The following is a 70,555-nucleotide window of genomic DNA, read 5'->3' as shown; positions in this document are numbered from 1 at the left end:
GAGCCCGGCGCCATTGTCGCAGAATCGAAGAACAGCCTGAGAAACTATACTAGCAAAAGCTAGAGCATGGCATCCGTGTGGTGATGGCCTCACGATTCTCCGACCTTCGTTATCAGAAAAGAGGTAGGTTCAAATGGTCAAAGATGCAGTCACATTTCACCAACCAGGATATCACTTTCTCGAATTTTATATCCCGGACCCGCAGCAAGACTTGCAGCACAATGCTGGTCACTACTTAGCCGCCAGTAACTGCCTGTTGTTTTGGTGCATGTATAATTAAGAACAACCGTATGCTTAATCATCGTCTGACGTCGAGTAGGACTAAGTAACAAGAGAAACAATTGTCTTCGTGGTTTACAGTGTTCTGGAGGAGTGAATTGCAAAAAACCATCATATTTGGGGCTTCATCCGCGGAAAACCATCAGGTCACTAATTTTTTACAAAAATCACCGCGGATTCGGTAAACATTTTGCAAATCGCACTGATCAGGTGATTTGGCTCATTTGATCACTTTCTGACAAGTGGGGCCCGGCTGTCAAGAGTTGACTTGGCAAACAAATACCATACAGACCCTGAATCTAAAAGTAAAAAAGCAATCAACCCCTTACTCTTAATCCCCTGCTCACCCAACTGCGCCGCCCCCGCCGGCTCCCGTCGCCGCCGCAGGAAGCCCACCCGCCGTGCCTTGCTCCAACCTGACGACGTCGCCGTCGATGTCCTGCGCCGTCGTGCCCAGATGATGGCCTCGCCCGCCTGCAGCAACCATGTGCGCACCTCGCCCCTACCTGCCCAACCGCTGCCAGCCCAACCACGGCCATGTCGACAGCGCTGGATTCTGCGGAGGCCCACAGCCCCCACCTCGCTCAGACGCTAGCCAAGCTAGCCGGCCAGCAGGTTGATTGATTTTTCTCGACCAGATGCGCACGCACACACACCTGCACGCAAGCTGTTGGATTAATTTTGGCCACCGGCTAGATTACAAGCTGGTGCTCGTGCAGCACCTCGAGCGGGAGCTGGGGATGGGCCTGGGTGGACGGGGAAAAACGACGTCGCTACTCCGGCGAGCTTCCCTCCGCCACTCGTCTGACCCTTCTCCCCTCCTGCTCCCTCCTCCCTACTGACCTGCGCTCCACCATAAACGCGGGCGCCCTGGTCCCAGCCTCCGCACAGTCCACGAGCTTGCACAGGCGTTGGCCGACGAGGTAGCCGCCTAATTGAACGCAGCAGCGACCGGAGCTAGCGGAGAACGCGGTGGAGCTAGCCCGTGGCGGAGCAGTGGCGGCATGGTGCACCACGGTCATCCGCCACCGCGACGGAGTGGCGCGGGGGTTGGGCAGCTCGGGGCCTCTCCCGATCCAGACGGGATCGAGGCAGGGGGGAGGAGGGTCTGATTGCTTTTCTTTTTACAATTCAGGGGTGTGTCTGTCAAAACTTTGCCAAGTCAGCTTCTTACAATCTGGTCCTACTTGTCAGAAAGTGATCAAATGAGCCAGATCACCTGATCAGTGCTATTTGCAAAATGTTTACCGAATCCGCGGTGATTTTTGAAAAAAATTAGTGACCTGATGGTTTTCCGCAAATGATGCCCCAAATGTGGTGGTTTTTTGCAATTCACTCGTTCTAGAGGCTGTACGCAAGTACTCAGCATTTTCGCACACGCACATTTTTCTTTCTCTCCACATTTGACTGGACCAACAAAATGACAGTTACTAGGCGTACTACGTATACTTTGCCTTTGTCTACCAAACAAGCTCCATCAACCACCGGACATGCTCCAATCCTAGCTAGCTAGCTAGCTACTGTAATAACTCGGTGGGCACAGGGCTGAAGAAACCGATTGTCATAGGAGAGACGTGTGAAAAGTCGGGAGAGTTTCGTCTTGGCGTACTACGTGCAGGCGGTGCCTGCTATGGTAGGGTAGGAAGGGGTTGGTGCAACGAATTGACCTGCTGCTGCCACCTCCTATCCTATCCTCAGGGGCGGACACACGTTCAGGCGAGTGGGGGCGACCCCACTCAATTTTTGAGCCTCCCTTTATATGGCCAGTACTAGCCCAGCAAGGCCCCCAGTCGGCCCAGGTCTGGTGCCCCACTCTCTTGCTAAAGCCCAGGAAAGATAAACTCAAGGAAGGTAGGCCTGGCGTGCGTGCAGGAGCGATCCCCGATTTTCACTGCTCCAGCGATTAAATTGGAAGGCGAGGCGGCACAGCTGCGTCGATTCTTGCTGGAAATTAATAATTATACAAACCAAACGAACCGTCGGCTCGACCGCCGCCTGCTGCCACGATCTCCCTCCGTTGCTCCGCAGAGTCCGCCGCGCGCCGCCGCCGGCGGCCGGCCTGCCTACGTAGGTCACGGGAGGCTGGTCACTCCCTTGCTCATCATCCTCATCCCTCATCCTCAACTGGCGAACTCTGAAACTAGGTTTGTTCTTCTTGAGCTGATCCAGTCGTGAAAGGATTTTTTTTTCTTTTTTGGATTTCTGGTTTTGATTCTTGTCAAATCAAATGCAAAAATTCTGTTTGTGCTAGTATAGAACTGCTAGTCTTATTAGCCATGTACTTTTTCTAATCAAATTTGATAGGATTAAAATGTGACACACTACATCAGAGTAGCTAGTATAGAACTGCTAGGTCATTTTCTAGGATTTGAGAATAGTGCTAGTACTTGTGTGCAGACGTGCAGTGTGCTAGCCTGCTAGTAGCATGCTTTTTCTTTTTTGAACACAGTAGCATGCTTTGTTATAATCAAATTTTCTATGAAATTCAATCTGGGAAGCCATTCTGTTGAGACTGGATTTTCTACTCTCGGATGTACTAATACAGAACTAGTACCCGCGTGCTAGTCTGCTGATACTAGCATACTTTTATCTAAACTCTTTACAATTAGTATTTCAATGATTTGGCAGGGAAGAAGGAAGATAATGGAGAAGTACGTATTTGATAAAGAAATAAAGAGATGGTAACGCCACCACTCGTTGCCGTTGTCACTGTTGAGAAATGTTTTTCAGCTATGAAGATTGTGAAAAATGCTTCGCGTAACAAAATTGGTGATTGTTATTTGAGTCGCAGCCTAATTTGCCTTGTCGAAAAGGAATTGCTAGATACAATTACCAATGAAGTGATTGTTGATTGTTTCCATAAAATGAAAGATCATCGTGTGGAAATGTAATGGTCTAATACATTGCATCTTTTACATGTTTACCATCGGCATTAGCATTTAAGCAGATAATCCAAATATGTGTTTCTTCTTTGCAGGTAGCGGCATTTACGTTAGAGACAAATATTCTCTTTTTCAATCTATGTACTATTGATATATAAACTCTTTTTATAAGGTATGTTCACTTTAGTGATAAACTCGCCATGACTCTGTTGGATGAAGTATTTTTTTTAGAACTTGGTTGAAGTATCTTATGACTTATTGGAAACTGCTACTCCCTTAGATCCATATTGATTGTGGCTCACTCGACAATTAATATGGATCGAAGAGAGCATTTGTGTACAACATAGTGTGAGGTTTATAAGCCTTCTTGAGTTTTCTTATTGATGAGTGCCCCCGGTCAGTTTTTAGTCCGGGTCCGCCCCTGCCTATCCTAGCCTAGCCATGCATGCACTCGTGCGGCCTCATCACGTCCGTTAGATCGATCGGCTAGCACCTCGCGGTGCACAACGGGCGAAGCATATGGATTATAGGGGCTGTTTGGTTCTAGGCCTAGGAGTACCACATTTTACCACACATTTCTTGCCACACTTGACTAAGGTTAGTTCTTCAAAATGAGAGCCACAAGTTGGCAAGCCTAATGGAATCTTGCCGCACTTTTTGAGTGTATGTCATGTGGGGCCCTAGTGTGGCAAAAAGTATATCGCCTAAGGTAAGGCTAGAACCAAACACCCTCCTAAGTTGGTCAAAGTTGCCTAACCTTAGGTGTGGCAACATGGGGCAACTATAGTCACAAACCAAACAGCCTCATAGTATCGTGTGGATTGTGGAGCAGGTGGTGCTGTGAGCATGTGACATCTAAAATACTTTGTCCATCCGCACGCGCGTGAAGATTAAGACCATGGCTCGTCCCCGCTCGCGCTCTCACGAAAGCCGCCGCCCCACCACCGTAGTCCACCAGCCTTCCCCGGCGGCTGCCGCTCCGACGCCGCTGGCCACCCAATCTGGCTCGCCTCGGCTTTCGCGCCTGGGCGTCGCCCCGCCCGCGCTGCTCTAGGGCTTCCCCTCCCCCCAGCCCGTTGGGCAACGGCCCTTCCCTGCGCTGGATCTGGATCGGGAGCTAGCCACCCCTCCTTCTCCGCCTCCTGGTCGGCCGCCGCGCGACCCGCGGGGGGTGTCCGTGGTTCCAGAGACGCCTCCTGAGCTGCAAGGCGGGGAGGCCAAGCATGCTGCCCCCTTCTTCAATGCCGCCGCGGTGCCCGCTGGCCCGAGGGCGCGCATTAACTCAGGTAGCTGGGCCGATGTCGTCCAAGGCGAGGGCGGCTGTGCTCTGGAGGCGCATTCAACGTGCGCGGCGCCCGCGGGGCTCGAGGCTGCAGACGCGGGGGGCTGGGTCACCGTCGCGTCCCGTCGGCCGCGCCGGGCGGCTTTGCCAGACGCACCATTGAAGCCCCGCCATTATGCCCCGCCATTGAAGCCCCGCCAGGCCACTCCAGAGTGGATTAAAAACCTCTGCTTCCGCTGTCTTATGCCCCGCCATCGCCAAGCCAAGTGCAGAAACCAGATTGTCTGTCGCCGCTGCTTCCAACCAGGCCACCGTGCAAAGTTCTACTCCAACAAGCCGGCTCCGCATCTTCGACCGGGCGCCTCGCCCGCGCGTCCTCTGCATCCGACCCCTGTGCGTGCGCCGCCCATCCGCCGCCCCCTGCCTGCGGCGCCGTCCCGCCCCGACCCAGTCATGGCCTGGTCCGGCGACCACTCGCAGAGGCCTGCGGAGGTGTTCACGGTGATCCACGGGTCGCCTGCCATGCATCAGGAGGCCACGCTGCTGGGCTCGCACGCGATGGTTGCGTGGTTAGACCGAGACCTGCGGGCAAGCACGCAGGACATCGCTGCTGCCATCGCCTTCGAGCTGGGCGCTCTGACGGACGACGTCTCTGTCGTCAAGCACTTTCCGGAGGCTTACCTCGTCAGTAGGGGTGGGCATTCGGTAGAAACCGAAAATTCGGTTTATACTATTCGGTTTTTCGTCAAATTCGGTTAGCGAAACTAAAAACCAAAAATAGCCACTCAAAACAGCAAACCGAAATTTTGGTTAACCGAAAATTCGGTTCGGTCTTCAGTTTTCTACCGAGCAATGGGTTGCAAATAGCTAGCGTGTGTATACAGAGCACCCGCGACCTCTTATATCAGTGAGCCCCTCATCCCATCGAGCGTAGCTACTCGATGTGTGGTACTAAAATACAGTTTCTTTCCTTGCACATTCCACCGACGCATTTGGGCCTTGCAATTTATGTGGAGGCCCAGGCTTATGACCCAGAGTCAGCTGGCTTTGCACGCACTTGGGCCTGTCGTCTGTGCACAAAAAAAGGTCGCACGTTGGCCAAGACACGTGCGTGTGGAGACGAGCGACTGGCGGGTTGGGACGCGACGCGACGCGACGCGAGGGAGCCTTGTACTTGCCTGGAGGGCTGGATCCTCGTGCTTCGGTTTTTCGTTCGGTTTGTACGGTTTCCTACCGAACCGAAGTATTTTAATTCGGTTATTAAAAGGAAAAACCGAAATCTATTGTAGCAATAGCAAAAACCGAAAATTTGGTTTTTTCGGTTTCGGTATCGGTTCGGCGTTCGGTTGGTCGGTTTTTATGCCCACCCCTACTCGTCAGGTTCTTCCACCAGCATCACTGCATCGACGCGACAGGGCGCCGAGACCTGCCGTTCCGCGAGACGAGACTGCAGCTGCGCCCTTGGAGCATGGAGGCTCACTCCAGGAGCGTTGACCTCGTCCACCATGTTCGGCTGTGCCTGGATGGTCTCCCGCTGCAGGCGTGGGACGACCACGCCGTCGCGCAGGCCATCGGGCCGGGCTGCTCCATCGACTACATCGAGCCAGCCTCGAGGCTCAAGACGGCCTGCGAGGTGCTGGCGGTCTGGGCGTGGACTGCTTCACCGGCCAACGTCCCGCGCGTCAACTGGGTGACCCTGCCGGCGCGTGCGGACGACCAACCGGCGTTCGGACGGCGCGGCCGGGAGCGGCGGGTCATCATCCATCTCTCGATCCACGAGGACCCGACACAAGGCCCCAGGGTTGTGTCCAAGGGATACAACTTCCAGAAGGGTGTCGTCGACGGCGAGCGACAGGCCCGAGACCCTCGGGGGGCATCTCCTGCCCTGACAACAACCACCGGCGTGATCGCGACGATGACCAAGACAGGCGCCGTGAAGACAGGGACCATAGGGGGCGCGACGACTCGCGCAACAGGGAAGGATGGGCCGCGCGCATCAGGCGCAGCCTGTCCAGGCAGCCGCGGGACTCCTCACGGGACCATGGTCGCGGTGCTGGGCGCGAGGAACACCGGGGTGCTGCTGGCCGCGACCGCGACGGCCGTCGCCGCACCGTCGTTGTTGCACCGCCTGCATCTGTTGTCTTGCTGGGCTCCGGCTCCTCCGGCACGGACGCGGCCCGTGTCATGGAGATGCAGCCTCTGCTGACCTTGCCGCTGGAGGCTGAACGTGGGCGCAGCGTCGCGCGACACCCCTCACCACACGCTGCCCGGCGTCGGTCTCAGGAGAGCCTCACGCCACCAGTCTCGCCAACTACCGTCCTTCCGCCGTCTCCGAGGTCCATGAGGAATGAAGCCCGGTCGGCTGCGCTTGTGCCGAACATGCCAAGCCCGGCGCTGCTCGAGCTTTGCTCGCCCCAGATGCTGCTGCTGCCTGTTCCGTCGCCTTCCAGGCCGCTGGGGTTTGAGGCCTCCCCAACGCCACCCTTGTTGTCCAGTGGGCTGCTGCGCCGCACTCCTTCGCCTGTGCGGCATCGTAGGGCTGCTGTCGGTGCGGTCGGCCTCCAGTGCCTTGCACCCCTGTTTGAAGATCGCCAGGAAGCCATCCTGCCCACACCCACCCCTGCTCCAACGCCACCCCGAGCTCCTGCTGCACGCAGGGAAACCATGGCTGGTGTGACCATCTCCAGGGTTGGCGGTGCTCTTTCGCTGCACAAGACGCGGGCGGCAAGCCGCCCCAGGGCCACGCCGGTGGCTACAGCGGCAGAAATTCTGGTCTGTCGCTCCCTCGGCATCGTCAAGGATGGTGAGGACGTGACTGCTGCAGCCCTTGATGCCTTCGCGGAGCGCTTCAAAGCGCACCTGTCGTCGGAGGTGATCACGGCCATGAGGGGGCTTTTTAAGCTGGCCGACGCGAATGCGCATGCTGTGGAGGAGGCCCTCCTGTCGCATGGTGGGGGTGGCGCGCTGGACCTGGAGAGGGCCGATGAGGAGGCCGAGCTCCAGCAGGCTGCAACCTAAGCAGTTTTGCTCAAAACTGGGGTTGATCTTGTTAAATGTTAGTACAACCAAATGCATGTCCTGGGGTGTCTATGTACTGGGTCCAAGGTATCTCTAGAGTAGAAGTTTGTGTGCGTGCTGGCTACATGCCTAGTTTCAAGTCTGTGGAGTTGCTGTTGCATCTCAGGGAGTCTGCTATTGTAACTGGGTGCAAGCAGTCTGTTGCTGCTCCTGCCATTATGCCAATCGCTATTGTGGTCGTCCCAGCTCATGATACGTGCATATGCTCCAGGGATCTCATGTTTAATCATGTTAGCTCAACCGATCAACTTCTTGAGCTGGAATGTTAGGGGCCTTAACTGCCCGGATAGGCGGTCCACAGTTAACGCAACCATTGCTTCCTCGTCCTGCCATGTGGTATGTCTCCAGGAGACGAAGCTTGACAATATCGACCAGTTCACGGCCGCGTTTTTGGGGGGCCATAGGTTATGCAGCTTTGCGCAACGCCCGGCAAATGGCACGAGGGGAGGCATCCTCCTGCTTTGGGATGATCTCTTGCTGGAGATGTCCAACATCACCTTTACAACCTATTGCCTCTCAGCCATGGTTCGTGTCAGGGATTCGGGCGTGCGATTTAAGATCACAACCGTCTACGGCCCGACCGACCCTTCGCTCAAAGATGCGTTCTTTGCCGAGCTCATTAGCCAGAAGCCGCCTGTTGGGGTCGCTTGGATCGCCTCCGGGGATTTCAACCAGATTTATCGGGCAAGGGATAAAAACAAGCGGAACGTTAACACCAGTCGAATCAACCGGTTCCGTGCAACTCTCACTAGTTGTGAGCTTAAAGAAATCCACCTCCAGAATAGGAGGTTCACCTGGAGCAACGAGAGGGCAAACCCAACCCTGAGCAAGCTTGACTCCTTCTTTTGCAATGCGGACTGGGACACCACCTTCAACGACCACGTGCTCCATGCACTTTCTTCATCCCTATCCGACCATTGCCCGCTCCTGCTCGCCGATGATAAGGGTCCTAGGAGGCCTAAGACTTTCAAATTTGAGAACTTTTGGACTTCTATGCCCGGCTTCAGTGAGGTGGTCCAAAAGGCCTGGGTCGAGCCCGTTGAGCACACCGAGCCACACATTATCCTTTTCCACAAGCTAAAGAAAACGGCGATGCGCCTCTCACAGTGGAGTAGGGGTCTCTTCTCTAAAGCTAAGGTCCATCTCCATGCCGCCCTCTTGGTGATCCTACGCCTCGACATTGCTCAGGAGAGAAGGCTGCTCTCCCCCGAGGAGCTCGACCTTCGGGCTAGGCTCAAGAGAAGGGTCATAAGCCTGGCTGTGCTCGAGAAAGCACGCAAGAAGCAATGTGCCAGAATTGCAAACATCAAAGAAGGTGATGCCAACACAAAGTTCTTTCATCGCCGGGTTAATGCGCGAAGGAGGAAAAACCACATTCACCGTATCATGAATGATCAAGGGTGGGTGACCGAGCACAACGCCAAGGAAAAAATAATTCACGACCATTTCTCGCATATAATGAAAAGGGGAAGTGCAAGCACAAAGGACTTCAATTGGGAGGAACTTAACCCGGAGTCGCATGACCTACAGGAGCTTGACTCTCCCTTCTCCGAGGAGGAGGTCATTGAGGCAATAAATAGCATGCCTAGCGACAAGGCGCCTGGGCCGGATGGCTTCACCGGCCTCTTCTTCAAGAAGTGTTGGGGCATCATCAAGCACGACCTCATGAGGGTGATTCAATGCTTTGACTCCCTCCACACAACAAATCTTCACTGGCTCAATTCTGCGAATGTTGTGCTGCTTCCCAAGAAGGATGGGGCGGAGAGCATCGTCGATTATAGACCCATCAGCCTCATTCATGGAATCGCCAAGATCATTGCAAAAGTGCTCTCCATAAGGCTTGGACCGCATATGTCCACCCTCGTCTCCAACGCTCAAAGTGCTTTCATCAAAACACGGAGCATCCACGACAACTTCATGTATGTTCGAAACCTCGCGCGGCGCCTTCACAAGAGCAAGACCCCCTCCCTGCTATTCAAGTTGGACATTCGCAAGGCCTTTGACTCTGTCAAATGGGAGTATTTGCTTGACCTCCTTCGGAGACGAGGTTTCCCAAGCAAATTTCGAGAGTGGATTGCGGCACTCCTATGTTCCTCATCTTCGAGGATCCTCTTGAATGGAGTACCTGGTGCTCCCATCAAGCACGGCCAGGGGCTACGCCAAGGGGACCCCGTCTCTCCACTCTTGTTTGTCATAGCTATTGACCCCCTACAGCGTATCCTCGACATAGCGACAAAAAAGGGGCTGCTTCATAAGCTCCGAGGGAGAGGTGTCATGGTGCGTACCTCCCTCTATGCGGACGACGCAGCCGTGTTTGTAGCTCCGATTAAAAGTGATGTGGACAACCTTGCGACTATTCTGAGAGGCTTTGGGGATGTCACCGGTCTGTGCACCAATTTCCATAAGAGCTCGATGGTTCCGATTCGGTGCGGTAACCTTGACTTGGGGCAAATCACCCAAGGGCTGCCGGCTGTTAGGGCCTCCTTCCCACTATGATATTTGGGCCTACCACTCTCTGTGTGGAAGCTAAAGATCGTTGACTTGCAATTCCTTGTGGACAAGGTGGCAAGCAGATTGACAACATATGAGGGCCAGAACATCACCACCATTGGGCGCGCGGCTCTTGTCAAGTCGGTGCTCGCTTCCCAAATGATCTACTTCATCACGCCGCTTGTCATACAGCCCACCATCCTCCAAAACATCGACAAGCTTGAGAGGGCCTTCCTGTGGTCTGGGTCAGATAAGACAACCGGGGCAAAATGCAAGATCAATTGGGACATTGTTTGTCGGCCGCTTGCTTATGGTGGGCTTGGGGTCCTAAACACCAATAAGTTCGCGCGGGCCTTGAGACTGCGGTGGCCTTGGTATGAATGGAAGGAGCCAACAAAATTGTGGGTTGGGAGAGGTAACCCGTGTGATGAGGAAGATCTCAACTTCTTCTATGCTAGCACCACAATCAAGGTCGGGAATGGGGCGAAGACACCCTTCTGGGAATCCCCTTGGCTTCTTGGGTGCAAGCCCAAGGACATTGCTCCTCTCATCTACGAGTCTTCATCGCGGAAACATTGGAAGGTACGGGAGGCCCTCAAGGAAAACGCATGGATCCTCAAAATCAGGCCACCTGCGGTTGTTTCCACCGAACACGTAGCACAATTCTTCACCCTTTGGATGCTTCTGCATGAGGTGCATCTTGATGAGCTTGCTGAGGACGACATAGTATGGAAACACGCGGACTCTGGGCATTACTCTGCGGCCTCTGCTTACAGGGCACAATTTTGGGTTTGGTCCTCTCCCCCATGGACCAAATGGTTTGGAAGCCTTGGGCCCCACCGAAGGTCAAGTTCTTTGCTTGGCTCGCACTGCAAGATAGAATTTGGACCGCCGATAGACTGGCTAAGCGGGGTTGGCCAAATTGTGGCCCTTGCCCCTTGTGCAGGGGAGTGCAAGAATGTGGAACACATCTATTCTTCAGATGCCGCTTCACGTTGAGGCTTTGGAATTTGGTTATTCAGAAATTTCTCATACACGACATGGACACGTCGGCGTGGAGCTCCTTCGACTCAGTCAAGACATGGTGGGCGAGCATGAGCGCCGTGGGCACCACCAACCGAAAAGCGAAGGCCTCGATCACCATGCTTGTGTCGTGGGTCATTTAGAAAGAGAGAAACGCAAGAGTGTTCCGGCATAAGAGCAAGCCTCCGCCAACTCTACTCAACACCATCATCGACGAGGCAAACCTTTGGATCACCGCCGGGGCAAAGAAGTTAGGGTCTTTTCTATTGCGAGAATAATTGTCATGCTGTATTCTGGGGTGTGTGTTGTAACAAACTCTCCTCTCCTTATTTAATATATGAGACAAATCTTTTGCCTCCGTTTCAAAAAAAATAAATTAAGACCATCGCTAGAACTAGCATTGTAGAAATACCCACGCGCAACAAAACCGTGGGTCGACTAGCTAGTCAATGTCGTATGAGTATTTGTTCGTATCATGCATGGTGATAGGTACATGTGCTTCTGGGTTGTTTCCGTATGTATGGGAGTGAGGATTAGTCAATGCATGCGGACGGATCCTCGCTCTCTTGCATGTTTTCAATTCTTGGGGTCCCCGGGATTCTAAAAAATGCGGGACAGAAAAAAATATAATATTGGAAGGACGGAGATACTATGTTGAACCCTACATGTAAACCTGGGAATGGTTTGGACTGAAACTACAGTTTCAGTTCAGTTTCCCATTTGGTCTCCCTTCAGATTGGATGGAATGGGTTAAGCCCCTAATTAATTTGGTTCGGACTGGACTCTATCAATTATTGGATTGATTTGGTTTGGTTTGGACAGAGACAGATCGGTCTCAAACAATTTACACCCATTGACAGAAACCAAATCGAGTGACTGGGTTAGGAGTCACCGGTTGCCTCTGCCGCTGTCGCGCTTGCTGCGCCGCCGTGGTCTCTAGCTCGTGCACTCGTGGTTTGTGGTCAGGGAGAGAGGAGGAGCACCGCAGTGGTGGGGCCCGTCGACCGCGCGTGTTGCGCCGTGGTCTCTGACTATGAGAATGCATGGCTCATCGGCGAGGAAGAAAAGCTTTCAGGGATGGAACTGAGGGCACAAAGGACCTCGATTGATGCGGCAACGACTGGTCACCAGAGGCGAGGAAAGACGGCGACCGTGCCGTCGATTGGGGGCATCTCTGACCAACTCACTGGGGTGCGAGGTTGGCCATGGCCAGGCTGATCTATTTGGCACACCGGCGAGGCTCGGCATGACGGTTGACCGCACAGACAAAGAACCACGCCGGCCACTCGTCCTCTGGCCGTCGTGAAGCTCTGAAGGTGAACCGGTGGTGCCCACCCGTACCGGAGCTTCTGCACCGTCCATGCCCATGCCCAAGACCAGCAGCGCATGGTCAGGGGAGATGCCACCACAGCTCGGTTCAGTGCGCCTAGTGCGTCCATGGCCGACGGTTCTTCATGGGGCAGCATAGGCCGTACCAGTTGGATTGTTCAACGACTGGAGGTCCATGGCTTCATCGCTGTACGAGTAAATTACATCTATAGTACCTGAACTTGACTCTAGGGTTCACTTTCATCACTATATTCCAAAAGTGTCAAAATACGGTCATTGAGGTCGCAGAAATGTGTCACTCTACGGTCACCCCTACCGTATCCAATGTATTTCGCTGATGTGGCATATTGACCGGTCCCGCGCCGTTGACTTGCTTACTTGGACCCTTTCTAGTGAAACTGATCACCGCCCGTCCATCTATGCCGACATGCCTTTGAGCCCGCGGCGAGCCGGCGACGGACCACATCGCCTCCCGGCACTCTTCTATCGACGGCCTCTACTACCCACCGCCTTTCTCCGTGCAACGGCGTCCTCGTCAGGCCGGAAGTCCTGCTCTGCTCGAGCTCCTCTCCTTCAACGCCCCGCTCTTTCTTGAGCAGTAGGGCACTACGGCAACGTGTTGCACCCTTACGAGGACGTCTTCTTCGACTCGCGTTGCTGCCGTGCACGGCGACCTAGGTGCATTTCCTAGGCTCAATGCGAGGCACACGACGTTGTCCTTCCTCACGGCGCGGCTGTAGTTCTTGCCAACCCCATGGAGCTCGACAACATCGACCTGCGGCGGTGGAAAAGAACATGCGCGGGCAGCCGGCGGTACGGAGTGCATGGTGTTTGGCGGGGCTATGCCGTACGCGAGCACGCCGAAGTCGTCGCAGCTCTTAGTTCTGAGTCCCGCGCATCTGCAGTCTGTAGTTCTGCACCATGGACCTGACGTGTTCAACGAAGACGCAACCAACAAGGCATCCGGCGTGCCGATGGATTACTGGCTAGCGTTCACCGACCAGTACACAAACTACGAGTACGCCTGAGAGCTGCGAGGCATGGCGGCGTGGGCCTCCGGCTGGACGACGAGGTGAGGGGAGAGCAGGTTGCCAGCCATGTCAACGCTGAGGAGCGCGACAGGGTGTAAGGCTAAGTCGACGTTGGCTGGCAAACATATGGCGCCGCTCGGTCAAGCACGCAACCATGCACTTCCTAAACCAGGGTGACCTACTCTGACAACGGGTCAGTAAACTGAAGCGGCAACCCATGGTAACCTCCCACAGCGGCGCTCGTACTTTCAACGACGCACATCGGGATAGTAACCTTCATGGTGCCAACGACGCTGATGAGCTTCAAGCTCGACATTGCTAGAGAGTTGGGAATTCCAAGCATGAGTCTAGCCAACCAGCGCAACAATTTGTTCGTGGGCCGGACGAGGCTTTAGGAGCTCTAGGACGTGACACACCGACACTGAAGAACTGCGACAGCAGTGGGAGCGTGGGGTGTGGCATAGCGGTGGGCGCGGGTTATGTGTTCGACAGAATTACAGAGATAAATAGTAGTAGTGAGAGATGGGTATTTGCCACATCAGCAAAAATAGGACTGATACGGTACTGGTGACCGTAGAGTGACACGCCCGGGCAATCTTAGTGACCGTATTTTAAGCTTTTCTAAATACAGGGATGGAAGTGAACCCTAGGATCAAGTTTAGGTATCGTAGATGTAATTTACTCTCGCTGTACCAACTGCTTTCAATGTGCACGAGCATATGTGCACATTCAGGGAGATGATGTGTTAATAGTTATCGACGTGAATATGTGAGCAGGTCCATAATTTGAAACTTTGGCCTCAAACTGTATCTACGGAATGGATTGGATGGGTTTGGCTTGAAAACACGAGCAGTTTGGTTTGGTTTGGATTATAGCACTTATAGTTTGGATTGATTTGGTTTGGCTATTGAATTTATACATGTATGAATTGGACTGGATATGGTTTGGATTACAAACTATTCCCATGTTTACCTACATGAACTGAAAACACAAGAATCAACAATAGAAGATGTTTGGGCGAGTTCTCAGTGAGCTCAGCATATCAGGCACTATGCCGGTCGCCCATCATCCTCTGTGGAACGCACCATTGCTCTTGAAGATAAAGATTTTTGTGTGGCAATTGCAACGAGACCGCACCCCCTCGAGGACCGAGGTGCTTAAGCGGCATGGCCTGGGTGATGGCATTTGCCCCCTTTGTGCGGTCCCGGAAACCGGGACCCGTATCCTATCCTCGTGCACGGCAGCACGTGTACTCTGGACTTTCGCGAGGCACTGGGGCCCGACTGGGAGGCCCTGGACTTTGCGGGGTTCCTTCAGGCCAGAGCTACCCAACCTGGGTGGCATCGCTGCTTATCCTAACTAATCTTTGCGGCGATGTCGTGGACGCTGTGGACGACATGTAATAAAATGGTGATTGAGCGGGCCTTTCTGCAGCAGGCCTCTGAATCCTTCAAATTTCTTGTTTTTCTGCAGCACTGGCACCTGCTCTCTAGGCAGCGCGACCGGGATCGGCTCGGGCTCATGCTGGATGCGCTTCTGGCTACAGTGCGTCGCTTATCTTCTTTGTAGGTCCGCATGTTGGTCGCTACTCAGTGGCTTTTTCTTCTTCTTATTTCTCTTATGCTTTCTTTGGGCGTGATTGTGTTATTGCCCCGGCCGTCGTATTTGCTATGACGTTTGGATGTTGGTTGTATGGATGGTCTAAAGCAGGGCGAAAACCTTCGAGAAGCACATGGAAAATACAGGAACTTTCCTGTGGTATTATGAAAAATGCAACAACTTTCCTATAACATTAGTTATCGTATCATAGTCTTAAGGGATGTACCAAAGGAAAACTAAAAAAATCATAAGAAATGGAATCCTCCAAAAATTTGTATGGAATTCCTTCAACCAAAGAGGCCTTTAGTGCACAATGTCCAAAACAAGCATGCGTGTGCTTCCACTGATTAACACTTTACTTACTGACATGATGTGGTTTTTAAGGTGCCAGACACTGAGCTCGCGCAAGTGTGAAGAAAGATATGCTTAAGTTGGATTTGCATACATTGGGGCCTTTCTACCCATTATATGTACTAAGCTTTGTTAAACAATCGAGCTTAGTTTCGACAAAAATTGTAGCGGCGGCTCAAGTTATCTCTTAAGATTAAAAAAATTTCTTTGATATTTATGTCACCTTGTTATCTATAGGTTAACGAAAGGTATTTTAATTATACTACATGCTTGTTTAATTAGAATAACTACGTGGGTGACTGTACAGTACGTACATTCATCACTTATTTCTTGAGTGTGTCATGGCATAGGTTTGCTTGTTTGATCATTTGTCTTTTATTTACTACCGACTCCTACTGGATGTTGTCATGGGCTTTGCTAGAGCGGTTGGGCTAACACAAGAAGCCAGTGGAGTCTGTGGCAAGAAATTGGAGTAGCTTACTAAGACCCTGTTCGGTACCACTCCACTCCACAACTCTGGGAGCGGAGTTGGCAGAGCTGCAGTGTAAAAAGGAGGAGTTGCAGTTTCTCCGCTCCGCATATTCCGAGAGCGGTGATTACCGAACAGGGCCTAACTAGAGAATCCAGGCTCTCTCTCAAAAAAAAAACTAGAGAGTCTAGGTGATCTTTCCGTGTGTTGCTGCAAAAGTTAAAAATATTAATTTTGATGAATTATGTACGAAGAAATTACCTAAATCGACTGAGTAATACCAGTATTTCTCCCGCAAATTTTTTTCCTAAATCAAAAGCTATTATATTTTTGAAAAGTATGTAATTGTACAATTATCTAAACACGAGCACTCAAAAAATATATAAATGTGACAAACCATCAAAATAAACACAATAGACGTGAAAAAACTTGTTATTCAATTGATTTCATATGTCCCCTCATGCGCGCCATTAGTCGAGCCGGCATTTATACGTAGTACTATGATTTGATTTGATTGACGGCTGGGTGGCACCGGCTAATAATACCGCGTAGAAAACAAAGGCACGGAGATGCTTTCCCCCGGTCAAAAAGGCTCTCACCACTGATCTCCACGTCTGAACCGTGCCCGGCGACCCGAGGTCGCCCCCGGGCAAAACGGCCACCAAACGCCACTCACCATGCAGGTGCGCACCTGAATCTCGACCCGGAGTGGCGTCGAACAGTTCACACGTCCTTCTCGCCGGGAATTTGTTTACGGTTTTCCGCGCGACTTTGATCACGCACGAGATCTACCGGAGTAGGAGTACGTACGTGCTTACCATCATTGCTTGCTGCCTAATCCGTTCTCGTGTGCGCCCGCGCGTGCGTGTCGGGTCTTTGCTTAGCCTGTGTGGCCCAATGGCGAGATCCACTAACCCCCACCACACGACCACTCATCTCATGCATTCTCCGTCCACCTACTGGCCGGACACCGGATTTCCGACGACCAAATGGCCGTATGGCCATGGCACCAACCCCAACATCTCCCCCTATAAAACGCGGCCATGGTCACCGAGCACACTCACTCCACTCACGTCCTCTCACAACGTACTGCATTCCCCACGGCTTTTGCACACGCACGTACTATCTGCAGAGTCTCTAGCTAGCTGCCTCGCTCCGAATCGATGGCGTTGTCGCTCCTCCCGGCGTTCACGGTGCGGCGGGGCGAGCCGGTGCTGGTCGCCCCGGCGGAGCAGACGCCGCGGGAGACCAAGACGCTGTCCGACATCGACGACGGCGAGGGCATGCGGTTCTACAGCTCGGGCATCCACCTGTACCGCGCCAACCCGGACAAGCAGGGGGTGGACCCGGCCGCCGTCATCAGGGAGGCGCTGGCCAGGGCGCTCGTGCCCTACTACCCGCTCGCCGGCCGCCTCCGCGAGGAGACCGGGAGGAAGCTCGTCGTCGACTGCGAGGCGCAGGGCGTCATGTTCGTGGAGGCCGACGTCGACCTCACCGCGGCTGACTTCGGGGACGTGCAGAACCCCCCGTTCCCTTGCTTCGAGCAGTTCATCCTCGAGAGCACCACCGTCGCCGGCGTCGAGCCCGTCATCGACCGCCCCTTGCTCTACATCCAGGTACGTAAACCTGCACGTGTCCCTGTCACGTGAGACCGATTCACGAGTTGTTTCTTTGTCGTTTTTAATGATGTTGTTTGGACGTCGTGCAGGTGACGAGGCTCAAGTGTGGAGGCTTCATCTTCGGGCAGCGGTTCTGCCACTGCGTGGTGGACGCGCCGGGCGGGATGCAGTTCGAGAAGGCCGTCTGCGAGCTGGCGTGCGGCGCCGCCGCACCGTCGATCACGCCGTCATGGGGCAGGGAGATGTTCATGGCGAGGCAGCCGCCGCAGCCGTCGTACCCGCACCTGGAGTACAGCGAGCCGGCGGGCGGGGCGGTCGACCGGATGCTGACGACTCCCCCGGGCGACATCGCGCGCGTGCCCTTCTTCTTCGGGCCTCGTGAGATCGCCGGGCTGCGGCAGCGCGCGCCGCCGCACATGAGCAGGAGCTCCCGGTTCGAGCTGGTGGCGGCGTGCATCTGGCTCGGCCGCACGGCGGCGCTCGGGTACGGCGCCGACGAGGAGGTGCGGCTGTCCTTCATCGTGAACGCGCGCGGCCGCCGCGACGTGCCGCTCCCGGAGGGCTTCTACGGGAACGCGTTCGCCTACTCCGTGGCGGCGACCACGGCCGGGGAGCTGTGCGCCGGCGGGCTGGGGTACGCGCTGGAGCTGGTGAAGAAGGCCAAGTCGGCCGTGACGTACGACTACCTGCTGTCGGTGGCGGACCTGATGGTGCTCCGGGGGCGGCCACTGTTCGCGTTGTCCCGGACGTACATCGTGTCGGACGTGAGCCACGCCGGGTTCAAGAGCGTGGACTTCGGGTGGGGCGAGGCGGTGTACGGCGGGCCGGCCAAGGGCGGCGAGGGGCCGATCCCCGGCGTGACCAACTACTTCTCCAGGTCCAAGAACGGCAAGGGGGAGGAGGGCACCGTGGTGCCCATCAGCCTGCCCAAGGATGCCATGGAGAAGTTCCAGCTCGAGGTGGAAGGCCTCACCGCCGAGATGTAAGCTGCGCGCGATCGACCACCTGCCCACGTGCGTACTCGTCCTGGTGCAGCCGCATATACAAAACGTCCTAACGTATCACGTGTGGATCTAATACTGTCCAACAATTTGTACGTAATTTCCATGCAAAAAAATTATAGTACTTGTTGTATGTGATTTACTGGATCTACTAGTAAGGAATGAAAGATGTCCTTCTGGCAAAAGGGGGAAAAGGAAGGATGAAAGGTGTGTGCTACTACAATATCTACTTTGAGGGGGAGTGGATCAACAGCTACAGTTCACAAAAAAGAAAATGAACGACTAAAGTAAGCCACTCCAACTTCTTGCCACAAACTCTACTGGCTTCTTTGTGTTAGCCCAACCGCTCTAGCAAAGCCCATGACAACATCCAGTAGGGGTCGGTAGTAAATAAAAGACAATGATCAAACAAGCAAACCTATGCCATGACACACTCAAGAAATAAGTGATGAATGTACCTTCTGTACAGTCCCCCACGTAGTTATTTTAATTAAACAAGCATGTAGCTTAATTAAATATCTTTCGTTAACCTATAGATAACACGGTGACATAAATATCAAAGAAGAACTTTTAATCTTAAGAGATAACTTGAGCCGCCACTGCAATTTTTGCCGAAACTAAGCTCGACTGTTTAACAAAGCTTAGTACATATAATGGGTAGAACAGGCCCCAATGTATGAAAATCCAACTTAAGCATATCTTTCTTCACGCTTGCGCACCTTAAAAACCGTATCGTCAGTAAGTAAAGTGTTAATCAGTGGAAGCACATGCATGGTTGAAGGAATTCCATGCGAGGATTCCACTTCTTTTTCTTTATTTTGTAGTTTCGCGTTGGCACCCCCCCCCCCCCCCTCTCTCTAAGACTATGATATGATAACCAATACTATAGGAAAAGTTTTTGTATTTTTCGTAATACCACAAGAAAGTTCCTGTATTTTTCATGTGCTTCTCGGAATGGCCTTCCGTCCCGCTTTATAAATAAAGCAAGCATCCGTACAACAAATATCCAAACGCCATAAAAAACATCCAAACACCATAGCAAATACGACGGCTGAGGCAACAACACAATCACGCCCAAAAAAAGCATAAGAAGAAAAAAAAAACAATCGAGCGGCGACCAACATGTGGCCCTACGAAGAAGATAAACGGCGCGCGGTAGTCAGAAGCGCAGCCAGCATGAGCCCGAGCTGATCCCGGTCGCGCTGCCTAGAGAGCAGGTGTCAATGCTGCGGAAAAACAAGGAAAGGTCCGCTCAATCACCATTTTATTACATGTCGTCCACGATATCACCGCAAAGATGAGTTAGAATAAGCGGCGATGCCACCTAGGCTAGGTAGCTATGGCCTGAAGGAACCCCGCAAAGTTCAAGGCCTCCCAGTCCGGCCGAGTGCCTCATGGACGAAAATCCAGAGGACCCGTGCTGATGTGCACGAGAATAGGATGTGGGTCCTGGTTTTCGAGACCGCACAAAGGGGGTAAATGCCATCATCCGGGCCATGCCGCTTAAACACCTCGGTCCCCGAGGGGATGCGATCTCGTTGTAGTTGCCACACAAAAATCTTAATCTTCAAAGGCAACGGTGCCTTCTACAGAGGAGAAAGCCAGGGGATGATGCGCGACCGGCATAGTGCCTCATACGCCGAGCTCACCGAGAACTCACCCCAAACACCTTCTATTGTTGATTCTTGTGTTTTCAGTTCATGTAGGGTTCAACGTAGCATCTCCTTCCATTCTTATATTTTTTTCTGTCCCTCATTTCTTTAGAATCCTGCGAACCCAGGAATAAAAAACATGCAAAGAGAGCGAGGATAAGTCCGTTTGCATTGACTAATCCTCACTTCCCATACATACGGAAACAACCCGGAAGCGCATGTACCTACCACCATGCAGTATCCGACCAAACACTCATACGAACGACATTGACTGGCTAATCGACCCACAGTCTAGTGGCTTTTGTTGCGCGTGCGTATTTCTACAATGCTAGCGATGGCCTTCATCTTCACGCGCGTGCGGATGGACAGAGTATTTTAGATGTCACAGCACCACCTGCTCCACAATCCACGCGATACTAGTATGATCCATGCTTCGCCCGTTGTGCACCGCGAGGCGCTAGCTGATCGATCTAACGAACGTGATGGGGCCGCACGAGTGCATGCATGGCTAGGCTAGGATAGGATACGAGGTGGCAGCAGCAGGTCAATTCGTTGCACCAACCCCTCCCTACCACGGCCGGCACCCCTGCACGTAGTACGCCAGACGAAACACTCCCGACTTTTCACACGTCTCTCCTATGACAATCGGTTGCTTCAGCCCTGTGTCCACTGAGTTATTACAGTAACTAGCTAGCTAGCTAGGATTGGAGCCTGTCCGGTGGTTGACGGAGCTTGTTTGGTAGACAAAGGCAGAGTATACGTACGTTGTACGCCTAACTGTCATTTTGTTGGTCCTGTCAAATGTCGAGAGAAGCGTACTCCAAATGTGCGTGTGTGGAAATGCTGTAAAAAAATGTTCTTTTTTACTCTCTTTATTTTTTTTAGTCGGCATATAAGGTTTGGTCAAAGTCAATCTTTGTAGAGTTTGACTAATTTTACATTAAAAAATATAAACATTCACAATATGAAATCAATATTATCATATGCACCATGAAACGTATGTTCATACTATATAGTTTTAGTATTGTAGATGTCATATTTTTTTATATAAATTTGGTCAAACTTTGTGCAGTTTGACTTTGACCAAATTTTATATACGAAATAAAAAGAAACAGAGGGAGTATATATTATGGGACGGAAGAAGTACTTACGTACGTCCTCCAGAATACTATAACTACGAAGACGATTGTTACTTGGTCCTACTCAATCTCAGAGGATAATTAAGCATACGGTTGTTCTTAATTCGACATGCACCAAAACAACAGGAAACGATTGCAGTTACTGGCGGCTAAGAGCAAGTACAATAGAGCTGAGTCAATGGGCTATAAAGATTAAACTAGTATATTTCTGCTTAGTTAGAGGAAAGAGAAGAGGAGAGACAAGATAAGCGGACTCTTCGTGAAGAGCTAGCTCTAGCACGTGCTCCTAGGCACTTTATAAAAATGAAAGGTGAGTCATATAATAAAAAAATAGTACATTCTTTTGATCTACTATTGTAGATGTTGACTATAAAATAAGCTGTAAATGACATGGCACTGGCTTATAGCCAGCAGCTGGCTGTATTATTAACCATAGTGACCAGCATTGTGCTGCAAGTCTTTCCTGCCGGGACATAAAATACGAGAGAGAGCGGTGTCCTGGTTGGTGAAACGTGACTGCATCTTTGACCATTTGAACCTGCCTCTTTTGCTGATAACGAAGGTCGGAGAATCGTTGGGCCATCACCACACGGATGTCATGCTCTAACTTTTTAGTGAAAAAAAAGAAAAAGAAAAACTTTTTAGTGTATTTTCCTTACGCTGTTCTTTGATTCGGCGACAATGCCGTCGGGCTCCACCTCACTGTCTTTTCACATACGCGCTCAAGGACGCAAGCTGAAGTGACACGTGCTGACGTGGATATGATGCTCGCCGGCAGTTGCTCCTTGCTCCCTGCATGATCCGGTAAAGTACGGTAGTTGTATTCGCCGGTATGTGATCTGGTTTAGTTATGAGCAGGGGCGTGGCTAGGTCTCAGTCGATTAAGATTTAACCAAGTCTCAGTCAACTCACAAAACATGTGGAAAAAAAAATTAAAGAAAAAATTTGCAAAGATTTATTTGTAAAATCTTATGGATATAGTATTGACTGAGGCTTAACGAAGTCTAGTCGAGTGAGACTTAGCAAGTCTGTATGAGCAGGGTATATGGATGCCTAGAATACCTTGAAGTTAAATATTGTTGGGGGTCGGGATAAGAGACATGCAAATCTAAGAGCATCTCCAGCCGTCCCCCCACGAAGGCCCCCAAGAGCACTTTTTCGTCGCCGACGGCCAAAATAAGACCCACTCGCGCCCCCACGACCTCAATTATCGCCGGAATTGGGCAAAAGTGTGGCCGGCGATTCCACCCCAAACCCAGGATCCTCGGGGGCAGCTAGGGGAGGAGAGAGACTGCTTTGCATGCCATTGGGCCTATACCTGGCCATACCTCGGGCCGGGCCGGGCCTAGCCAAGCCCGACGCAAAAAACCCAGGCCCAAGCCCGGCCCGGCCCGGCAGTCGGGCCTGTTTTCTAGGCCCGAGCCCGGCCCGAACACGTAAAAGCCCGTCGGGCTTCGGGCAGGCCCGGCCCGTCCTTCAGGAAAACGCGAAAACGATGGGCCCGGGCCCGGCCCGGCCCGGTCTTCGGGCTCAAAATCTAGGCCCGAGCCCGGCCCGGGAGCGGCGTCGGGCCGTTCAGGCCGGGCTGCCCATGGCCAGGACTAATTGGGCCCGCCGTCAGCCTCCCACTCCCTCTCTCCTCACTTTTCCTCCGGGGCCTACCCACGTGCTTCTCTCTTCCCTTCTCCTTCTCCCCACCCACGGGCGCAGCAGGGCGGGCAGCCATGGCGGGGTGCGGGGTGCAGGCCAGGGGCGGGGCCACGGCGGACGGTGCGGGGAGGCGGCGGACGCCCTCAACCTCCTCGTCGTCTCCTCCGGCGACGATGGCGCCGCCCACCGCCGCGGCCTCCAGGAGCCGCGTCGTCTCGTGCACGTGGATGTACTCCAGCGTGGCGAGGCCGACATCGGCGCCCTCGCTGCCGAGGTCCACGACCTGCCCCACCGCGAGCCCGCCCGCGAGCTCCGCCACGGCCGCTCGCACTAGCCTAGCCGCGTGATACGTCTCCAACGTATCTATAATTTTTGATTGTTCCATGCTATTATATTATCCATCTAGGATGTTTTATATGAATTTATATGCTATTTTATATGATTTTTGGGACTAACCTATTAACCTAGAGCCCAGTGCCAGTTTTTGTTTTTTCCTTGTTTTTGAGTTTTACAGAAAAGGAAAACCAAACGGAGTCCAATTGACCTGAAAATTGACGGAGATTATTTTTGGACCAAAAGAAGCCCACGGAGTATCGGAGATGAGCCAGAAAAGTCCCGAGGCACACACGAGGGTGGGGGGCGCGCCCTACCCCCCTACCTCGTGGCCGCCTCGGAGACCCCCCTGACTTGTTCCCGACGCCAAAACCTCTTATATATACAGAACCCCCAGAACATAACCTAGATCGGGAGTTCCGCCGCCGCAAGCCTCTATAGCCACCGAAAATCAATCTAGACCCGTTCCGGCACCCTGCCGGAGGGGGGGAATCCCTCTCTGGTGGCCATCTTCATCATCCCGGCGCTCTCCATGACGAGGAGGGAGTAGTTCACCCTCGGGGCTGAGGGTATGTACCAGTAGCTATGTGTTTCATCTCTCTCTCTCTCTCGTGTTCTTGATTTGACACGATCTTGATGTATCGTGAGCTTTGCTATTATAGTTGGATCTTATGATATTTCTCCCCCTCTACTCTCTTGTAATGGATTGAGTTTTTCCTTTGAAGTTATCTTATCGGATTAAGTCTTTAAGGAATTGAGAACACTTGATGTATGTCTTGCATGTGCTTATTTGTGGTGACAATGGGATATCACGTTATCCACTTGATGTATGTTTTGGTGATCAACTTGCGAGTTCCGTGACCTCGTGAACTTATGCATAGGGGTTGGCACACGTTTTCGTCTTGACTCTCCGGTAGAAACTTTGGGGCACTCTTTGAAGTTCTTTGTGTTGGTTGAATAGATGAATCTAAGATTGTGTGATGCATATCGTATAATCATACCCGCGGATACTTGAGGTGACATTGGAGTATGTAGGTGACATTAGGGTTTTGGTTGATTTATATCTTAAGGTGTTATTCTAGTACGAACTCTATGATAGATTGAATGGAAAGAATAGCTTCGTGTTATTTTACTACGGACTCTTGAATAGATCGATCAGAAAGGATAACTTTGAGGTGGTTTCGTACCCTACAATAATCTCTTCGTTTGTTCTCCGCTATTAGTGACTTTGGAGTGACTCTTTGTTGCATGTTGAGGGATAGTTATATGATCCAATTATGTTATTATTGTTGAGAGAACTTGCACTAGTGAAAGTATGAACCCTAGGCCTTATTTCCTAGCATTGCAATACCATTTACGCTCACTCTTATTACTTGTTACCTTGCTATTTTTATAATTTCAGATTACAAAAACCTATATCTACCATCCATATTGCACTTGTATCACCATCTCTTCGCCGAACTAGTGCACCTATACAATTTACCATTGTATTGGGTGTGTTGGGGACACAAGAGACTCTTTGTTATTTGGTTGCAGGGTTGCTTGAGAGAGACCATCTTCATCCTACGCCTCCCACGGATTGATAAATCTTAGGTCATCCACTTGATGGAAATTTGCTACTATCCTACAAACCTCTGCACTTGGAGGCCCAACAACGTCTACAAGAAGAAGGTTGTGTAGTAGACATCAAGCAGTTTCTGGCGCCGTTGCCGGGGAGGTGAGTGCTTGAAGGTATATCTTTAGATCTTGCATTCGAATCTTTTTGTTTCTGTTTTTATCACTAGTTTATTCTATAAAAGAAAACTACAAAAAATGGAATTAAGGGTGCCTCATATGCTTCATCTTTTTAATATCTTTCGTGAAAATGATGGAAAGGAAAATTGTTCTCAAGTACTAGAAAAAGAATTACATATAATGCTTGGCATAAAATATGTGAATGATGAGCATGATTGCAATGTTGTTAGTATGAATTCTTTGAATACCCATGATGCTAATGATATGCAAAGCCACAAGCTTGGGGATGCTATGTTTGATGAAGATTATATGTTTAGTCCCCCAAGTTTTGATGAGCAAATTTATTATGATGATAGCATGCCTCCTATTTATGATGATTATATTGATGAAAGTGGGTTTGGAAGAGTGTCAACTTTAGGAAGTAATGATCCCACTATTTTGGAGGGTGTTGAATCTTATTGTGATAATTGTGAAAGTGGATTTGGAGAGGTCATGACTTTATTTAGTGATGATTCCACTATTTTGGAAGAGGTTCCAATTGATTATGAGAATAAAGCTGCTATCAATGATGATTATTGTGATGACATGTATGATATAAAGAATAATTATAACCATGAAACTTGTCATCGTGATTTTAGTTTTCAATTGGATTATGCCTCACATGATAGTTATTTTGTTGAGTTTGCTCCCACTACTATTCATGAGACGAAATTTGCTTATGTGGAGAGTAATAAAATTTCTATGCTTGTGCATCATGAAAATACTGTTTTATGTGATAGTTATATTGTTGAATTCATTCATGATGCTACTGAAAATTATTTTGAAGGAGGAATATATGCTTGTAGGAGTTGCAATAATACCAAGTTTCCTCTCTATGTGCTTAAAATCTTTAAGTTATGCTTGCTCTGCCTTCCTATGCTAGTTGATTATTGTTCCCATAAGTTGTTTGCTCACAAAATCCCTATGCATAGGAAGTGGGTTAGACTTAAATGTGCTAGTCACATTCTTCATGATGCTCTCTTTATGTTTCAATTCTTATCTTTTATGTGAGCATCATTGAAATCATCATGCCTAGCTAGGGGCGTTAAACATTAGCGCTTGTTGGGAGGCAACCCAATTTTATTTTGTTCTTTGCTTTTTAATCCAGTCCAGTAATAAATAATTCATCTAGCCTCTGTTTAGATGTATTTTTATGTTTTAATTAGTGTTTGTGCCAAGTAGAACCTTTGGGAAGACTTGGGTGAAGTCTTTGCGATCTTGCTGTAAAAAATAGAAACTTTTGCGCTCACGAGATTAGCTGCAATTTTTTAATGGAGAGTGATTTTAGGTTGATTCTTTTTGCAGATGATTAATAGACAAATTAATTAGGTACACCAATTTATTTCAGAATTTGTGGAGTTACAGAAGTATTCGAATGATACAGATTACTACAGACTGTTCTGTTTTTGACAGATTCTATTTTCATTGTGTTGTTTGCTTATTTTGATGAATCTATGAGTAGTATCGGAGGGTATGAACCATAGATAAGTTGGAATACAGTAGATATTACACCAATATTAATTTAGAATGAGTTCACAACAGTACCTAAGTGGTGGTTTATTTTCTTATACTAACGGAGCTTACGAGTTTTCTGTTGAGTTTTGTGTTGTGAAGTTTTCAAGTTTTGGGTAAAGATTCGATGGACTATGGAATAAGGAGTGGAAATAGCCTAATCTTGGGGATGTCCAAGGCACCCCAAGGTAATATTCAAGGACAACCAAGAGCCTAAGCTTGGGGATGCCCCGGAAGGCATCCCCTCTTTCGTCTTCGTTCATCGGTAACTTTACTTGGAGCTATATTTTTATTCACCACATGATATGTGTTTTGCTTGAAGCGTCATTTTATTTTCTTTTGTTTTGCTTGTTGTTTGAATAAAATACCAAGATCTGAAATTCTTAAATGTTAGAGAGTCTTCACATAGTTGCATAATTATTCGAGTACTCATTGATCTTCACTTATATCTTTCGGAGTAGTTTGTCATTCGCTCTAGTGCTTCACTTATACCTTTTTAGAGCACGATGGTGGTTTTATTTTGAAGAAATAGATGAACTCTCATGCTTAACTTATATTATTTTGAGAGTCTTAAACAGCATGGTAATTTTCTTGGGTTTTAAAATTTAGTCCTAATATGATAGGCATCCAAGAGGGATATAATAAAAACTCTCATATAAAGTGCATTGAATACTATGAGGAGTTTGATTCATTATGATTGTTTTGAGATACGAAGATGGTGATATTAGATTCATGCTAGTGAGTAGTTGTGAATTTGAGAGATACTTGTGTTAAAGTTTGTGATTCCCGTAGCATGCACGTATGGTGAACCGTTATGTGATGAAGTCGGGGCATGATTTATTTATTGATTGTCTTCCTTATGAGTGGCGGTCGGGGACGAGCGATGGTCTTTTCCTACAAATCTATCCCCCTAGGAGCATGCGCGTAGTACTTCGTTTCGATAACTAATAAATCTTTGCAATAAGTATGTGAGTTCGTTATAACTAATGTTGAGTCCATGGATTATACGCATTCTCACCCTTCCACCATTGCTAGCCTCTCTTGTGCCGCGCAACTTTCGCCGGTACCATAACACCCACCATATACCTTCCTCAAAACAGCCACCATACCTACCTATTATGGCATTTTCATAGCCATTCCGAGATATATTGCCATGCAACTTTCCACTGTTCCGTTTATTATGACACGCTCCATCATTGTCATATTGCTTTGCATGATCATGTAGTTGACATCGTATTTGTGGCAAAGCCACCGTTCATAATTTTCATACATGTCACTCTTGATTCATTGCATATCCCGGCATACCGCCGGAGGCATTCACATAGAGTCATATTTTGTTCTAAGTATTGAGTTGTAATTTTTGAGTTGTAAGTAAATAAAAGTGTGATGATCATCATTATTAGAGCATTGTCCCAAGTGAGGAAAGGATGATGGAGACTATGATTCCTCCACAAGTCGGGATGAGACTCCGGACTAAAAAAAGAGGCCATAAAAAAGAGATAGAAAGGCCCAAACAAAACAAAAAGAGAAAAAAATGAGAGAAAAAGAGAGAAGGGACAATGTTACTATCCTTTTACCACACTTGTGCTTCAATGTAGCACCATGATCTTCATGATAGAGAGTCTCCTATGTTGTCACTTTCATATACCAGTGGGAATCTTTCATTATAGAACTTGGCTTGTATATTCCAATGACGGGCTTCCTCAAAATGCCCTAGGTCTTCGTGAGCAAGCGAGTTGGATGCACACCCACTTAGTTTCTTTTTGAGCTTTCATACACTTATAGCTCTAGTGCATCTGTTGCATGGCAATCCCTACTCACTCAAATTGATATCTATTGATGGGCATCTCCATAGCCCGTTGATACGCCTAGTTGATGTGAGACTATCTTCTCCTTTTTGTCTTCTCCACAACCACCATTCTATTCCACCTATAGTGCTATGTCCATGGCTCACGCTCATGTATTGCGTGAAGATTGAAAAAGTTTCAGAACATCAAAAGTATGAAACAATTGCTTGGCTTGTCATCGGGGTTGTGCATGATTCAAATATTTTGTGTGATGAAGATAGAGCATAGCCAGATGATACGTCTCCAACGTATCTATAATTTATGAAGTATTCATGCTATTATATTATCTGTTTTGGATGTTTATGGGATTTACTATGCACATTTATATTATTTTTGGGACTAACCTATTAACCCAGAGCCCAGTGCCAGTTTCTGTTTTTCCCCTTGTTTCAGTGTTTCGCAGAAAAGGAATATCAAACGGAGTCCAAACGGAATGAAACCTTCGGGAGAGTTATTTTTGGAACGAAAGCAATCCAGGGGACTTGGAGTACACGTCAGGGAATCAACGAGGAGAGCACGAGGCAGGGGGGCGCGCCCTCCACCCTCGTGGGCCCCTCGTGGCTCTCCTGACCGACTTCTTTCGCCTCTATATATATATATCCATATACCCTAAAAACTTCGGGGAACATAATAGATCGGGAGTTCTGCCGCCGCAAGCCTCTGTAGCCACCGAAAACCAATCTAGACCCGTTCTGGCACTCTGCCGGAGGAGGGATCCTTCTCCGGTGGCCATCTTCATCATCCCGGCGCTCTCCATGACGAGGAGGGAGTAGTTCACCCTCGGGGCTGAGGGTATGTACCAGTAGCTATGTGTTTGATCTCTCTCTCTCGTGTTCTTGAGGTGATACGATCTTGATGTATCGCGAGCTTTGCTATTATAGTTGGATCTTATGATGTTTCTCCCCCTCTACTCTCTTGTAATGGATTGAGTTTTCCCTTTGAATTTATCTTATCGGATTGAGTTTTTAAGGATTTGAGAACACTTGATGTATGTCTTGCCGTGCTTATCTGTGGTGACAATGGGATATTCACGTGATCTACTTGATGTATGTTTTGGTGATCAACTTGCGGGTTCAATGAACTTATGCATAGGGGTTGGCACATGTTTTCGTCTTGACTCTCCGGTAGAAACTTCGGGGGCACTCTTTGAGGTTCTTTTTGTTGGTTTGAATAGATGAATCTGAGATTGTGTGATGCATATCGTATAATCATACCCAAGGATACTTGAGGTGACATTGGAGTATCTAGGTGACATTAGGGTTTTGGTTGATTTGTGTCTTAAGGTGTTATTCTAGTACGAACTCTTGAATAGATCGATCCGAAAGAATAACTTTGCGGTGGTTTCGTACCCTACCATAATCTCTTCGTTTGTTCTCCACTATTAGTGACTTTGGAGTGACTCTTTGTTGCATGTTGAGGGATAGTTATATGATCCAATTATATTATTATTGTTGAGAGAACTTGCACTAGTGAAAGTATGAACCCTAGGCCTTGTTTCCTAGCATTGCAATACCGTTTACCCTCACTTTTATCACTTGCTACCTTGCTGTTTTTATATTTTAAGATTACAAAAACCTATATCTACCATCCATATTGCACTTGTATCACCATCTCTTCGCCGAACTAGTGCACCTATACAATTTACCATTGTATTGGGTGTGTTGGGGACACAAGAGACTCTTTGTTATTTGGTTGCAGGGTTATTTGAGAGAGACCATCTTCATCCTACGCCTCCCACGGATTGATAAACCTTAGGTCATCCACTTGAGGGAAATTTGCTACTATCCTACAAACCTCTGCACTTGGAGGCGCAACAACGTCTACAAGAAGAAGGTTGCGTAGTAGACATCAAGATCTTTTCTGGCGCCGTTGCCAGGGAGGTGAGTGCTTAAAGGTATGTCTTTAGATCTTGCAATCGAATCTTTTAGTTTCTTGTTTTATCACTAGTTTAATTTATAAAAGAAAACTACAAAAAAAATGGAATTGAGTTTGTCTCATACGCTTCATCTTTTTAATATCTTTCGTAAGTATGATGAAAAGGAAAATTGTGCTCAAGTGCTAGAAGAAGAAGTCTATAAAATGTATGGCACTAAATCTTTGAATGATGAGCATGATTGCAATGTTGTTAGTATGAACTCTTTGAATATCCATAGTACTAATGATGATTGCACTAGTTATGATGAAAATGTCTCCTATAAACATCTCAATTTTTGTGGAGTGCATTGGGTTTGCAAGTACACACCAAATAGGGAAGATAGATATTGCAAGAGGCATAAACATTTAGAAACTAAACTGTTGCAAGAAAGGCTAGATGTTTGTGCTAAAAATTTAAATTTTCTTAGCCATACTTGTGAACTTTGCAATGAACAGGGTCATTTAACTATCCGATGCAAATTATTTCATGATCTAATCGTGTCCAAAAATTGTGATGACTTGATTTCCCTTGCAAATTATAATGAACTTAGTTTGCTTATGGGTTACGAATAAATGAAACGTATAACTAAGCATCTTCCAGAATTTTCCCGTTATAAACTTCTTGATTTTGATATAGAGAAAATTTATATGTATTGTGCGGTGAATTGCATTAAAAATCCTTATATTGCCAATTACATAAAGACAAGAAAACAAATAGAAGATGAAGAGAATACTAATGAAAGGGAAGAGACTTCGCAATATCCTCCTATTATTTCTTATGATGAATCAGGTAACGAGGAGGAGCCTTCTATTCAACCAATCTCATTAATAAGGAGCTCCAAAAAGAGGATTGAACCCACACATGATGTGGTGAAAAAGAAGAAAAGAAAAAGGAAGAGAGGTAAAAATATATCTCTCCCAAATAATGTTGCTCCTATTATTGTTGTGCCTCATGAAAATGAATCAAAAATAATTGTGGAAGATGATGCACTTGATGATGATCTCGTTATGCCTCTTGCTTGTTGTGATGATTATGATTGGGAAGATAATGATACTTCTTATGATCTTGAAAATCTTTTTGGCACTTGCTTGGAAGAATATGATAATAATGTTTGCTATATTATTGGTGCTATCCATACTATTAATGATGAGAGTGATTATGCTTATGATATGAAAAGGCCCAAGCTTGGGGATGCTATGTTTGATGAGAATGACATGTTTGAGAATATTTTCTGAAATTAATGTTTGTCCCAAGCTTGGGGATGCTACGTTTAATGAAGATGATATTTTTAGCCTCCCAAGTTTTGATGAGCAAATTTATTATGAGGATAGCATTCTCCTACTTATGATGATTATATTGATGAAAGTGGGTTTGGAAGAGTGTCAACTTTAGGAAGTAATGATCCCACTATTTTGGAGGATGTTGAATCTTATTGTGATGAATATGAAAGTGGATTTGGAGAGGTCATGACTTTATTTAGTGATGATTCCACTATCTTGGAAGAGGTTTCAATCGATTATGATGAGAACAAAGTTGCTACTTATGATGATTATTGTGATGAAACTTATGCTATAAAAAGTAGTGATGACTATATTTATGAAACTTGTCATGATTATGATTCCCCTTTTTTCTGAACATTACTCTTTTAATGTGGAAACAATTTATAGTATTCAAGTCTCTTATGATACTCCCACTATCCCGAATGAGAAGAATTTTGCTTATGTGGAGAATAATAAAATTTCTATGCTTGTAGATCATGAAAAGAATGCTTTAGGTGCTGGTTATATTGTTGAATTCATTCATGATGCTACTGAAAATTATTATGAGGGAGGAATATATGCTTGTAGGAATTGCAATAATATCAAGTTTCCTCTCTATGTGCTTAAAGTTTTGAAGTTATGCTTGTTTTGCCTTCCTATGCTAATTGATTATTGTTCCCATAAGTTGTTTGCTCACAAAATACCTATGCATAGGAAGTGGGTTAGACTTAAATGTGCTAGTCATATTCTTAATGATGCTCTCTTTATGTTTCAATTCTTATCTTTTATGTGAGCATCATTGAAATCATCATGCCTAGCTAGGGGCGTTAAACGTTAGCACTTGTTGGGAGGCAACCCAATTTTGTTTTAGTCTCTTGCTTTTTGGTTCTGTTTAGTAATAAATAAATCATCTAGCCTCTGTTTAGATGTGTTTTTATGTTTTAATTAGTGTTTGTGCCAAGTAAGACCTATAGGATCTTCTTGGATGATAGTTATTTGATCTTGCTGAAAATTCCAGAAACTGTCTGTTCACGAAAACAATTGTTAAAAATCACCAGAACGTGATAAAATACTGATTCCAATTGCAGAAGATCAATAAACAAATTATCTAGGTTGTCCTATTTTGGTAGAATTTTTGGAGTTCCAGAAGTATACGTTTGATACAGATTACTACATACTGTTCTGTTTTTGACAGATTCTATTTTCTATGTGTTGTTTGCTTATTTTGATGAATCTATGAGTAGTATCAGAGGGTATGAACCATAGAGAAGTTGGAATATAGTAGATATTACACCAACATGAATTTAGAATGAGTTCACAACAGTACCTAAGTGGTGATTTATTTTCTTATACTAACGGAGCTTACGAGTTTTCTGTTAAGTTTTGTGTTGTGAAGTTTTCAAGTTTTGGGTAAGATTCGATGGACTATGGAATAATGAGTGGCAAGAGCCTAAGCTTGGGGATGCCCCGGAAGGCATCCCCTCTTTCGTCTTCATTCATCGGTAACTTTACTTGGAGCTATATTTTTATTCACCACATGATATGTGTTTTGCTTGGAGCGTCATGTCATTTTTTTGTTTTGCTTGCTGTATGAATAAAATACCAAGATCTGAAATTCTTAAATGAGAGAGAGTCTTCACATAGCTATATAATTATTTAACTACTCATTGATCTTCACTTATATCTTTTTGGAGTAGTTAGTCATTTACTCGCGTGCTTCACTTTTACCCTATGAGTAAATGGTTGAATGATTTGAATGTCATAAATCTGAAATTATATATGTTCCATATGCTTATCCCATGGGGAGTAATGACTTCACATATAAGAAGTAGAGGTGGTAAATTTATCGAAGGTTAGCAAACATTGTATTGGTCACTCGAACAATTCATGAAAGAATATTGAAGGAAGAGAGATTTCACATATAAATATACTATCTTGGACATCTTCTATGATTGTGAGCCCCATTAATTATTCTCAAACCTGAGCAAATTAGTTGAAGTTGGACATGGAAGACAACATAATGAGTTATGCTTGGGTATATTTGTATAGAGTTATAGTGTTATGGATCCTCTAACATGTGGTGCTTGCTATTTAGATTCCTTTGCTAGCCAAAATATCTGTACTAAGCGGGAATACTGCTTGTGCATCCAAATTCCTTGAACCAAGTTTCTTCCATGAGTGTCCACCATGTCTACCTATATGCGGTATTTACCTGCCGTTCCAAGTAAATTTGCATGTGCCAAACTCTAAACCTTCAAATAATAATCTGTTTTGTATGCCCGAATCGCTCATGTAGCGACTAGGGGCTGTCAGTATCTTCCATGCTAGGTGGGTTATTCTCACGATGAGTGGACTCCGCTCATCATTCACGAGAAAATGGCTGGTAACTGGGATGCCCAGTCCTATGATCAAAAGATCAAAAACAAAATCACAAATAATTTAAACAAAACTCCCCCAGGAATGTTGATAGTTGGACGGCACCCGTTGTTTCGGACAAACCGTGGAGTGTGAATGTTGGTGGAGGGGGAGTAAAAAAATTACCTTTCTGCGTGGGAACCGCCTATGATGTATCTAGTATGGAAGATATTGGGAACTCTTGGTCGTTATGTTGACAATGAAAGCATACCTCTCAAAATTATTTTCATCTCTGTTTTTGCTTCGAGCTCTGGCACCTCTGCAAATCCCTGCTTCCCTCTGCGAAGGGCCTATATTTTACTTTTATGCAAGAGTCAGTAGTATTCCTTCTCATTCCAACCTACTCTTTAGTTGGCAAGCATCATGTGATGGAAAAGATCTAAGCATATATGGCCATTCAAATATATTTGATCATGAATTATTATTGTTGACAATTATCTATATGATAAATAAGTTGGGAGGCGAAACATTAAGCCCCTATCTTTCTCTGTGTTCGATGGATGCTATTAGTTCTAAAAATATGCTTTGAGTGGTAGAAATCATGGAAGACTATATGATAGTTGAGTATGTGGGATTTGCTAAATCAAAGCTCTTACATAGACCCTTCCTGAAAATAAGATGAATTGCAATTGTTTGATGACTGAGAACTGTTTGTTAGTTTTCAAGAAAGTTTATGATCTATACTTTAACATGTGAATAGCTTGTTACTTGATCATGAAAAGTTCTATGAGTTGAGCTACTGTTATGATATATAATGGTGCTAGAAAAGGTGATTGAAATTATTATTGATCAAACTTGTGCACCTGCTAGCATTCACACTTCATAAATTCTTTCTTTTATCATTTACCTACCCGAGGACGAGCAGGAATTAAGCTTGGGGATGCTGATATCTCTCCAACGTATCTATAATTTATGAAGTATTCATGCTATTATATTATCTGTTTTGGATGTTTATGGGCTTTACTATGCACTTTTATATTATTTTTGGGACTAACCTATTAACCCAGAACCCAATGCCAGTTTCTGTTTTTCCCCTTGTTTCAGTGTTTCGCAGAAAAGGTATATCAAACGGAGTCCAAACGGAATGAAACCTTCGGGAGAGTTATTTTTGGAACGGAAGCAATCCAGGGGACTTGGAGTACACGTCAAGAAATCAACGAGGAGAGCACGAGGCAGGCGCTCCCTCCACCCTCGTGGGCCCCTCGTGGCTCTCCTGACCGACTTCTTTCGCCTATATATATCCATATACCCTAAAAACTTCAGGGAACAGAATAGATCGGGAGTTCCGCCGCCGCAAGCCTCTGTAGCCACCGAAAACCAATCTAGACCCGTTCCGGCACCCTGCCGGAGGGGGGGATCCTTCTCCGGTGGCCATCTTCATCATCCCGGCGCTCTCCATGACGAGGAGGGAGTAGTTCACCCTCGGGGCTGAGGGTATGTACCAGTAGCTATGTGTATGATCTCTCTCTCTCTCTCTCTCTCTCGTGTTCTTGAGGTGATACGATCTTGATGTATCGCGAGCTTTGCTATTATAGTTGGATCTTATGATGTTTCTCCCCCTCTACTCTCTTGTAATGGATTGAGTTTTCCCTTTGAAGTTATCTTATCGGATTGAGTCTTTAAGGATTTGAGAACATTTGATGTATGTCTTTCCGTGCTTATCTGTGGTGATAATGGGATATTCACGTGATCTACGTGATGTATGTTTTGGTGATCAACTTGCGGGTTCAATGAATTTATGCATAGGGGTTGGCACACGTTTTCGTCTTGACTCTCCGGTAGAAACTTTGGGGCACTCTTTGAGGTTCTTTGTGTTGGTTTGAATAGATGAATCTGAGATTGTGTGATGCATATCGTATAATCATACCCACAGATACTTGAGGTGACATTGGAGTATCTAGGTGACATTAGGGTTTTGGTTGATTTGTGTCTTAAGGTGTTATTCTAGTACGAACTCTTGAATAGATCGATCCGAAAGAATAACTTTGCGGTGGTTTCGTACCCTACCATAATCTCTTCGTTTGTTCTCCGCTATTAGTGACTTTGTAGTGACTCTTTGTTGCATTTTGAGGGATAGTTATATGATCCAATTATGTTATTATTGTTGAGAGAACTTGCACTAGTGAAAGTATGAACCCTAGGCCTTGTTTCCTAGCATTGCAATACCGTTTACGCTCACTTTTATCACTTGCTACCTTGCTGTTTTTATATTTTCAGATTACAAAAACCTATATCTACCATCCATATTGCACTTGTATCACCATCTCTTCGCCGAACTAGTGCACCTATACAATTTACCAGTGTATTGGGTGTGTTGGGGACACAAGAGACTCTTTGTTATTTGGTTGCAGGGTTGTTTGAGAGAGACCATCTTCATCCTACGCCTCCCACGGATTGATAAACCTTAGGTCATCCACTTGAGGGAAATTTGCTACTGTCCTACAAACCTCTGCACTTGGAGGCCCAACAACGTCTACAAGAAGTAGGTTGCGTAGTAGACATCACCAGATTATATGATTTTGTAGGGATAGCTTGCTTTGGCCATGTTATTTTGAGAAGACATGATTGCTTTGTTAGTATGCTTGAAGTATTATTGTTTTAATGTCAATATTAAACTTTTGTTTTGAATCTTATGGATCTGAATATTCTTGCCACAATAAAGAAGATTACATTGATAGATATGTTAGGTAGCATTCCACATCAAAAATTCTGTTTTTATCATTTACCTACTCGAGGACGAGCAGGAATTAAGCTTGGGGATGCTGATACGTCTCCAACGTATCTATAATTTTTTATTGTTCCATGCTATTATATTATCCATCTAGGATGTTTTATATGCATTTATATGCTATTTTATATGATTATTGGGACTAACCTATTAACCTCGACCCCAGTGCCAATTTTTTTCCTTGTTTTTGAGTTTTACGGAAAAGGAAAACCAAACGTAGTCCAATTGACCTGAAAATTGACGGAGATTATTTTTGGACCAGAAGAAGCCCACGGAGTATCGGAGATGGGCCAGAAGAGTCCCGAGGCACCCACGAGGGTGGGGGCGCGCCCTACCCCCCTGGGCGCGCCCCCCTACCTCGTGGCCGCCTCGGAGACCCCCCTGATACGTCTCCAATGTATCTATAATTTTTTATTGTTCCATGCTATTATATATTCTGTTTTGGATGTTTAATGGGCTTATTTATACACTTTTATATTATTTTTGGGACTAACCTATTAACCGGAGGACCAGCCTAAATTGTTCTTTTCTTGCCTATTTCAGTGTTTTGAAGAAAAGGAATATCAAACGGAGTCCAAACGAAATGAAACCTTCGGGAGAGTTATTTTTGGAACGGAAGCAATCTAGGAGACTTGGAGTAGATGTCAGGGAAGCTTCGAGGTGGCCACAAGGCAGGGAGGCGCGCCCCCACCCTCGTGCGCCCCTCGTGGCTCCCCTGACCGACTTCTTTCGCCTATATATATCCATATACCCTAAAAACATCAGAGAACAGAATAGGTCGGGAGTTCCGCCGCCGCAAGCCTCTGTAGCCACCATAAACCAATCGGGACCCTGTTCCGGCACCCTGCCGGAGGGGGGAACCCTCACCGGTGGCCAACTTCATCATCCCGGCGCTCTCCATGACGAGGAGGGAGTAGTTCACCCTCGGGGCTGAGGGTATGTACCAGTAGCTATGTGTTTGATCTCTGTCTCTCTCTCTCATGTTCTTGAGGTGATACGATCTTGATGTATTGCGAGCTTTGCTATTATAGTTGGATCTTATGATGTTTCTCCCCCTCTACTCTCTTGTAATGGATTGAGTTTTCCCTTTGAAGTTATCTTATCGGATTGAGTGTTTAAGGATTTGAGAACACTTGATGTATGTCTTGCATGTGCTTATCTGTGGTGACATTGGGATATTCACGTGATTTACTTGATGTATGTTTTGGTGATCAACTTGCGGGTTCACCTTGTGAACTTATGCATAGGGGTTGGCACACGTTATCGTCTTGACTCTCCGGTAGAAACTTTGGGGCACTCTTTGAAGTTCTTTGTGTTGGTTGAATAGATGAATATGAGATTGTGTGATGCATATCGTATAATCATACCCACGGATACTTGAGGTGACATTGGAATATCTATGTGACATTAGGGTTTTGATTGATTTGTGTCTTAAGGTGTTATTCTAGTATGAACTCTATGATAGATCGAATGGAAAGAATAGCTTCATGTTATTTTACTACGGACTCTTGAATAGATCGATCAGAAAGGATAACTTTGAGGTGGTTTCGTATCCTACCATAATCTCTTCGTTTGTTCTCCTTTATTAGTGACTTTGGAGTGACTCTTTGTTGCGTGTTGAGGGATAGTTATATGATCCAATTATGTTATTATTGTTGAGAGAACTTGCACTAGTGATAGTATGAACCCTAGGCCTTGTTTCAAAGCATTGCAATACCGTTTGTGCTCACTTTTACCACTTGTTACCTTGCTGTTTTTATATTTTCAGATTACAAAAACCTATATCTACCATCCATATTGCACTTGTATTATCATCTCTTCGCCGAACTAGTGCACCTATACAATTTACCATTGTATTGGGTGTGTTGGGGACACAAGAGACTCTTTGTTATTTGGTTGCAGGGTTGCTTGAGAGAGACCATCTTCATCCTACGCCTCCCACGGATTGATAATCCTTAGGTCATCCACTTGAGGGAAATTTTCTACTGTCCTACAAACCTCTGCACTTGGAGGCCCAACAACGTCTACAAGAAGAAGGTTGTGTAGTAGACATCAAGCTCTTTTCTGGCGCCGTTGCTAGGGAGGTGAGTGCTTGAAGGTATATCTTTAGATCTTGCAATCGAATCTTTTAGTTTCTTGTTTTATCACTAGTTTAGTTTATAAAAGAAAACTACAAAAAAATGGAATTAAGGGTGCCTCATATGCTTCATCTTTTTAACGTCTTTCGTGAAAATGATGGGAAGGAAAATTGTTCTCAAGTACTAGAAGAAGAATTACATAGAATGCTTGGCATAAAATATGTGAATGATGAGCATGATTGCAATGTTGTTACTACGAATTCTTTGAATACTCATGATGCTAATGATATACAAAGCCACAAGCTTGGGGATGCTATGTTTGATGACGATGATATTTTTTGTCCCCCAAGTTTTGATGAGCAAATTTATTATGATGATAGCATGCCTCCTATTTATGATGATTATATTAATGAAAGTGGATATGGAGAGGTCATGACTTTATTTAGTGATGAATCCACTATTTCGGAAGAGGTTCCAATTGATTATGAGAACAAAGTTGCAATCTATGATGATTATTGTGATGACTTGTATGCTATAAAGAATAAAGATAACCATGAAACTTGTCATCATGATTTTAATTTTCAATTGGATTTTGCTTCACATGATAGTTATTTTGTTGAGTTTGCTCCCACTACTATTGGTGAGAATAAATTTGCTTATGTGGAGAGTAGTAAAATTTATATGCAAGTAGATCATGAAAAGAATGCTTTATGTGCTGGTTATATGGTTGACTATGTGCTTAAAGTTTTTAAGTTATGCTTGTTTTGCCTTCCTATGCTAGTTGATTATTGTTCCCATAAGTTGTTTGCTCGCAAAATCCCTATGCATAGGAAGTGGGTTAGACTTAAATGTGCTAGTCATATTCTTCATGATGCTCTCTTTATGTTTCAATTCTTATCTTTTATGTGAGCATCATTGAAATCATCATGCCTAGCTAGGGGCGTTAAACGTTAGCGCTTGTTGGGAGGCAACCCAATTTTATTTTTTGTTCCTTGCTTTTTGTTCCTGTTTAGCAATAAATAATTCATCTAGCCTCTGGTTAGATGTGGTTTTATGTTTTAATTAGTGTTTGTTCCAAGTAGAACCTTTGGGAAGACTTGGGTGAAGTCTTTATGATCTTGCTGTAAAAAACAGAAACTTTAGCACTCACGAGATTAGCTACAACTGCTTACTGGAGAGTGCTTTTAGGTTGATTCTTTTTGAAGATGATTAATAGACAAATTACTCAGGTCCAAAAATTTATTTCAGAATTTTTGGAGTTCCAGAAGTATACGTTTGATACAGATTACTACAGACTGTTCTGTTTTTGACATTTTCTGTTTTCTATGTGTTGTTTCCTTATTTTGATGAATCTATGAGTAGTATCAGAGGGTATGAACCATAGATAAGTTGTAATACAGTATATATTACACCAATATGAATTTAGAATGAGTTCACAACAATACCTAAGTGGTGATTTATTTTCTTATACTAACGGAGCTTACGAGTTTTCTGTTAAGTTTTGTGTTGTGAAGTTTTCAAGTTTTGGGTAAAGATTCGATGGACTATGGAATAAGGTGTGGCAAGAGCCTAAGCTTGGGGATGCTCAAGGCACCCCAAGGTAATATTCAAGGACAACCAAGAGCCTAAGCTTGGGGATGCCCCGGAAGGCATCCCCTCTTTCGTCTTCGTTCATCGGTAACTTTACTTGGAGCTATATTTTTATTCACCACATGATATGTGTTTTGCTTGGAGCGTCATTTTATTTTCTTTTGTTTTGCTTGCTGCTTGAATAAAATACCAAGATCTGAAATTCTTAAATGTTAGAGAGTCTTCACATAGTTACATAATTATTCGACTACTCATTGATCTTCACTTATATCTTTTGGAGTATTTTGTCATTTGCTCTAGTGCTTCACTTATATCTTCTTAGAGCATGGCGGTGGTTTTATTTTGAAGAAATAGATGAACTCTCATGCTTCACTTATATTATTTTGGGAGTATTAAACAACATGGTAATTTGCTCTGGTTATGAATTTAGTCCTAATATGATAGGCATCCAAGAGGGATATAATAAAAACTTTCATATAAAGTGCATTGAATATTATGAGAAGTTTGATTCCTTATGATTGTTTTGAAATATGAAGATGGTGATATTAGAGTCATGCTAGTGAGTAGTTGTGAATTCAAGAGATACTTGTGTTAAAGTTTGTGATTCCCGTAGCATGCACGTATGGTGAACCGTTATGTGATGAAGTCGGAGCATGATTTATTCATTGATTGTCTTCCTTATGAGTGGCGGTCGGGGACGAGCGATGGTCTTTTACTACCAATCTATCCCCCTAGGAGCATGCGCGTCATACTTCGTTTCGATAACTAATAGATTTTTGCAATAAGTATGTGAGTTCTTTATGACTAATGTTGAGTCCATGGATTATACGCACTCTCATCCTTCCACCATTGTTAGCCTCTCTAATACCGCGCACCTCTTTGCCGGTATCATACACCCACCATATACCTTCCTCAAAACAGCCACCATACCTACCTATTATGGCATTTCCGTAGCCATTCCGAGATATATTGCCATGCAACTTACCACCGTTCCGTTTATTATGGCACGCTCCATCATGGTCATATTGCTTTGCATGATCATGTAGTTGACATCGTATTTGTGGCAAAGCCACCATTCATAATTCTTTCATACATATCACTCATGAGTCATTGCACATCCCGGTACACCGCCGGAGGCATTCACATAGAGTCATAATTTGTTCCAAGTATTGAGTTGTAATTCTTGAGTTGTAAGTAATAAAAGTGTGATGATCACCATTATTAGAGCATTGTCTCATGTGAGGAAAGGATGATGGAGACTTTGATTCCCCCACAAGTCGGGATGAGATTCCGGACTAAAAAAAGAGGCCATAAAAAAAGGAGAGAAGGCCCAACAAAAAAACAAAAAAATGAGAGAAAAAGGGAAAAGGGGCAATGCTACTATCCTTTTACCACACTTGTGCTTCAAAGTAGCACCATGATCTTCATGATAGAGAGTCTCCTATGTTGTCACTTTCATATACTAGTGGGAATATTTCATTATAGAACTTGGCTTGTATATTCCAATGATGGTCTTCATCAAATTGCACTAGGTCTTCATGAGCAAGCAAGTTGGATGCACACCCACTTAGTTTCTTTTGTTTAGCTTTCATACACTTATAGATCTAGTGCATCTGTTGCATGGCAATCCCTACTCACTCACATTGATATCTATTGATGGGCATCTTCATAGCTCGTTGATACGCCTAGTTGATGTGAGACTATCTTCTCCTTTTTGTCTTCTCCACAACCATCATTCTATTCCACATATAGTGCTATATCCATGGCTCACGCTCATGTATTGCGTGAAGATTGAAAAGTTTGAGAACACCAAAAGTATGAAACAATTTCTTGGCTTGTCATCGGGGTTGTGCATGATTTAAATATTTTGTGTGATGAAGACAGAGCATAGCTAGACTATATGATTTTGTAGGGATAGCTTGCTTTGGCCATGTTATTTTGAGAAGACATGATTGCTTTGTTAGTATGCTTGAAGTATTATTATTTTCATGTCAATATTAAACTTTTGTCTTGAATCTTATGGATCTGAATATTCTTGCCACAATAAAGAAGATTACATTGATAAATATGTTAGGTAGCATTCCACATCAAAAAATATGTTTTTATCATTTACCTACTCGAGGACGAGTAGGAATTAAGCTTGGGGATGCTGATACGTATCCAACGTATCTATAATTTTTTATTGTTCCATGCTATTATATATTCTGTTTTGGATGTTTAATGGGCTTATTTATACACTTTTATATTATATTTGGGACTAACCTATTAACCGGAGGCCCAGCCCAAATTGTTGTTTTCTTGCCTATTTCAGTGTTTCGAAGAAAAGGAATATCAAACGGAGTCCAAACGGAATGAAACCTTCGGGAGAGTTATTTTTGGAACGGAAGCAATCCAGGAGACTTGGAGTAGACGTGAGGGAAGCTTCGAGGTGGCCACAAGGCAGGGAGGCACGCCCTAACCCCCTGGGCGCGCCCCCACCCTCGTGGGCCCCTCACGGCTCCCCTAACCGACTTCTTTCGCCTATATATATCCATAAACCCTAAAAACATCAGAGAACAGAATAGGTCGGGAGTTCCGCCGCCGCAAGCCTCTGTAGCCACCATAAACCAATCGGGACCCTGTTCCGGCACCCTGCCGGAGGGGGGAACCCTCACCGGTGGCCAACTTCATCATCCCGGCGCTCTCCATGACGAGGAGGGAGTAGTTCACCCTCGGGGCTGAGGGTATGTACCAGTAGCTATGTGTTTGATCTCTGTCTCTCTCTCTCATGTTCTTGAGGTGATACGATCTTGATGTATTGCGAGCTTTGCTATTATAGTTGGATCTTATGATGTTTCTCCCCCTCTACTCTCTTGTAATGGATTGAGTTTTCCCTTTGAAGTTATCTTATCGGATTGAGTGTTTAAGGATTTGAGAACACTTGATGTATGTCTTGCATGTGCTTATCTGTGGTGACATTGGGATATTCACGTGATTTACTTGATGTATGTTTTGGTGATCAACTTGCGGGTTCACCTTGTGAACTTATGCATAGGGGTTGGCACACGTTATCGTCTTGACTCTCCGGTAGAAACTTTGGGGCACTCTTTGAAGTTCTTTGTGTTGGTTGAATAGATGAATATGAGATTGTGTGATGCATATCGTATAATCATACCCACGGATACTTGAGGTGACATTGGAGTATCTATGTGACATTAGGGTTTTGATTGATTTGTGTCTTAAGGTGTTATTCTAGTATGAACTCTATGATAGATCGAATGGAAAGAATAGCTTCATGTTATTTTACTACGGACTCTTGAATAGATCGATCAGAAAGGATAACTTTGAGGTGGTTTCGTATCCTACCATAATCTCTTCGTTTGTTCTCCTTTATTAGTGACTTTGGAGTGACTCTTTGTTGCATGTTGAGGGATAGTTATATGATCCAATTATGTTATTATTGTTGAGAGAACTTGCACTAGTGATAGTATGAACCCTAGGCCTTGTTTCAAAGCATTGCAATACCGTTTGTGCTCACTTTTACCACTTGTTACCTTGCTGTTTTTATATTTTCAGATTACAAAAACCTATATCTACCATCCATATTGCACTTGTATTATCATCTCTTCGCCGAACTAGTGCACCTATACAATTTACCATTGTATTGGGTGTGTTGGGGACACAAGAGACTCTTTGTTATTTGGTTGCAGGGTTGCTTGAGAGAGACCATCTTCATCCTACGCCTCCCACGGATTGATAAACCTTAGGTCATCCATTTGAGGGAAATTTGCTACTGTCCTACAAACCTCTGTACTTGGAGGCCCAACAACGTCTACAAGAAGAAGGTTGTATAGTAGACATCACCGCGCCCACGGCGCCCGCGAGCTCTGCTTGGCCGGCACGCCACGCTCCTCGCAGCTCCAGGCAAGGTGCTCGAACGCGAGCGCCAGGAGCGCGTCCCCGGCGAGCAGCGCGGTGCTGACGCCAACAGCGACGTGGTTGGTGGGGCAGCCGCGCCAGAGGTCATCGTCGTCCATGCAGGGGAGGTCGTCGTGGACGAGCGACATGGCGTGGACCATCTCGACGGCGCAGGCGACGGGCTCGGTGGCGACCTCGTCGTCGCCCACCAGCTCGCACATGGCGAGCGCCAGCATGGGGCGCACCCGCTTGCCGCCCGCGAGGAGCGAGTGGTGATACGTCCATTTTGCATCATGCTTTTATATCGATATTTATTGCATTATGGGCTGTTACTACACATTATGTCACAATACTTATGCCTTTTCTCTCTTATTTTACAAGGTTTACATGAAGAGGGATAATGCCGGCAGCTGGAATTCTGGGCTGGAAAAGGAGCAAATATTAGAGACCTATTCTCCACAACTCCAAAAGTCCTGAAACTCCACGAAAGTCGGTTTTGTAATATATTAAAAATATTGGGTGAAGAAAGCACCAGAGGGGGGCCACCCACCGTCCACGAGGGTGGAGGGCGCGCCCTACCCCCTGGGCGCACCCCTGCCTCGTGGGCCACCTGGCAGCCCCCCGATGCCCATCTTCTGGTATAAGGTGTCTTTTGCCCTGGAAAAAATCAGAAGGAAGCTTTCGGGATGAAGCGCCGCCGTCTCGAGGCAGAACCAATCTAGGGCTCCGGCGGAGCTGTTCTGCCAGGGAAACATCCCTCCGGGAGGGGGAAATCGTTACCATCGTCATCACCATCGATCCTCTCATCGGGAGGGAGTCAATCTCCATCAACATCTTCACTAGCACCATCTCCTCTCAAACCCTAGTTCATCTCTTGTATCCGATCTTTGTCTCAAAACCTCAGATTGGTACCTGTGGGTTGCTAGTAGTGTTGATTACTCCTTGTAGTTGATGCTAGTTGGTTTATTCGCTGGAAGATTATATGTTCAGATCCTTTATGCACATTAATACCCCTCTGATTATGAACATGAATATGATTTGTGAGTAGTTACGTTTGTTCCCGAGGACATGGGAGAAGTCTTGTTATAAGTAGTCATGTGAATTTGGTATTCGTTCGATATTTAATGAAATGTATGTTGTCTTTCCTCTAGTGGTGTTATGTGAACGTCAAATACATGACACTTCACCATTGTTTGGGCCTAAGGGAAGGCATTGGGAAGTAATAAGTAAATGATGGGTTGCTAGAGTGACAGAAGCTTAAACCCTAGTTTATGCGTTGCTTCGTGAGGGGCTGATTTGGATCCACATGTTTCATGCTATGGTTAGGTTTACCTTAATTCTTCTTTCGTAGTTGCGGATGCTTGCGAGAGGGGTTAATCATAAGTGGGATGTTTGTCCAAGGAAGGCAGTACCCAAGCACCGGTCCACCCACATATCAAATTATCAAAGTAACAAACGCGAATCATATGAGCATGATGAAAACTATGTTGACGATAATTCTCATGTGTCCTCGGGAGCATTTTCCTTTATATAAGAGTTTTTTCAGGCTTGTCCTTTGCTACAAAAAGGATTGGGCCACTTTGCTGCACCTTGTTTACTTTTATTACTTGTTACCCGTTACGAATTATCTTATCACAAAAGTGGGCCGGGCAACCGACAAGCACACTATTGGCCTCATATTTTCATCTATGGGGATCTAGTTATCTAGCCAGATGTTGGTGGATGAACCATCACCAATTCTCCTAATCAGACCTTGGCGTAAGATATCTCTTCCCTCTATAAGTGCTCTCCAAATTTTTGATGGATGGTTACCAAGTTCAGCTGACAAGATTGTTCTAGTGGGGAAGTAAACAACTTTCATAATCCTAGCACACAAGGTGTCAGGGGACTGTAGGATCCGCCATGCCTGTTTAGCCAATAAAGCTAAATTGAAAAGTTCAAAATCTCTGAATCCCAAGCCTCCCCTTTGAACTAGCTTGAATAAATAATCGTTATATAGCCTCAAAAATAGAGAGCAACTAGTTAACGAGCGCTCCTTCAGGAGCCTCGTAACGATCAGCGCCGCTTGGCGCACCCTCAGCCATTCGCTACGTGTCGCGCTCGGGCGCTCCCTCCGGATTTTGTTTTTTATTTATTTTTCCGCACGCGTTTTCGGCTTTTTAAACGGTTTTTTTCGATGTTTTGGTTTTCCATCGGTCTTCCTTAGCTTTTCAATCAAAAAAATTGCGCGAAAAAATGCGTTTTTTTCTTTCGCGAGAGTCACGGTTTTGCTTCCGCAAGAGGCACAGTTTTGCTTTCGCGAGAGTCACGGTCGTGCCTCTCCGGAAGGAAAAAAACGCGTTTTTTGTTTTTTTTCTTTCGCGAGAGTCACGGTTTTGCTTCCGCGAGAGGCGCGGGTGTGCTTTCGCGAGAGTCACGGCCGTGCCTATTGGAAAGGAAAAAAACGCGTTTTCTGTTTTTTTTTCTTTCGCGAGAATCACGGTTTTGCTTCCGCGAGAGGCACGGGTATGCTTTCGCGAGAGTCACGTCCGTGCCTCTCGGAAAGGAAAAAAACGTGAAAAAACGTGTTTTCTGTTTTTTTTTCGCGAGAGGCACGGTTGTGCTTTCGCGAGAGTCACGGCCGTGCCTCTCGGAAAGTGAAAAATGCGTTTTCTCTTTTTTTTTCCTTTCGCGAGAGTCACGGTTTGCTTCCGCAAGAGGCACGGTTGTGCTTTCACGAGAGTCACAGCCGTGCCTTCTCGGAAACGAAAAAACACGTGCTTTTTTTCTTCCGCGAGAGTCACGGTTTTGCTTCCGCGAGAGGCACGGTTGTGATTTCGTGAGAGACACAGGCATGCCTCTTTCGGAAAGGGAAAAACCCCGTGCTCCCGGTTCGGTTTTTTCGTTCGGTTTTTTCATCCGGTTTTTTTCGTGAAAAAAAGTTCGTCAAAACCTATCAATATGGGATCTAGTTTTGAAGATCTCGACGCGAGGAATCCAACGGTGAAAGCGGTTCGGGATTTGAACGCATGGTTTGAGAGATAAAACGATTTGAATAAACTGATCTATGAAAAAAGGGAAAACTCCCACGTTGTGACAAGTGGCGCGCTGCATGTGCCTCATTTGTCGCAACCAGGAGGATTGAAGTGATCTTTGCAACGAGTACTCCTCAATTAGTCGTGAAAATAAAAGGATGGCATGCCTGGTTGGGCCGTGCTGTGCCTGGCACGTATAGCCCCGGTCCATCGCTCTTCTCTCGTTTCTCAAAAAAAAAACAAATCACTCGTCTCCCCCGGTCGGCCCCAACCCAACCACAGCGGGAGCGAGCACGCGCGCGCGCTCCAATGTCCATGGACGCCTGCTGCCTCGTCCGCCGGCATCTTCACCCACCGCCGCAGCTTCCGCCCCTCCAGCGTCTGACTATCGGCCGCCGCTGCCGCCGCCGCGGCGTCACCATCGCCGTCGCCTGCTGCTCAACCGCGCCGGACCACCACCGGGAGCGGCCGTGGGAGTCCTACGACCGCGACATCCAACCCCACGCGGGCTCCGATCTGGCCCGCTCGCTCCAACTCCTCGCGGACATGCAGGCCACCGGGATGCGCCCCAGCGCGGCCGCCTACGCGCGCCTCATCCGCGCGCTGGCGCGCGCCGGCCGCACGCTCGAGGCCGAGGCGCTCCTCCTCGAGATGCGCCACCTCGGGCTCCGCCCGGACGCGGCGCACTACAACGCGCTCCTCGAGGGCCTCCTCGCGAGGGCGCACCTCCGCCTCGCCGACCGCCTCCTCCTCCAGATGGCCGACGACGGGGTCGCGCGGAACCGGCGCACCTACATGCTCCTGCTGGACGCCTACGCCCGCGCCGGCCGCCTCGAGGACTCTTGGTGGGTCCTCGGCGAGATGAAGCGCCGGGGGGTCCGGCTCGGCACCGCCGGGTACAGCACGCTGGTGCGGCTTTACAGGGACAGCGGCATGTGGAAGAAGGCCACCGACCTCATCCTGGAGATGCAGGAGCTCGGGGTGGAGCTCGACGTTAAGATTTACAACGGCTTGATCGATACGTTCGGCAAGTACGGGCAGCTCGCCGATGCGCGCGGGGTGTTTGAGAAAATGCGTGGGCAGGGGATCAAGCCGGATATTGCTACGTGGAACGCTTTGATTCGATGGCACTGTCGGGTTGGGAACATGAAGCGTGCCCTGCGATTCCTTGCTGCTATGCAGGAGGAAGGGATGTACCCAGACCCGAAGATCTTCATTACGATCATCAGCAGGTTGGGGGAGCAAGGGAAGTGGGATGAGCTCAAAGAGCTGTTTGATAAAATGAGGAATCGAGGGTTCAAGGAGAGTGGTGCAATATATGCAGTTTTGGTCGACATTTACGGTCAGTATGGCCATTTTCGCGATGCCCAGGAATGTGTAGCTGCTCTTAAAGCTGAAAACCTGCAGCTTTCGCCTAGTATCTTCTGCGTCCTGGCGAACGCTTATGCTCAACAGGTAAGTGCTACTGGAAATGGAGCAAACCAATTTCATAGTGAAATGATATGTTCTTTAATATCTTCCAGTGCATGCTAAGATTTCCTGTCAAAACAATGATGTTAGTCTCCAGAAGAATTAATAACATAAACCGTAGTTCTGGTCCTAGAATAGTGATCGGCTATAATTAATTCACTGGAAGTCCAACTTTTTCTGCTTTAATCGGTTACATCAAACAATAAGATTGCCATGGTAAATAATTACATCTGTTAGGTAGATTTTGCATTTTGTGTTATGCAGAAACATAAGTGAGCCAACTTGCAACTTCTTTTTTGCCATGTGGTACATTAGCTTATCCAAAACAGGATGCCCCAAGAGAGAGTAGTTTGGCATTACTTGCTACTATATGGTTGTAATAGTATAAAAATCTTGAAATATAGCCATTGTAGTTGTTTTCTCCTTCAAAAGAAGCTTAATTGGTACCGTTGACATCAATATATATCTGCCTCTTAGCACTTGACATTCTGGAAGTTACATCGAGAAATTACAGTACCATTACAGGCAACTATATTTGCTAGGTAGATTTTGCATTTTGTGTTACCTTGAGCTGATTTACATGAACTATTTTCCATCTAGTTTAGCGATTTAGCTGATTCAGGGCTACCTGTGAGTGAGTACTTTGGCATAGCTTGCTACTGTGCATGAATAATTATTTTGACTGAAACTTTGCATGAATATTGAGTTTTGTCAGTTTAGTCGCCTTTTCGCTGATCTCAAAACCATCAATTCCTGTCTGTCCTTTTCATCTTGTGCGCATCATATTGCTTTGGCTTTCCCATTTCAGGGTTTGTGTGAACAAACTGTAAGTGTTCTTCAATTGATGGAGGCAGAAGGAATTGAACCAAATCTTGTTATGTTGAATTTGTTAATCAATGCTTTTAGTACGGCTGGAAGGCACGTGGAGGCACTAGCTGTATTCCAGCATATCAAGGACAGTGTATGTACTTTCTCCTGAATGAGAATGCTGTTATTTTTTTGGTTCTTGTTTGGGTGCCATGATTTTACTTTCTTCGCACTCTCTTACCATTACTTATTCTTTCTCAGGGTATGAGCCCAGATGTTGTGACTTACACTACTCTAATGAAGGCTTTCATGAGAGTAAAAAGATATGAGAAGGTCCGCTTGCTGTATTTGTAGTTTTTATTACTTCAGTTGCTTAAATATCCATATGCTTTGTTGCCGACAGAAAACCTTACTTGGTAAAAACTATGGTTTTTTTTCCAGCTATTAACTCTTAACTATAGAAGAGTTCTTTTTGGTGACATGCAATTGCAACTCTCTCCTTAGCTAATGAAGATTTAATTTTCTTGATACGGTGCCAATTATGATTATATGTATTATTGATATTTTGAACCATTAGAGAAATCTACCTGCCTGGATAATTTGACGAGCTTGAAATAGTTTTCTCATTTTCTTGAATAGGTTTCAGAAATATATAGTGAAATGGAGCGTGCTGGTTGTACCCCGGATAGAAAAGCTAGGGAAATGTTGCATGATGCGTCTGTTACAATGGATCAAATGGGATGTAAGTGTTTCATTTGCACTTTTGCAGCTGTTTTCTTGTGGTTTTCAAGGATGTATTGGTTGACGCATGCTTTGCCAGATTATTGAAATTGGAACCCCAGCAGCTCTGAAGTGGCTCTTGTGTTAATGTCTATAACTACAAGAACCCCTACTTTGCTAGCATATGCTTGATGGATCTCTTGTAAAAGTAAAATGTAAGTGTGCTGATTGTATTTACTCTGAAATTGGCATATAAATGGTTCTTCGGCTTTACTAATCTCGTAACACTTAAGATGTCCTTTTGCATGAAGTTGCCCCTTTATATTTTTTTTCTTATATAAGTTTTTTATTGAATAGTTTGGATTGCTTACCACATGTGTCACGTGGTTATTTTCTTATATAAGTTGCTTGCTGAATAGGATGAAAACAGCTTAAATAGTGCCTTGATTAGGACAAGGAAGGTTAGGCGTCAACTTAATACTATGTTTCAAATTGAGGAGCTCCTGCGCTCCTGATTTCTTTGAATTGAAACAAAAGGTGTTCGAACGGCTTCAACTTCTATGAAGTATAATAAGTGTTGTGCAGATTTTCATTTATCACTTGCTCATTTTCATATTTGAAGGTATAGTTCTCACACTTTGGCCCTTTTTAAAATGGCAGAACATGAGACAACAAGTACTTTGCACACAGAAAGTTCTAGTCCGAGTACTGCGTTTCATGGAATCTGGAGAATCTCCCTCTGGCATTTTCTCCAATGGAGATCGTTTGTTGTGGAATAATAATGGGGCCAGCAATCACAAGATTCAGAACAACAGTGATTCTTCCTCAGTTTTAGTTAAGACTGGAGCTCTGAGGTGGAGCATAAGTTCATATCATTCGGCGCCTGCATATTTCTGGCTCCACAATGCAGGTATGCAAACAAACAAACAGCCCATCGCTGTTACCTTCATTTACGACGGAGGATCACCTGATCTGTGCTTGCCTTTGTGCTGGAGTTCAGATTTCGTAGTCGAGGAAACAGTTAAAAGGAGACTTTCGGGGATCTGGACAAGGAAAAAGATGGTGAAGTGTACCATAAGTCTGGAATTCCATTCATTGCCCTCTTCCTGAACCACACTGCATCGTGGTGGTTTTCAGAATATTAGGTGTACTGGGCATTGACTTGTATATCAGGATAGCTTATGAAAACAATCATCTTCGGAAGTAGACAACTCAGATGATTCTCTGTAACCATTTTCATAGGGCTACTTTCTTTGTCTTCACTTTACATCCCCTCTGCTTCCGCCAATAGACTGTGAACTCAAAATGGGATCAAATAATAAGGTTAAGTGTCACTGTCCCTGTGTTTGTCTGTGTGCTGCAATCTCTTGAATTCTCCAGTATTATTCTTTCGCCCAACTTGGACTTGTACTGAATTTACTACTAGGCAGATTATATCTTTGTCAAGTTCTGTACCTTGGTGCATGTAATGGTGGGTATGGTTTGCGATTTTAGACATAACTCGTAGTAAGAAACAAGAACAGAAGATCCAACATTTCCACACACCTCTGTTCGTCTAAAACAGCGGAATTTATATCCTTCTTTCTGAAGTCCAACTCATATATAGCTAGTACTATGCATTGCAACCTAAACGTTCATATATATAGTTTGTGTGTCCAAGCCAGGGAAATTTCCGAAAAGATGAAGCAGAAGCTTTGGAACATAAGGAAAGCAGAGCAGATGTCTCTTCACATGAGCTCGTCGTCGTCGTCGATGTCGCTGAGCGGGTCGTCAATGGCGTCCGTGTGCGTCATGCGCGCGGATGCCTGCTTGACCCACCGCGCCATCTTGGCCGTCTCCCTGCTGACCTTGACCTGCTCCTCGAGCGCCTTCTTGAGCTTGCGCTGCTGCTCCTTGAGCTCCGTCACCATCCTCCTGTTCTCGTCGCCCCACTCGCCGGCGTCGATGCCGAGGACGTCGCCCGGCGCTCCTCCGACGCGGTCCTTCCTGCTCCGCCCCGTAGGGGCCCTCTGCAGGGCCTTCTTGGCCGAGAAGGGGAAGCAGCACGCCTGGCGCGGCGGCGGCGGCGACAGGGAGCCGTCGTCGTCCCTGCACCTGTTCCGCTCCCTCAGCGTCGGCCGGCCGCGCCCTGCCCCGAAGAGCCGCTCCAGGTCCTCCTCCTCCTCGTCGCCATCTTCTCGGGCCGCGGGGACGCTCGTCTTACGAGGATCAGCCTGCGGCGGAGGGTGCTGCTCCTTCTGCTCTTGGCTCGCCGGGGCGACCGGTGTGGGCGAGGGAGGGTCCGCGTGCGGTTGCGGGAGCGGGTCGGCAGGAGGATCGCCGCGGCGCTGCGGCGGCGCGGTGGAGCTGCGGCCCAGGGTCTTGGCGGGCGGCGCGGGGGCGGTGGGGAGGGACTTGAGCTTGCGGAAGCGGGACTCGAGGCTGGACGGGAGCGCCGAGTCGTCGAGGCCGGCGAGGTGCGCCGTGTTGAGCCTGGCGATCTGCTCCAGCGCGACCAGGTCGGCCGCCTCCGCGAGGATGGCGTCCACCGCCGACATCCCGCCGCCGCCAGCTCCCTTGGAGTACGCCATGGCCGGACCCGGCGGCGCCGCGAGGTGGGGATCAGGAGTTGAGGACTGAGCTCCGCAGGAGTGTGAAAGAAAGAGTGTGTGTGCGGCCGGTTTGGGCGGCGTGGGCGCGGCCGGTCAGTGTCTGGGCCGGAGAATTTGGTGGGCGAGGGAGGAGGAGGGGGCGCGGTGCCGTTTTGTCACGTCCGGCGCGTGGTGGAGCCCCGGACCACCTTTCCACCTCGGATGCCTCTAGGGGTCTTTTGACCGTTGTGTGCCCCGGGCTGTCTACGCGCTGGCTGCGTGGAAAGGCGCGTCACCGCCTTCTCCGGCACCGGCAGGGCACGCTGCTCCGGCGGCCGTGGAGACTCGGTCGGTTTCCTCGCGTGACCCGGCGCGAGCACTCCGGCTTATATGCGACAGTGCACGATCAAAAGGTTCTTTCCTCATTCCAAAAAACAAATGGTTCTTTCCTTTTCAGTAAAGATGATGAAAATTGGCAGGCTCGGTAGATTCCAGAGCACACCAGATGTACATGCATGGATGGATACGTTGATCCATCGTATCCACGTAATCAAGAGCGAATCAGGCTGCAATTCATCGTCGATGCAAAAAAAAAAAGCTGCAATTCATCGCGAATTACTGCCCAGAGATTCGGAGCTTCGGGCACGTTTTTATGGGAAAAACATGACGTGCTGTTTTTTTCTTTTTTAGTTGGAACATGATCGACATTTGAGATTAGGACATTTACAAGTTTCATATAAGCCCCCTCTTCAAAGAAGAGAGAAGAGATAGGGGGGGGGGGGGAGAAAGTGGGCTTGTGATGCGGTCTAAGCCTTTTTTTTTTTGCGAATAATGAGGTCTAAGGCTGAGTTGGCGCCGTAGACACGTCCGGACTCCCCTATTCTCCCCTTAATTCCAGGACAAACTAGGGAATTTTCGACGTCCGAGCATATCTGTGAACATTGGAGGGCTAACGTTGGAGGTAGCGAATAGCGTTGGAGATGCCCTTACACAACGACTTGGTAAATGTGTTTGTGGTAAGGTGAGAGCGGACCTTTGACATTGTCGACATGCATCAGTTCTCTTGTTCAGTCTGTCTGATCTCGACAAATAAGAACAAAGTAGGGGATGTCCTTGAAGATGCCATTAGATTCTACTCATCTTTATAGAACACGTTTCTTCTAGTCGACCGAATTTGTCTAGATGGTGCTTCTGAGAAAAAATACATCCAATTGTATTTTATTATTCTTATATAAAAGAGCCCCTCTCCCTCTGGTTTCATTTACTTGAAACTTTTTTTTGCAAAACCTAGAGAGACAAAGAAAGTCATAGATGGGAAGGCTAAAGCTCAGCTAAGGGACTACGTCCAAATTGAAGTGCAAACAGGCTTAAACGAACCATATCTTACAAGTTCATAGGACAAGAGGTGAAGTTCTTCGGGGAGGAGGAAAGCAACTCGGGGGAGACTTGTATGAGATCTCACATTAGGTGAGATCATGAGATCAACCCCAAAAAAATCATATTTAGACATTTAAAAAAAATATGAAATTATTTCACAACATTCATGTGGGGGTATGTCTACAACTCCAAAAAAACAACAACTCAAAACTCGATGTACATTTGGAGATTCAAAAAAGATAAATTCGAATGTGAATAGTGGCAGCTTTTGAGTGAATAGTACTTTGACACTATTCATGTTCAATTTTGCCTTTTTGTTTCTATTAATGTAGGAATTAGGAGCTGAAACTTTTTGAGGTTGAACATCAACCATTGATGTTTATCTAACATTTTTTTAGAATGTTTGAACATGTAGATTAAAAAAAATCGATCTCATTGATCTCACCTGATGTGAGATTTCACACAAGTCTCCCCCAAAGCAACTCCTGTCGTTGGATTCAAATTGAGGATCGACATAGCCTCATTACACTAGGTCTTCACCCTTGCATCCCCTTGAACATCTCACTAGCAATTTGCTCTATCAGTCTTGTTCCCCACTTCAATACCCTTGGATTTTTCCAGCTTTACCTGCAATATTGATCAAGCATTAATCTAACAAAGCATAGCTATCAATGCAACAGGATCATTGATTCTTTTGCATGCGAAGCATATATCATTTCTACTCTTCCAGATTGTCCGGAAAACAACAACGATTCCGATAGAAACCAAAGGTTTAGATTTTTCTTTTAAAAGTTCTTGACCATGGGCCCAAAGCATTGTTTCAAATCACGAGGTGCAATTTTAAAATTAAAAGTGTGTTACAACAAACACCAAAATAACCTGGCTATTGAAACAGTGGCACAATAGTTAGTGGTGGTGCTGAGAGGGCAAGCAACGATGGTGGCGGTGTGCGGACGTCAGCGACATGCGGGTGGCAGCAACGGTGGTGCGGCGGCGATGGTGCACTAATGGAAGGCCGAGAGAGGACTAGTTTTCTGGTGACTATCAATAAGAGAGAATGGGAGCTGCTAGACTTGTTTTTTTGACCCAACTTCCCCGATACTAGAAACTTATTGGGGAAAGGGGATCTGTTGGAGCATCTGCAACAGATGACCAAAAAAATGGTGTGTTTCAAGCTTCTTCAGTGATGAAGAGGGTCGCGGGGATGTTTCGACCGGCATGAACGGATGTCGGGTCTGGGGGCGACCTACGGAGTGTCCGCGACAACGAAAATTGGGCGGCGCCGATGAAGTTTCACTTTGACGGAAACCGCCACAGCTGAATTAGTTTTGGCCAACAACAAGTGATGTATATTTTAACAATTGTACCAATGCTAATAGTTGTAATTTATCTTTAAAAGTAGAGCATCAAATTCTGATGCACACAATCTAGCCAATACTCTCTCTCTCTCTCCCTTGACCAGGGTCGTCACTTGTGGCATATCTCACCCCATGACCCAGCTTGTATCCATCTAAATGTCCAAAAGGATCAATAAAGTTTTGGCTCCCCTCAGAAAAAGAAAAAACTAGAAGTGGGGTGTATTTGAATTACTTGTAGCAAAAGTTAAGGCATATTTTTTAAAAAAATTGAGCACCAGCATTGGGCATGTATCAGGGGAGAATATCATACGGAAACCAACATTCAAAGAAAACTTCATGAAAACCATGTTTGAAAGTTTCAAAAAAATCTAAAAAAAATATGGGATGTTAACAGGATGATGTTCTATTGTCATGTTAAATTTCAAGTTAAAACACATTACGGGATAAGCTATGAAAAAGATAAATACCACAATGAATAGTGACGTACTGTTTGACACTATTCAATACTGATTTTGTTTTTCTCGTGGCTCACATGTCATACTGTGATTGAACTTGAAATTTTGCAGGGCAATAGAATATCATCCTCTCAACATCTCGTATTTTTTTAAACATTTTTTCGAAACTTTAAAACATCATTTTTGCGTGGTTTTCATCGGTTTTCACTAAACGTTGGTTTTCATATGATGTTTCCCCTTTTTCTTTTCCAAGATGACCTAAATGTGGTGTTACAGTCAACCAAAGGACTCCTCTAGAACCAAACACCGACCCCTCCCCCTCTCCCCTCCTCTCTTGGAGAGCCTCGACTCGTGTCTCCTCTCCTTCCACAGAGAGAGGGACCACCACCGCCGCACGGCCCGCGCGACCTCGACCCCGCGCTCCCCTCCGCCGCCGTATTGATTCCGCCGCGCTGCTGGGAGCTATGGCGGGCGGCTCTAGGGGCGGCTTCCCCGCCTGGATGACCGCCGCCGCCGCGCGCATCGACCTCTCCGGCGGCGCCGCCGCCACGTCCGGCTCGCAGCCTCCCCAACCCGGCCCTTCGCCCGCGGTGGTGGCCGACCAGGAGCTCGGGATGGCCGAGCGCGCCCTCTCCGCCGCAAGCGCCGCCTTCATCTCCGCCATCATCGTTAACCCTCTCGACGTCGCCAAGGTACGGGCTCTCCCAGTTTGTCTATTATCCGGGGGTATCCTTTTCGTGTGATTCGTGGTGGCTAATAGGTCGTGGTTTTCGTCTCCCCGTGCAGACGAGGTTGCAGGCGCAGGCGGCGGGGGTGCCTTACTACCAAGCACCCCAGATGGCGGCGCTCGGCCCGGATGCGGTAAGCAATCCGACCCCTTCTGTAGGCTTGTGTTTCGTTTTTGCTGCCTCCAATTTGAAGTGTGGATGATACAATCGATTCTGCAAGAAAGGGGGATCGCTTTCTGTTGATCCCATATACCCTTTTGAAGCCAGAAAACTGAAGTACGCATGACAAGAGGCGTCGTGTGTGTAAGCCTCTATCATTTGTAGATTAGGTTTGTGTGCTATCACTGTGGGATTTGATGTGTCAGTTGGTGTGATCCAGTGTGTGTATTGATAGTTATATTTTCAATGTAGGAGATTGCTTCTTTGGGCCAAAAATAAGGTTACCTCAGAACTTGGTTTTGTTAAATTTCGTCCTTGGCTAGAACTTCTGGTAGTATTTCTTGTGTTGCGGATTAAGTTTGCTACCGGAATCGCTTCGCCAACGTAGACCACATGCATTTCATTAGACGTCGGAAATGCTACACATCTACTTATTTCTCTTGTTTGTTTGTTCAACAAGCAGTGGTGATAATTTTCATCAGGGTGCTCTGTGGTTGCACAGCATGGTATTTAAGGTGGGTCGCCTTAGCCATCTCTCTGTTTGGGAATGAACTACGGGGGCCGAGAATACATATAGCATTCACTATATCATTATGCTAGAAAAACGACCGGATAAGCTGTACCACAGGCTGGTAGGAGAGGTTATGATAATTTTGACAGGTGATTTAATCCTCTACTGATAAGCAACTAGAGTTGGGATGTGAACAATGTCGCAGATACTGGGAATGGAAACCAAGATGATTATTCTCAATAACGGTGCAGATTTGATCCTTCCGTAGGTAGATAAAGCATGTTGGTTTAGTCACCTTGTTGCTGATTTTGTTTGCAATTGGCAAACTCTGTTATTTCTAATTACATGCATTTTCAAATCTACTGTAGTGTTTCTTGGAATGTAATCTAGAGTGGGGTTGTGCATAGGAAGAAAATGGGCATTAGAAATCTCTTGAAACTGCGATCATATTCCAGAACCAAAGTTATTCACGTTTACATAATAAGAATTTTTCATTTATTTAATGCTTATTCATGTTAATGGTCTGAATGAACTCAACAGTTCCATTGTTCTAGGTTAGCCATCAAACAAATAACCTATTTATTTCTTGTGCTTACTAGAGGAATGCTGCTTATGCCTTCTTTCCAGATACTGTCTGAGTTGCGATGCTCTCCATCATGCACACGTGGTATCATTTTGGGAAGTGAACCTATTTGCCCACCCGATTGCTTTCAGTACAAGGGAACAGTTGATGTATTCTTGAAAGTTGTTAGACAGGTAATGCAGCGCAAATGCCGTTTGCTAGTTTCTTATGTTAGTACTAACATCCTGTGGATACTGATACTTGATATATTTGCTAATCGGTTGTTTCAGGAAGGATTTGGTAGATTATGGAGAGGTACAAATGCTGGCTTGGCATTAGCTATACCAACTGTGAGTCTCTTGCTCTGTCACACTGCATTCTGTTGTGCTTTTTGTTGCGTTATTATTAAAAAAAAACTTCTTCTGTGAAATCTGTATAATCATATTAGTAGCTCCAACCTCTCAGGTATGTGTGGAGTAGGCACTAGCTTGCACTTCTCCATGTCATTTGTACCTGTTTTTCAGGAATAAATTCGATGTTTTTACAGATCTGCTGATACATGTATAACTCATCTTAATAGAAGAAGCCATATATGAAACTGTTATTAATCTGCATATGTAAATAATAGTTTGTATGAGCAAGTAATTCTGTATCCTAAACAATGTAAACACTTCCATTTTTGTCTTCTGTCCTCAGACATTCTGTCTGTTAAGTAAGGCAGATATCATCTAGCCTGCACATATTTGTTGATCGTTTTCAAGGCGTCCGTAAGGCGGTGCTTGAGTGGTAAGGCGCCCTGAAACTTTTTCCGCCTTAGGCGCTTAAGCATACATTAGGCGGTAAGGCGGGGGTTGACCGCCTTTGGACGCCTTGATTTACTCTCAGTTTCTCATATCTTAGTGAATGTATAACACACCCTAAACCAATGTTGTCCATGATCATGTTTTTGATCTCAAACAGGTTGGAATATATTTGCCTTGCTATGACATATTCCGCAACAAGATTGAAGATTTTACAAGAAGCAATGCTCCTGGGTTGACACCATATGCCCCACTAGTAGCAGGATCAGTTGCACGTTCGCTCGCATGCATTGCTTGTTCCCCAATTGAATTGGCAAGGACACGGATGCAGGTAAATATCCAGTTAGTATATTTCGTTTCATGTGAGATAAATCTTGAGGACAGTTTTGTTTGCACAATTTTAGGGGCCTATGTAATACATATTTTTTCTCGTTTTATTGAAAGTGCTACCAAATAGGACGATGGTGTTTTGGTGTGCCCCCGGGTGAGCAGTAATAAACTAAAAAAAGTAAAACAGTTCAAAAGTCTACTCCTATATTTTTTTACAGCAAACATGTTTTTGTCTTCTAACCGCGTGCAAATTTTTGTGAAGAGACGACATGTTTTTATCTGGGCAAAAGAACATCTGTTTTGAATATCCAATCAAGTAACCATTTATGTTAACAGGCGTATAAGGAATTTCAGCCTGGAGTAAAGCCTCCTGGAATGTGGAAAACATTGCTTGGTGTTCTTTCACCACATGCAAGTCCAAGTCAGAATGGTATGTTGGTATAATTCGTTCTCATTTTGTATTAGCATACTGGTTTATGTTTAACATCATAATATCAATCATGTTCTTCATTTTTAAATTTGGTATTTTCCAGTAGTTTGCTCTGTTTTCCTCATTCCAACAACCTGAACTCTTTATTTTTGAGGCAAGAAATTGTTCTGATTGATGAATTACTTAATGCTGAAGCAGTGCAAAACTATCGTGTTCTATGGACGGGTGTGGGGGCACAGCTTGCTCGGGATGTTCCATTCTCTGCTATATGCTGGTCAACGCTGGAGCCGGTAAGTCCATGTTGTTCATGTTTTAGATATGCTAAACCATTTAACAGTTACTTTGGTATCCATCTTATCTTGTTGAGGTTACCATGCAGATTCGAAGAAAGCTGCTTGGTCTTGTTGCAGAGGACGGTGACGCAGCTAGTGTGTTGGGAGCGAACTTTGCTGCTGGCTTTGTAGCAGGTAGTCTTGCTGCTGGTGTTACATGCCCTCTTGATGTTGCCAAGACAAGGAGACAGATAGAGGTTTGTGTATATCATATTTTCTGTATTCTGTCTTCTGTACTATTCTGGAAATAGTCATGAGAGCATTATTTTTAGGTTTGCTCCAAAAAACATGACCCCCATGAAGCACCATTTCATTTTTACCTGCCGTCAATTTCATATGTTCCATTTTTTTTTCATCGCCTTGCATTAAAATTTGCGTATGTTTTTTCATTTCAGAAGGATGCCCAGAAGGCAATGAGAATGACCACGAGGCAAACGTTAGTTGATATATTGAGGTATGTCTTCCACATACTGTGAAGTTTTAAGAAGCATTTCGTTCCAAACAAGTAAAAATTTACATTTCTGCTTTGTAGCCGACACGCAACCTACAGTTGTCAACTGAGCTTGTATGTTAATTAGAGCCATGATTTAGTCAGCTGTTTGAGTTGGGCTTGGGCTAGCTTGCTGTGTCGGGCAATATGGGTCAGTCAGAGCATAATATAAAAGCATTCCTGTATCTACTGAACTTTGACAGAGAAGCAATAGCAATTTCCACTTGAAAAACCAACCAGGTCTCATAAACTTAACAGTCGTCAGTGCCCTCTAGTTTACATAAGGAGCTGTTCTGGACACCGCTTTCCCCAAAAAGCTACATGAAAGTATGAAACACTAATTATTGGAATATATTTACAAAACCTAACAAATTCATATTGTGAAAATAATTTTCTAGAAAAATCTTTACATATCATGATATGTATCTAGTGTAAATAATTAAATAAATATCCATAGCCGTTGCCCATGGACATATGTGCTGCATTAGGCACATCATATGTACTAATGCACTAGCTTGCCAAAATACACATCTGGAAGTCTTGAAAATATCTGGAAAAAGAAAGAGGCAGACACAATGCACTTCAATAATGCTGCATAACTTTTAATCCAAATCCATCATGGCATGATGTGAGGAAAAAGACAATTCAAACTGTGAACAGCAATGAATAGCACCATGCTCGTATAATTCATTGTTAGATTGCCCTTTTTGCTTCTTGAGCTGTAGATGGAATTTGGATTCATTATTTTGAGACATAACGGATGTATGTTGTGCTAATGTCGTCAAATTTTGTTTAGAATTTTTCTTTACATACAAATGATCAATCCACACCCTCTGGCCACCTCATAATTTTTGTGGAAGCTCCTCTTGTGGGAGACCCATAGCCTTGCAAAGGGTTTAGGATCAGTTAGCTAGTTATGTTCATGATCCAATTTGCCTAGTACAAAATCATGGCTTGCTTATTTATGATATATCCCTTGAATCATTGAACGGAGATGAAGTGGATTGGATCAAGTTTCATGATTGCTCTTGTTTTTTTTTTTTCTCCAAAAATTTGGTGCAATGTCCTGTTGGAGCCTTTTCTTGTGTTGCCTTTCCAAGTCATTAACCTAGAGAGGTCTTGACTTGGAAAGTTCTGTTCATTCAAACTTTGTAGCTGTAGTCATAGAATCATCCTTCACATATTGTAATCCACTTGCTGCCCATTCCACTCTGATCTATTTTATCCTGCTAGGTCTGAAGGTCCAAAAGGCTTGTTCACTGGTGTTGGTCCACGCGTCGCTCGTGCTGGACCATCAGTTGGTATTGTCATTTCCTTTTATGAGGTCGTCAAGTATGCTCTTCACCAAAGGAACATGTCATGACCAGGATTTTGTCCGGAAGATAAAACTATCACCCTCTTTTGTAGAAACATGGCATTCCCCAGATCTGTCTAGTTTATGCCAGCCACTCGAGCTTTGGGCAGCGTAAGGTGTGGTAAAGGCTCAAATTAGAGGATCAAAGTGACCAGCAATCAGCATTATTTTTCCTGGACGAGGTCCAGTTGTCTCCTGGTAATAATGTTTAAAGGCTTTCAGTTTGCCGCGGAGCAAGCTCCAGTTTTGTAGAGGGGAATGGACCATATAACTTTGATTAACTTACGTAGGAAGATGGATGTAGTGTAAGATGTAGCATTGACGATGATCAATAATACCTTGTGCTTTGTACACTTAAAACTACAGAATAATTTTGTTTTGCCTTGTCTCAAATGCTGATGGATTGCCCTAAACCGATTGCAAGGAAACGTTCACTGGTTTTCTAGTTTCAGCAGCAGTTAAAATCCAGGACATCAATCTTGATACTAAGCGAAGGGATAGGCTGCATGCTCACCTTGAATTTCTGTCACGATCAAGATCGTTAAGAAAAAAAAAAGTTCAGGATCTTAAGCTTTGGTGCCTGCTGTCAATTCACTTCAGTTTCTCTGTGCCTCCTTCCATTCTATACGGAGTTGGCGCATGTTTTGTTGGCATTTCGTGTTGGCGCATGTGGCTTTATGGGCCGGAAGCCCATAACAGGGCTGGGAATCCTCTTGCTAACTCCGTGCATTTGGTTTATCCGGTTTACTGGTTCAGTTTATACGGTTTTTCAATTTGTATGATACTAATACTTCAGTAAATGCGGTATGGTATTAAAGATGGTTTGGTTTCAGTATATATCAAATTATCTCAGTATGGTTTAGGTATATACCATAAAACCAAATTGACGCGAATTTGAAAATGATGTGTAATAATTTACAAAATTATGACTCAAAACACATACCTATTTATACAAAGAGAATATAAGTATATACAAGTATATATGCATGCATGGATTAGATGGTTATGTATGTGCTTAGCACTTTTGAAGATAAATATAACTACGTTACAAGAAAAATGGATGTGTTTAACGGGGCTCTAGCTCATGTATAAAAAATGACTATTTGTATGGTTGTATATTTTGAATAACTACATTTTATACATCATTTTACTAGATTTTGTATATAGCGTTACCAGGGGGTGTAGAATAAACTATTCTACCCTCACGCTTAGAATAGCGTTACCCTATTCAAAGCGGTATGAAAGTTCATACCATACCCAAACCATAATCCCAATTCCAAATCTGCTTTGTCTATGAATAAGGAAGCTATAAGTAATGCAACTATGAATCTCATGGAGAGTTCGGTCCTGGCTTAGGGTGAACGCTGGTGGCATAACTTTGAAAACACGAAATAGTTGATGACATAAGTTGTTCAGAAATAGGAAAGTGAAATTGCCAATTCCATTTTAGTTATATTATTTTTTACTTATTAATGTTAATAAAAAAATATTTCTAACGAATCAAGATATCCTCTTGTTTCGATATAAATAGTAGCTATCTGCTCTTTCACTGGAAAAGGATTTGCCTGGGATTTTTTTTCGCGAATACGCAAAGCTTGCGTATCATTTCATTGATAGAAGGGGTAGAATGAGTACACAGGGGTACAACACATGACACGAACGCAGGCAGGCGTGTACATGGTGCCCGGAGCAGGGGGACAAGGGATGCTCAGCCCGTACAGAGGATACAACACAGCTAAACCTACCAGACCCGAGCCAAGGGCGGCAATGCCAAGCCAACGAGAACTCCAACATCATCCGAGCCAAAACCGGGGACACCGCGAGCGATCAAGATAGTGCCTTCAAGAAGGAATACGACGCCGAGACACCGTCACTATCCGGTCCGAGGGACCCGGACCTAGGGTTTCCCCTGAGCTCGAAGAGGGGCGCAGTTGAAGGCCTTGGCAGCGCCTCCAAGGAGGAAAACGACACCCGCAGGCGCCGTCGCTGCCAGCATCGGCAAGCCGAGCAGGGATCTCTCCCTGGCCTGAGGCTGAGCGATCCCATAGCCGCCGAGTCCGGAATCGAAGATGGGGAGGCCAACGCTGGTCTGAACCACCATGTCAGGAAGGGGTTGGCGGGGCTGCACCTGCCGTCGGAGGGTGGCAACGCCTCCAAACCCGCGAGCATAGGATCTGGCAAAAGGGGGAGACTTTGAGGCGTACAGGGTAGGGCGGGCGACAAGGCGAACCAAGCGGGGATCTTGGAACGACGGCGTCCAACAACGCCGGCAAGCAAGGACTAGAGGGACGCAGATCCGAGCTGCCGTGGGTTTAACCGTCGGGGCATGTGTGTGTGTGTGTGTGGGGGGGGGGGGGGTGTCAGCGGGTCTGTCCTTGGAGCAACAAAGACTGCTCGCTTGGTTTGGTTCATTTTCGGTATGTTTTTTTTGGGTTTTGTTTTAAAATACAGAGTGACCTCTTGCGAGTAGAGTAGTTAGGTGGCGTTTGGTGTGGACCGTGGAAACACATGTGCACAGAAGCTCATTTTAAAAAACAAAATCAGTGTGTGTGTGTGTAGGCGACCGAATCAAATCAAGTGTCCTCTTGTCCCGCTCATCAAATCAAAACAATAGATAATCAGCTGCTCCATACGGACCATTCCGAGTTCCTTTTGCACGCGATCTTTGAACAAGAGACACAAGTTACACGGACGCAGCCGTGCGACCGTGCATAAAGTGGTTCGGTGTGCTAGTAGTACACGTACTACTACCTGGTCTTTTATTAATTCCACTTTACCGGTAACCTACCAGACCCCGGTTGTTAGGGCTGATCGAACGGTTACGGTCTCGTACGAGTACGACCGTTTCGTCGAGACGGAGCAGTGGTGCCACCGACGGCTGCGATCGACCGACCGATCGGCGACGGCGACGGAAAAGATTGCCACAAAGTGGAATGTGGATGCCAGAGAGATACTGTGGAGCCGGCGCATGCCATCTGCGTCGTCGAGTGCGTGCAGGCAGGTCAGGGTGGGGGCGGGCGACGGACGGAAAGGGCGCGAATTGAAGATCGCACTCGCTCGCTCGCGCCATGCGTCGCAAGCCACCAACGCAGACGCAGCGCAGGGCCGAGGGACGAAAGCGTGCAGAGGAAGGGAAACTTTCAGCTGTTTCGGCGAAGAATTAAACGCGCTTAATTCCGGATTACGTAGGTGCCACCGGCCACGGCGGTGGTCTTGATGGTGATGATGATACCCTCGTCATTGTTTTTTTAGTGAAATCTCTACCTCTAAGAGCATCTCTAACGGATCCCGCAAAAGAGGCCGTCGGACAAGCTCGTTTTTTCTGCCCGAGTATATCCTGCAAAATCGGCCGCCCGCTAATTTTTTTTACAGAGTCCTGCAAAGTCCGGTCCGTTTTCGCTATATGTACGGGATCCTCCCCTCTTTCTGCAGAGGTCTCTAAAATAAGAAACGGTTGGCGCAAGAAAACTTGTCACGGTCCACCCGCAAAAAAAAAAAAAAACTTGTCACGGTCTTTTGCCACGTGAACTGCCGCCGCTGCCGCTGTTGTGAGCTGTTGTCAGCCTCCGCGCGAGCCGAAGCCGCCACCTTCCGCCGCGAGATGCTGCATGCCGCCTGCCGCAAGCTGCGGCGACCGTGAGCTGCTGCTCGTCGGCATGCGAGTTGCTGCCTGCCGCCGTGCGAGCCAGAGTCGTCACCGCGAGCTGTTGCCTGCCGGAGCTGCTGCCCGTCGGCGCGAGTTGCTGCCTGCCGCCGTGCGAGCCGGAGTCGTCATCGCGAGCTGCTGCCTGCCAGAGCCGCTGCCACGCGAGCTCTTTCCTCCTGCTGTTTTATACTCCCTCCGTTGAGGAAAAAATCCGAAATATAAGGTGTATTGTGCTGCATCATTCGTTTGGATAATTTTTTTTATGGATTTAATTACATTTCCTTATATTAAGTAAGCTCCTCTATTTTCTTATATGAGTCAGTCAGGTGTAATCTCGCTCAAAGCTTGTGAAATTTTTCCCTCCATATGCGTTCTTTAATTTCCGCATCAAAAACTATACACCCTATATTTAGAAACGAAGAAAGTACTATTTAACAGGGACGTTTTGGTAAATTTACTCAGTTTAAATGGGATATGTTCTGCCCACATACAAATTGCACCGCAAACTGTCGTAAATTCATTTTAGGGGAAACCGTATACCATTTTTAGAGGACGGGATCCCCTAGAGATGCTCTAAAGGGAGTTTTCTGCCGCCTCGAGGCCTCCACCTCCCATTCGTTTTTTTTCCTCCACGTTTTTCTTCTCCTTTGATTTTCTACTAGTAGAAAGCATGTGCATTGCTTCGTACTATAGTGCATATAATTTGATCAAATGAGTAATTAAAGTCGTCTCCAAGATAGAAGCTCATTTCTCCCTCATGCATTCGAGCGTGTTTGGACATTAAACAAGATCAAATAAATAATTAAGCTCGTCTCCAATGTAGAAGTTTGTTTCTCCTCATACGTCCAAGCGTGTTTGCACATCAAACAGGCGCCCAATAGGCTCCTCAAAATTCAACGTCTGTACAGATTGGGCACCCCCAAATCGAGACCATATGGGGGAGGGGAATGTGGTTCTCGAAACTATTCGTCAAGTTATGTCCAACACGCGGGCCCAACACAAAAAAATCTTTCCCCTTTACTACGGGACCCTCCCCTTCCCGCTTGGTTTTCCGTCGTAACACAACATTTCTTGCTGGAGGCCTCTACATTAAAACCGAATGACGCCCACCTCACTTTCGCCATGGCACCCTCTCTCATTCACACCATACTGCCCCACGAACCCTCAAGGAGGAGTCCCCAACCAACCGCCCCGCTCTCCGCTCTGATCCCCTCCCCCATGTGTTTGTGCCGATCCGCCACCACCATCAAGGGGGAGGAAGCGTCTACCACCCATGCCCCCCCCCCCGCGCGCCACCGAGCCAAGAAGGAAAATCCGATGTCGCCTAAGTCATTGCCACGTTGTAACATATAACTGAATGTCGTGCATTACCACAGAACAAAAATATAATGTCTGTTGTTGGGCATGCAACTGATAGGCACCATGCTCGTTATTAACTCTTGAAGCAACCAACCAATGCATTTACCTTTCTATCCTAATCAAAATATTGTACAACTTGATTTTTAAAATATATGAACCACTCGCTCATACAATTTGTTGCAAAACCATCTCTAATGAAAATGCAATTTGCCACATTTTTAAAGTAGGAAAATTATTCCGCTCAAATAGCCATAACTGAATTGCCATATTTTTTTAAGTAGGAAACTATTTCCTTAGACAACCATAACTGAAGAGACCAACCCCAACCCCATCCACATCCACATCTGTCGCATAATATAATTGGGAGGCCCACATGTGTTCACATATTTTTTGACGAAACAAGTGGACATCCCACATCCCACATGAATGATAAACTCTCCGAGAAGGTGCAAATTACGGATGTCGAGTTTCAGAGATACCAAGAGAGTCCTGCAGTAGCTGAGTAAGCTTCATATTCCAGGAAAGAACATGCACATTTTTCTGGGCGAGGGACATGATGGCTTCCCCTAGTTTAAGTAGTTTCATCAGATGACTTGTTTATGTGTTTTGCCTCCTTCAGTCTGTCTCCTACAAACTTAGATTTATCTACTCTTTCACTGCCAGTAAATCCACAAGATGCATGCAACCCCTTAGGACCGTGCCCGATGTTAAAACTCGCGCTTGAACATGGAAAGATACAACGCTGAGAGATTCGACGCTGACGCCTCTCGAGAGCACGGGTCTGCGCCAAGGGTCGGGCTTCCTTATAGCCGCCGTTTTTCGAGTGGTCGCATTCTCAGGCAGTGTGGTCATCGGCCGTCCTGAGCAGGACGAGCGAAGTAGCAGAGCAGAGTGCCCGACTCCGAGGGGTTCTTTTTTGGAGGGGAAAGTCAACGTGGGGGTGAGGAGGGCAGGAAAACCGACCGTAGAGAAGATAATGCACAGATGAAAAAAAAACAACGGGATGACATCCTAAAATTATATATTTTTGCTTAACAGAACACACGGACAAGGTGATTACGCCCTAAAATTTCAAGATCTATTTCCTTCAAAATTGGATATCCTTTATGCTCCGTAATTTTGATAATATTCCATAACAAATTAACTAGGTACTGAAGGAAATATGCCCTAGAGGCAATAATAAAGTTATTATTTATTTTCTTATATCATGATAAATGTTTATTATTTATGCTAGAATTGTATTAACCGGAAACTTGATACATGTGTGAATACATAGACAAAACAGAGTGTCCCTAGTATGCCTCTACTTGACTAGCTCGTTAATCAAAGATGGTTAAGTTTCCTAGCCATAGACATATGTTGTCATTTGATGAACGGGATCACATCATTAGAGAATGATGTGATGGACAAGACCCATCCGTTAGCTTAGCATAATGATCGTTTAGTTTTATTGCTATTGCTTTCTTCATGACTTATACATGTTCCTCCGACTATGAGATTATGCAACTCCCGAATACCGGAGGAACACCTTGTGTGCTATCAAACGTCACAACGTAACTAGGTGATTATAAAGATGCTCTACAGGTGTCCCCGAAAGTGTTTGTTGGGTTGGCATAGATCGAGATTAGGATTTGTCACTCTGTGTATCGGAGAGGTATCTCTGGGCCCTCTCGGTAATGCACATCACTATAAGCCTTGCAAGCAATGTGACTAATGAATTAGTCACAGGGAGATGCATTACAGAACGAGTAAAGAGACTTGCCGGTAACGAGATTGAAATAGGTATGATGATACCGACGATCGAATCTCGGGCAAGTAACATACTGATCACAAAGGGAACAACGTATGTTGTTATGCGGTTTGACCGATAAAGATCTTCATAGAATATGTGGGAGCCAATATGAGCATCCAGGTTCCGCTATTGGTTATTGACCAGAGATGAGTCTCGGTCATGTCTACATAGTTCTCGAACCCGTAAGGTCCGCACGCTTAACGTTCGATGACGATCGGTATTATGAGTTTATGTGTTTTGATGTACCGAAGGTAGTTAGGAGTCCCGGATGAATTCACGGACATGACGAGGAGTCTCGAAATGGTCGAGACATAAAGATTGATATATTGGACCATGTTATTCAGACACCGGAATTGTTCCGGAAGGTTTCGGATAAAACTGGAGTGCCGGAGGGTTACCGGAACCCCCCCGGGAAGTTATGGGCCCTTAGTGGGCTTTAGGGGAGAGAGAGGGCAGCAGCCAGGAGGTGGCGCCCCCCCAAAGGAGTCCAAATTGGACTAGGGGAGGGGGGCGCAGCCCCTCTTTCCCTCTCCCTCTCCCTCTCCTTCCTTCTCCTCCTAGTGGGACTAGGAAAGGGGGGAAACCTACTCCTACTAGGAGTAGGATTCCTCCCCCCTTGGCGCGCCCCATGAGGCCGGCCGGCCTCCCCCTCCTCCTTTATATACGTGGGGATGGGGGCACCCTAGAACACATCAAAGTTGATCTTTAGACGTGTGCGGTGCCCCCCTCCACAGATTTCCACCTCGATCATATCGTCGTAGTGCTTAGGCGAAACCTTGCGCCGGTAACGTCATCATCACCGTCGCCACGCCGTCGTGTTGACGGAACTCTCCCTCGGCCTCAACTGGATCAAGAGTACGAGGGACGTCAGCGAGCTGAACGTGTGCTGAACACGGAGGTGCCGTATTTTCGGTGCTAGGATCGGTCGGATCGTGAAGACGTACGACTACATCAACCGCGTTGATATAACGCTTCCGCTTTCGATCTACGAGGGTACGTGGACACACTCTCCCCGCTCATTGCTATGCATCACCTAGATAGATCTTGCGTGATCGTAGGATTTTTTTTGAAATTACTACGTTCCCCAACAGTGGCATCCGAGCCAGGTCTATGCGTAGATGTTATATGCACGAGTAGAACACAAAGAGTTGTGGGCGATAATAGTCATATTGCTTACCAGCATGTCATACTTTGATTCGGCGGTATTGTTGGATGAAGCGGCCCAGTCCGACATTACATGACCGCGTTCATGAGACTGGTTCTACTGCCGTGTTTCGCACATAGGTGGCTAGTGTGTTTCTGTTTCTCCAACTTTAGTTGAATCGAGTGTGACTACGCCCGGTCCTTGTTGAAGGTTAAAACAACACACTTGACGAAAAATTGTTGTGGTTTTGATGCGTAGGTAAGAACGGTTCTTGCTATAAGCCCGTAGCAGCCATGTAAAACTTGCAACAACAAAGTAGAGGACGTCTAACTTATTTTTGCAGGGCATGTTGTGATGTGATATGGTCAAGACGTGATGGGATATAAATTGTTGTATAAGATGATCATGTTTTGTAAAAGTTATCGGCAGCTGGCAGGAGCCTTATGGTTGTCTCTTTATTGCATAAGATGCAAGCGCCATGTAATTGCTTTACTTTATCGCTATGCGATAGCAATAATTGCAAAAGTAATAGTTGGTGAGACGAGCATGTGACGACACGTTGATAAAGATCAAGATGATGGAGATCATGGTGTCATGCCGGTGACGATGGAGATCATGACAGTACTTTGGAGATGGAGATCAAAGGCACAAGATGATGATGGCCATATCATGTCACATATTTTGATTGCATGTGATGTTTATCTTTATACAACTTATTTTGCTTAGTTCGGCGGTAGCTTTATAAGATGATCCCTTACTAAAATTTCAAGGTATAAGTGTTCTCCCTGAGTATGCACCGTTGCGACAGTTCTTCGTGCTGAGACACCACGTGATGATCGGGTGTGATAAGCTCTACGTTTACATACAACGGGTGCAAGCCAGTTTTGCACGTGCAGAATACTCGGGTTAAACTTGATGAGCCTAGC

The 70,555-nt window shown here is 46.0% G+C and overlaps 5 protein-coding genes across 8 annotated transcripts; 3 read left to right on the top strand and 2 right to left on the bottom strand.

Annotated features, from left to right (window-relative positions):
* Nucleotides 1-16,857: 16,857 nt before the first annotated feature.
* Nucleotides 16,858-18,634, top strand: LOC123169258 (benzyl alcohol O-benzoyltransferase). The gene is made up of 2 exons (XM_044587091.1): nt 16,858-17,429; nt 17,522-18,634. The coding sequence occupies exons 1-2, from the start codon at nt 16,977-16,979 to the stop codon at nt 18,416-18,418; spliced, it is 1,350 nt and encodes a 449-aa protein (XP_044443026.1). The 5' UTR covers nt 16,858-16,976; the 3' UTR covers nt 18,419-18,634.
* Nucleotides 18,635-22,761: 4,127 nt separating this feature from the next.
* Nucleotides 22,762-44,496, bottom strand: LOC123171221 (geranylgeranyl pyrophosphate synthase, chloroplastic-like; the record flags this gene model as incomplete). The annotated part of the gene is made up of 2 exons (XM_044588820.1): nt 22,762-23,237; nt 44,223-44,496. Coding segments are annotated over 2 exons (750 nt in total), but the record flags the coding sequence as incomplete, so codon positions are not given.
* Nucleotides 44,497-47,337: 2,841 nt separating this feature from the next.
* Nucleotides 47,338-51,566, top strand: LOC123165459 (pentatricopeptide repeat-containing protein At5g42310, chloroplastic). Of its 3 annotated transcripts, XM_044583107.1 has the most exons (7): nt 47,344-48,690; nt 49,514-49,666; nt 49,774-49,845; nt 50,152-50,254; nt 50,333-50,447; nt 50,893-51,142; nt 51,233-51,566. In XM_044583107.1, the coding sequence occupies exons 1-5, from the start codon at nt 47,545-47,547 to the stop codon at nt 50,338-50,340; spliced, it is 1,482 nt and encodes a 493-aa protein (XP_044439042.1). In that variant the 5' UTR covers nt 47,344-47,544; the 3' UTR covers nt 50,341-50,447; nt 50,893-51,142; nt 51,233-51,566. The 3 variants fall into 3 exon arrangements, with proteins under 3 accessions (XP_044439044.1, XP_044439043.1, XP_044439042.1); XM_044583109.1 differs by lacking the exon at nt 50,152-50,254 and having other exon boundaries at nt 47,338-48,690; nt 50,282-50,447; XM_044583108.1 differs by lacking the exon at nt 50,333-50,447 and having other exon boundaries at nt 47,341-48,690.
* A 184-nt stretch (nt 51,567-51,750) lies between these two features.
* Nucleotides 51,751-53,036, bottom strand: LOC123165460 (nuclear receptor corepressor 2). The gene has a single exon (XM_044583110.1). It carries the CDS (start codon nt 52,800-52,802, stop codon nt 51,960-51,962), a length of 843 nt encoding a protein of 280 aa, XP_044439045.1. The 5' UTR covers nt 52,803-53,036; the 3' UTR covers nt 51,751-51,959.
* Nucleotides 53,037-56,286: 3,250 nt separating this feature from the next.
* LOC123165786 (mitochondrial carrier protein MTM1) lies at nt 56,287-62,067 on the top strand. 2 transcript variants are annotated; one of them, XM_044583519.1, is made up of 10 exons: nt 56,287-56,684; nt 56,779-56,853; nt 58,018-58,146; nt 58,243-58,302; nt 58,913-59,083; nt 59,419-59,512; nt 59,708-59,802; nt 59,892-60,041; nt 60,240-60,298; nt 61,568-62,067. In XM_044583519.1, exons 1-10 carry the CDS (start codon nt 56,457-56,459, stop codon nt 61,695-61,697), a joined length of 1,191 nt encoding a protein of 396 aa, XP_044439454.1. In that variant the 5' UTR covers nt 56,287-56,456; the 3' UTR covers nt 61,698-62,067. The 2 variants fall into 2 exon arrangements, with proteins under 2 accessions (XP_044439454.1, XP_044439455.1); XM_044583520.1 differs by having other exon boundaries at nt 56,289-56,684; nt 59,711-59,802.
* The last annotated feature ends 8,488 nt before the right edge of the window (nt 62,068-70,555 follow it).

This window comes from Triticum aestivum, chromosome 7D, assembly GCF_018294505.1.
Source record: "Triticum aestivum cultivar Chinese Spring chromosome 7D, IWGSC CS RefSeq v2.1, whole genome shotgun sequence".
Lineage (NCBI taxonomy): Eukaryota > Viridiplantae > Streptophyta > Magnoliopsida > Poales > Poaceae > Triticum > Triticum aestivum.
Note: the sequence above shows the minus strand (reverse complement) of the source record. Positions and strands in the feature narration are given on the sequence as shown.

What these genes read in the sequence shown, in the direction of transcription:
- LOC123169258 (XM_044587091.1), top strand. Translation starts at nt 16,977, where the DNA reads ATGGCGTTGTCGCTCCTCCCGGCGTTCACGGTGCGGCGGGGCGAGCCG. An exon ending in GCCCCTTGCTCTACATCCAG is followed by an intron (nt 17,430 to 17,521) that starts GTACGTAAACCT and finishes GACGTCGTGCAG; the next exon opens with GTGACGAGGCTCAAGTGTGG.
- LOC123165459 (XM_044583107.1), top strand. Translation starts at nt 47,545, where the DNA reads ATGTCCATGGACGCCTGCTGCCTCGTCCGCCGGCATCTTCACCCACCG. An exon ending in TCCAGCATATCAAGGACAGT is followed by an intron (nt 49,667 to 49,773) that starts GTATGTACTTTC and finishes ATTCTTTCTCAG; the next exon opens with GGTATGAGCCCAGATGTTGT. An exon ending in GAGTAAAAAGATATGAGAAG is followed by an intron (nt 49,846 to 50,151) that starts GTCCGCTTGCTG and finishes TTTCTTGAATAG; the next exon opens with GTTTCAGAAATATATAGTGA.
- LOC123165460 (XM_044583110.1), bottom strand. Translation starts at nt 52,802, where the DNA reads ATGGCGTACTCCAAGGGAGCTGGCGGCGGCGGGATGTCGGCGGTGGAC.
- LOC123165786 (XM_044583519.1), top strand. Translation starts at nt 56,457, where the DNA reads ATGGCGGGCGGCTCTAGGGGCGGCTTCCCCGCCTGGATGACCGCCGCC. An exon ending in TCTTGAAAGTTGTTAGACAG is followed by an intron (nt 58,147 to 58,242) that starts GTAATGCAGCGC and finishes CGGTTGTTTCAG; the next exon opens with GAAGGATTTGGTAGATTATG. An exon ending in TGCAAGTCCAAGTCAGAATG is followed by an intron (nt 59,513 to 59,707) that starts GTATGTTGGTAT and finishes TTAATGCTGAAG; the next exon opens with CAGTGCAAAACTATCGTGTT.